Source organism: Electrona antarctica (assembly GCF_951216825.1).
Source record: "Electrona antarctica genome assembly, chromosome: 4".
Classification (NCBI taxonomy): Eukaryota; Metazoa; Chordata; class Actinopteri; order Myctophiformes; family Myctophidae; genus Electrona; species Electrona antarctica.
In genome coordinates this window covers 17,312,483-17,367,482 of record NC_136809.1, presented here as the reverse complement: position 1 = coordinate 17,367,482, position 55,000 = coordinate 17,312,483, and the positions used below count along the sequence as shown (strand labels likewise).

Here is a 55,000-nt window from a genome sequence, read left to right as displayed (position 1 = left end):
GTATGTGTGTGTTAGGCCTACTTATTTTCCTTTTTTTGAACAAACAGAAAGAATACGAGGAACATATGGTGGAGTAAGTTGTCTTTGTATCTTGTATTCTGTGTTGTCAGAAAGCGACGAAGGCCGCTGCGGTGGACAGACTGACAGATACCACCAAGTACACTGGAGCACACAAGGAGCGCTTCGACGACTCGGGCAAAGGGAAAGGCAAGGTCGGCCGCGTGGACCAACCCGACACCAGCGGCTACGTGGGCAACTATAAAGGACAGGGCACCTATGATGAAAAAGTCAAAGACGCTTAAACTACTTAAACCCCAGCGTCCCTATTCTGGGGGCGAACATTAATTCATTTTCGGCAAAGATATTTAGTGCAGGGCGAAAACAGAAGTGAGTCTTGTATTATTTACCCATGGGGGACTCCGGTCAAGTCCATTAATGCTGCTTTCAGATTGTACCTCCAAACAAATCCATCCTAAAAAACCAACAAAGCAACAAAACATATAAATGTATATACATTTTGAATGACATCGTGGACCAAGCAGTCATGAAATGTCACTAATCAATCTAGCATCCAGGAAAATAATTTAATTAAACTCATTCTAATTGGAGTTACAAGGTTTAATCCAGTGATTCTCAACTCTCATCTAATTTCAAGGACCAACAATGTAATATTATGCATTAGGCCACGTGGGTCCCCATTTGATACGATTTTCACCTCTTGGACCCCAATCTAAGAACATGTGTATTTTTAGACATGATTTGATCCAATATTGTCATTTCATGTACTGTAGGGTTAATAGTGAAATCCTGATCAGAATATACATTCTTGTTCTCTGTAGTTGTACATGTGATGTGATGTGATGTAACTATCAATCATTTATCTGGGGACATCCTGGGGACCCTGGACCGCAGGTTGAGAACCACTGGTTTAATGGATACCAGCGATAGGCTGGGTGGGAAACCAGGGGGAATATTATCCAAAGACAACTATGCATTAACCAATTTCAATTTAGCAGAAACACTTATCAAGAGTAATTGCAAGTATAGATCAGTAAATGTCAAGAACCCTGGTCAACAAACTAGGGTAAATGTACAGTAAATAGAGAAAAGAAACAACTGTGTACCAGGTAAACATCAAACTTAACATCCATCTAAAACAACATGCTATCTATATAACAATCTTAGCAAACAGTGTATGTCTAACACAACATTAGGTGACCAGATAATTACATACAAGTACAGTTGGAGGCCATCGATATTGTCCTTTTCTTTTTGCTGAGGTTTGCGTGATCTGCGCAAAAGGACAGTTTTGGGCGGGAACCCCTTTTGTTGTTTTAAACATTATGTTATAATTTAGCTATTGAAAAATAGCAGATCTACAAGCTCATAGCGTGCCACCGAGTGGCGCGCTACGAGCTTGTAGGTCTGCTATTTTTGAAAAATCGTGAAAATATTTATTTCAGAAAACTGGAGGATTTAGAAGGATTTCTTAAAATTTTGAGGTCTGGCCTAAATGGATCAAATGATAAGGGACAATATCGGTGGCACCCAACTTTACATGGAATGTGTATCTTCAGTGATTTCAAAGGGACCAACAGCTTAGTGACACCCTGACATGCCATTTATGTTTGTACTAAATAGCCAGTGAGCTTTATCATGGGGCTTTTACTGTATGTTTATATATTGATGTGGTTTAAAGTGCTTTAGAAATAACGGCTGACATCCCCAGAAAGAGAACGGCATGCTTGACAAGTAATCCAGTCCAATGTTAAGCCATATACTGTATGACGTTCAATTCAGGTCAAATGAAGTGAGAGGTCGGGAATGTATTGCTCCTCAGTCTGTCATTGTATGCCTCTGCTGCTCCAATAATGCTGCTTTTTGTAATAGTGAATTATGCAATTAATTTTCTTATTGGTTTTACCATAATGAAAATATATTTTTGAACATTATCCTGTCAACAAAGGACAGAATAGACGAATGGAAGGGGGACGACAAACAAACAACAACTAGATTAAATTAGACCATTCATTATTGTCTGTATTGGGCTTGGTGTGTAAAAACAGAACTCCTAAAATGGAATAAAGCTTCTTTTGATCTGTGCTGATGAATAGAGAAATGGGATGAGGTCGTGTTGTTTCCATCATCTTTACTCTCCTCTTGTCCTCGGACAAGAGTGTGCTATTATTCTCAAGTGCACAGCAAAATCCAGAGTGTTATTTGGAACCATTACTGGGCCATTTTTGCACTCTCCGAGTTGAATGAACACTCTGGGTGTGGAGTGTAAACCAGAGAGAGTTGAATGAACACTCTGGGTGTGGAGTGTAAACCAGACAGTGTGTCCATTCAGACGGCTCTTCTGAGAGGCACGTCTGTCGATCTGTCCCTGAGCACAAACACACATTAAAGGTGCAGATATTTGTTTGTTAAATATATAGTAGCTGTATATATTCTGACAGTAGTCATCGCCATAGACTGGTGTGTTTGTCCAGCTGTGGTTAATCCAATCTTTTTAAGTATAATTCAACAGAAAATTCGTTTTCAGGTCGGGATACCACTTTTATCCAATCAGGAGAGAGAGAACTCACACAGGATAGAGGATAAACAAGTGAAACTCTAAGTGATGGGAAAATAACTGCATTTGATTGATTGATTGATTGATTGATTGATTGATTGATTGATTGAATGCTCAATTAGCACGATTGTTAACAATACAGGTAATAGGCTACAGTCTACAAGGTTAACTTGGGGTAAATCCCCAAGGGCTTGTTTCCATTGTGATAAGTGCAGCAATTGCTAAAGGAAAATTATGGATTTGAAAACTAAACTAAACTACCGGTAACTAAACAGCGTGTGTACTTGTTTTTAGGCAAACAGCATTCGAATGCTTCATATACAGTATATAGCGTACTTTGTTGCATGACGGTACCGTGTCACTCATTGCAAATAACGACACTGTAACGTCGCTGTCAGGCAGAAACCTTGTATCTCCATGTTGTTTAACTACTTCATCATACAGTACTACAGTGTCACATAAATGCATCTGCAAGCTCGAAACGTTTTGCTATTCTTTTTATTTGAATCCTTAAAAGTAACAGTTTTGGACATATGAGGTTTCTTTCCACCCGACAGAGACGATAAATCAGGGTAATAAAGGAAACACCCCAGAAAGTAAACGCATGAGTCATGAAACCGGTAATGACCAGATTCTCTCTTAACCCATTTTGGACTGATGTCGAATTAAAATAAGGCTTCTAAAGGCTTCTAATAGTTCTCTGAAAAACCCATGTTTCTATGTCAGTGGTGCTCAACCTTTTTCATGTCAAGGACCCCCAGAATTATCTCTATTGGGCCACGGGGGAAATATGTAGTTCCAGGGACCCCCCAGAAGCAAATATTTTAGTTAAAAATGTTCGCTCTGAAATATATATTCAATGATTTGCGCCACATTTTAACGATTTTTCAAAAATAGCAGACCTACAAGCTCGTATGAGCTTGTAGATCTTCTATTTTTCAATCGCTAAATTATAACATATTGAAACACCAAAAGGGGTTCCCGCCCAAAATGGATTAAAGCAAAATGTCCTGTGTGTCAGTCCTGGCCGATTTCCAGAAGTGGGTACAGTTTCAAAACAGAGAGAGCGTTAAATGTTCTTTGTCATGTGCAACAATAGGATTTACCGCCTGTGAAACGACCCGCCTCAAATGCAACACATGCGCTCACATGCAACACTGGACAATGCCTTTTGGACCAGGATCACTTTACAGCTGGTTTACCTGATATAGAGTTCACACACTCTACTATGGGGTCACGTCTGCTAAACAGTTGACCTTTGACAATATTGCTCTAAGTGGTTAATACATTTTTTTAATTTGTTTTATTCAAAAAAAGGGCATGCATAGAATGCATGCTGTAGTCACACAATTTCTGCAACGCTTTAATTGCGAACTGCATGGACACATACTGTAGCACAAGGATGACACCAAACAAATAAAAATTATAATATATTTTGTATTTACTCTTCAAGAATCAAAAGTTGACAAGAGCTCTGAAAAGGGACAATGAAACTGCACTATGCAAATGATGGAGTTTGATCAAGGAAACATGGCTCACTCCCAAGACAGAATTAGATAATTGTTCAATACAACAGTTGTTACTATATGATTTTTATTTAAGATCAGGCTTTCACTATTCTTTAGTCTAATTTGCCTTAATTTTGGATAGCACAGTAGAGACAGACATACAGGAAACAGAGACAGGGAATGACTCGTACCAACGGTAGTCGGGCTCAGGAATCTAACTTGCGGTTTGGTGTCAGGTTTTATTAGAGCCTATACAATTATAATTATAATTAAACACTAGGCCATCAGCGGCTCTACACAGTATACATTTTGATTGATTTATACTCTGTCATTTGACAGTGTAACATTGTGTATATCTTGTTACAACACCTCGTCTTTTAAATTCAACCCGGTGTCCCTATTTTGGGACATTTATTTACTATAGTTTCTATAGCTCAGGGGCACTTAACCCGACCTTAACATCTCCATCCCTCAGCTATCAGCTGTTTCTATAGCTCAGGGGCACTTAACCCGACCTTAACATGTCCATCCCTCAGCTATCAGCTGGATTTCCTCTTAACCCGACCTTAACATGTCCATCCCTCAGCTATCAGCTGGATTTCCTCTTAACCCGACCTTAACATCTCCATCCCTCAGCTATCAACTGGATTAACCCGACCTTAACATCTCCATCCCTCAGCTATCAACTGGATTTAACCCGACCTTACCATCTCCATCCCTCAGCTATCAGCTGGATTTCCTCTGGCAGGATCAATAAAGGACTACCAGTTCAACATCCCTTTACTTTGAAGCCTTGGAGGTCCTTTTTTACACTCACAGAATTTAAACCATTTTCCAACGTACATATATTTATTGAAGATTATATGAATGCATGTATTCACTGGTGTACATTTATACTTCCATACATATTGGTAGAATTATGTCACATTATTACATGGCTTGGTTGAATGCTTGATTCTGATTGGTCAATCGCTTAATTCAGCGGTGAATTATGTGTCGATAATGACCGCTCCGCTGTATAACTGACCGCTGCCTAATCAAACCCTCTGAGCACCAGCTGCGCGGCTGCGCCCCGCTTGATTTACTGCTGTTTCCAACATGACAGCCATGTAAACACACACACACACACTAGTGACACACAATGTAATTTACAGCTAAACATTGCTCTTAAAAATGTTTTTGAAAACATTTGAGCGAGAAATAGACGAAGCAGGACCCGAAAATGGATTCTATTTGATCAACTCACTTCCTTGTTTTCCGACAGTGCTCCAGCCCTGCAGCTGCAGACGCAGCCAGCGCGAACTTATGGAATACTTTTTTTGTTGTGTTTTGGGTCAATGTATTAATTTATGTTAGTTAGCCATGTAATAAGCGGGATAATATCTGGCTAGGTGGTCATTGTCGGGAGATAATTCACCGACAGGGAGTTTAACCACCGAGGCGAAGCCGAGGTGGTTACACTCCCTGAAGGTGATATTATCCCTTACTTAACTCAGACAGATGCTCTGAGATCAGCAGGTAATAGACCCAGGTCTATTTATTTCTCATTATCTTATTAGTATCTCTACTCTATCTGTACCTGTATCTATCCTGTGTTTCATGCTTACTGGTGTTGCTACTACTGCTGTATGACACCTGCATTCCCCATGGAAATCATCAATAAAGGTTTATCGTATCTTATGACTTATGGTGTGGGCTGTGAACTATATGGAAGAGGACACCATGGCTATTGCTATTGTGTGAGTAAAACAACAAAAGAGAGACTAATATCCAGAGCTTTACATGTCCTAGATTTATTTTAATAAACCAAATCCCTAAAACCTTTAGACTGGAGGAAGCATACCAGACAATGCTCAATCATTATAGCCTGAGTTCTCTCACTTCTCTTAAAGATATTTATACGGTAAGAATGCTTCTACATAAATCGTTTAACCATGCATTCTTATTCTGTATATTTCTACCACTATAGAGCACAGCAGTGGGTGTGGTTTTCTGGACCCAATGAAAACTCTCCAATTCAATTTTCCCATAGAGATTTACAAAAACATTGGTCTAGAATCAAGCCATCCAGTATCCTGGTGAATCATTCATGACCATAAAAACCTTTGATTCTGTGAGAAAATAACAACAACTCTCTAGTCACCAGGTTTTATGTTTGAGGGGCGCCAGCCCCTCCTATATTCAGCTATAATGTAGATTTTCGTCTTACACAAACATTAAATTCCCAATGACAATGAATGGAGAATTTACGTCATATGTGGACGAGCAAATCGGCTGTTTTAGTCTTACACAACAAAAATCCCATTGACAATGAATGGATGATGTACAATGATAAGAGCGCCCCTCATTTCACTCAGGTGTGATTTTTCAGAATGTAATTTGCTGTGCTTCTGTGTGCAGGCAGGGTGTTTCTGAAACTGCTCAGTTATTCATTCCATGGGTAAATTAAATGAAATAATATATTAAATACAAAAAAATCACACCCGTGTGAAGGGAGGGGCGCTAATATATTAAAGTCTAACTCTAACTCATGTTGCTATGATTAGGTGATATAATGGTGATGTAAAACAAACACAGGACAAAAATAGCCGATTTGCTCGTCTACATCTCTCTTTCTATCTATAAATGCACCAAGTCTCTGTCTGTCTGTATGTTTGTCTGTCTGTGTGTAATCAAATTCGACACACACGTTCCACACCACCGCAGGGGGTGCAGTAGCCGGTGTCGAGTCGGTCGGAACCACGGTTGTCCAGAAACCGCCCCAAAAAGGCCTCTGCCCAGGGTCCATATATGTCCATATATATGACATCTGCACCGCTCTAGTATAGCACCAAGTCTCTGTTTGTGTGTAATCCACGTAACTCGGGAACCGTTTGCCCCACCGACTTCAAATTCGACACACGCGTTCCACGTCACCACAGGGGGTGCAGTGTCGAGTCCGGCGGGCCCACGGTTTGGGCATGCCTGACAAAGAACTCCATATATGGGCATAACAGGGACACAGACATAATATCTGGGTGGGGCATGCATTTCCAACTTGCATCGTTCCAAGTATAGGCCAGTGCCCAACGGGAACCGCTGTAGAGGCTCCAACGCATCATATCTGGGTGGGGCATGCATTTCCAACTTGCATCGTTCCAAGTAGGCCACTGCCCAACGGGCCTGAGAGGCCTCACAGGCACCGCTCTAGTGAGTCGTGACGTAAATTCTCCATTCATTGTCAATGGGAACGTAATGTTTGTGTGTAAGACAGAAATCTACACTATAGCTGAATATACTGTAGGAGGAGCTAGCACCCCTCAAAAAAGAAAAAGAGAGAACATACATCTTTCAAAAAGTGCCCCTAGTATAATTCAAGAAAAATACATACATCAATTATAATCCAGCAAGATTAGGCAAATTTGTGAAACTGTAATAAAGTTGCCAATGCCAATAATACAAGTATACAACATAGGATATTATTTTGTATTATGACTCAAAAAAGGCTGATCTATAAGTTGACAACATGTTACATAGCATCCTGAATTTCTTTTTAAAACATATGCCATTGTCATAGGAACACCAGGGTGCAAGTGATCAACACACACTCATGCACCTCCAGGTTCACTTGACATCACTTCACATCACATTGCTCTAACATTATGAGCCTTTCTGTCCATTCATTGTTGGTATAAAATCCCAGATGAAGTCTGGAAGGGAAAGGCATCTTTTTATGATACATACCCTTTGTACCTTATTAAAGTCCCTGAAGTTTCCTGGCAGTGCAACTTTCATCTATAACACTAGCCTGGCATGGCATGCCTTTACCCTAATGTCCCTGTTTGCACTGTGAGATTCTTATCTGAGGACAATGTGCCAATCCGACTGGCTTTGATGGTAGTTGGCTGACAATGACAATAACACATTAAGCACTTAAACCCCAGCATCCGTATTCTGGAGAAAACTTTATAATGACAGATCTACAAGTTCACAATACTTCACAACGCGGCACCTTGTGAGCTTGTAGATCGGCTATTTTCAGCTAAGTTATTTAGTGCGGGGCGAAAACAGTCCCTTAGGAACTCCTGTCAACCAAGCAGAGGGCTGAATAAGAGTGGTTTACCGGTCCAGAAATTGCGTGCACTCTCAGGGTGTCCAGTCTCAATATCTTATTCTTATCTCTCAACACTCTCAATTACATGTACCTATCATGTGTTTCACACTTAATGTTGCTGCTATGACACCTGATTTTCCCTGCAGTCAGTTCGTCCGTCCGTCCGTCCGTCCGTCCGTCCATCGCTATACCTATCTATCTTCAAATATATACCCGCCCTTCAAGCAAGCTAGCTTGCATTGTTCTAAACGAGACAAAAGTTTCCTCAGATTTACTCATGTTCCAAGACAGACAAAAGTCCAAGAATATGCATGAACACACGCACGCACGCACGCACGCACGCACGCACGCACGCACCCACACACACACACTGAGTCACACACCTCAGTTGAACTATAGAGATTCCGCTGGGATGGCCATGCAGGATTAGAGTGACAATGCTCCAAGCATGGAGCTGATGTCAGATCAGAAACAAACTGATGGTATCGGCCAACTTGACACCACTGACCTACAATAACCTAATACACACCAGAGGACCAGGGTCCATTTATTACACTGTCAGAGACAGAGTTCAGTTAACACTCTGTATTTTCACTGTGCAGGGTGGGTCCTGCTCTCACCTTCCACACACATGGATTGTTTTGGTTCTAAACCCCGGAGCATACATGGGCCTGGAAGTGGGAAGGAACCCCGACTAGTGAATAGAACGTCAGTTGCATTGGACACAGATCTCCCTCCTCCCCCATGGCCTTGGATGACAACACCTGGAGATATAAGTGACCAGAGAGGCGGTCGTAGTCCCAGTCCATCATCTGACCTTCACTCAGTGTGACATCCAGGTTCTTCTCTGTCCCAGGCTGGACCCTGCTGCCGGAGCCTTCCTTTTCAACGTGTATCCATTGGAACGTTCACAGTGAGTGGACTCTCAGCAAACTTCTGTTTTTTGGGGGTTTTCTTCTTTTCTTTTTCCCTCCTTTCCTTTTCTTTTTTGTTACAGCTTGGTTTGCATGTGCTAATCCAGTCCAAATGTATCTGTTGTTAATGTAATAATAATACTAATACTTAGGCCTATATACTCACCTGGGTTATTCTGTGACCTAGCTGGCCTTCTATTGCCTGTCACTTGTAAAGGCTCCATATAATGCAGACCTCTTATCGTTTTCTTCTAAATCATTTGGGGGTACAATGCATTCCCAATTTGACGCTTCTTTGTGGCATACATAGATATTTAAATGATGTTCTAAGTGTAACTTAATTCACCGTGATAAATAACCATAGGGCTTGTTGGCAGTTCAGATTTTATTGTATTTATTTTGTATTAATCTCTGTTATTTTTTATTCATGATGATGATCAATGATCAATGATCAATGATCAATGATCAATGATCAATGATGATGATGTTGATTGATATTGATTGACGTTGATTAATGTGGTATACAATACAGAGATGAATCTTTATTATGGCCTATATATATGTATTTCAATATCAATCACATTGAAGTGGAATTGTCGAATGGACATGGGCAGGCATGTAAATGGTAACATGGTGCATTATAGCACTTTTATGCAAAGCACTTTACAATGTGCATTACATAACACTAACACATGGACAGTGGAGGAAACCAAGCAAGGCACCAACCTGCTCAGAGGGAGCAGTTAGGGGTGAAGTGTCTTCCTCAAGGACACTGCCGTGGATCGAATTAAGAAGCTTCCGATTCCCAAGCTGCTGCTCTACGTCCTGAGCCACTGCCGTCCCAGGTGTCACAAAATGCAACAACAAGGTCACTGTAACACGTTGATGGCAGTTGTTATGGAATCTATATATATTCTTTCCCCCGTAAATTAACACCCTACTTGATCATCCTACACTACAGCGTCACACAAAGCATCAAAAGTAGCAGATCTGCAAGCTCGAAACGTGCCAATCTGCTGCTTTTGCTATTTATTTTTTGTTTGGACATGTGAGGTTTCCACCTGACAGAGAAGAAATTACCTTTCAGCAGATGACTGGCCACTGCATGCTACTGTACATCAAACCAAGCTGGCCCACAATGCCTCTGACTGTATCATGCAGAATGGTCCATTTTACAAGGATACCATTGTTGGATTGTAATTAGTAATGCATTAATGTGTCGATCACTGTAATGCTGCAGCTGGTAAAGGTGGAGCTGATTTGAATTACTTTGCTGCTGGCTCGATTAAGCCATCATACATCTTAATAATTATGTTTAAGCCGAATGGCTGCCGTGTTAAGTGGTCAGATGGGTGTGCTGTGTGCATTTTCAGAGCATGTTTATTTAATGATCAATCTGTGCTCTGATCTCGTGCTCTGAAAATAGCCCATCTAGGCCTACAAGCTGTAGTGCTGCAAAGCCTGCAATGCGTTGTGACCTTGTATATTGTTACAGTGTGAGTGCGACTCAGGAGGAGATGTAGGACCCAAAACAATGCAAAACAGACAGTCAAGAGGCAAATTAATCCACTGTGATTTATTCTCCAAAACACAGGGAACGCTATAGGCTAGGAGAACATAACTAGGACTGAACACAGAACACTATAACAATATCTAAGATCTAGTGGCACTGTATGGCAGGGAAGAGACTGATGGGTTTAAATAGACACAGGTGACACTCAAAGACAATCAACAGATGGATTGGCTGGGAGACTAACAGGACACAGGTGGAGAAAACTAGTAATCACAGGGAGGGAGGTGCATGAGACAAGACAGTAACAGTAACTAGACATAAAAGTATACACAGACAGATCATGACAGTAGATTAGTTATTTTATGATTAAAGAGTATTTGAAAGGGGTAAAACTATCAATAGAATACATGTTCAAAACCATTACAATTTTAAATATATGTTAAAGCCTCAATTTAGCTGTTTGTAGAACAACAAAAAACATATGTGAAAAACAAAAACAAACAGCAGGTTTAGCACTTTAGACTAGAGTAATATAGGCTACTAAAGCATCATGATTATACACATTGTGCTATAATTATTTAGGGAACAGAGTGCTGACATTTTATTTTTGCTTCATCCCATGCATGCTCACAACTTACAAGCATCTCTTTCATGCAGGTATCCTGTGTCTTGTGAGATGAGATCTGCGGCGTGCATGCTGGTTCTCATGGGGTTCCTGTGTCTCAGGGGGAGGGTGCAGACTAGTCAGAGCTTCGCTGTGGACTTCCTGCCGACGGCAGGTAAACTGTCAACTATTATTAGTCAGTATTTGAAACCCATGAAACTCTATTGTACTAGTCCTGTCTCCTCTCGTGACCCCATGCACATAAGCCTGCATGTCCTTGTAGTGTCCATAGACCATGGTTGTGTCAGTGTCGTCGTTGCTTAATTTTGTTGCAGTTATGAGTATGGCGGTGGTGTGCCTCCAGTGCTGACATTGATTTAATTTAAAGTCTTTGGGTGGGGAAAGGATGAAGAAAATATGTTTGGTGCTTGTATGAAAACGCTTTCCTCTTGCTTGCACTGGTGCGCTAAACAGTTTCATCTTGCTGCCACTTGGAGTCTCAAATTTACACAAAGTGTGAAAACTCTCCAAGCTACATTTTATAATTTTGCTTGCTTTTGTGTAATTTATAGATAAACATTACACAGGCTATGTCTATACTGTGCATTCATCAACCTCGATCTCTCTCCTCCCTCCCTCACATCCACCTGCAGCTCCCCCATATCAGGGGGAGCTGCCATGCAAGGACACGTTTGACTGTGACTGCGTGTTCCACCGCCAGCGGGGCTGCTGCTGTGTTAATGGGCAGTTCAACGAGCTGAGGGCGATCACCTTCAACAGGCTGCACAGTCTGTGGAGGGCACTGGACACGCTGAGCGACAGCGTGGAGGAAGTCATAGGTACATGTCCACCACTGGAACAAAGTACACATGGCTGCCATCCATATAGTCTCTATGACTGACAGAGTTGATTTGTGTTAACTAGAAGCGTAGTGTCCATTGGGCCACTCAGACACAGGCCCAGTCTAGCTTCTGAAAGAAGTGGGTGAGAAAAGAAACCTGTCGGCCGGTGTTGCCATATCCTGTGTCTACTGTAGGTGAGACATGACCTTCAAAATGTCTCAATAGAAGAGGGAGACAAAATGCAGTTCTATTGTAATAACATACTCTAGTCTACCATACAGATTATATTGGATTAACATACTCTACCATACAGATTAGACACAATCACATTTTATTCATTCAACAAAAGTTATATAATGCCACTAAATGATATAATACGTTGGTTCCATTGATCCAAGCTGGAACACAATTGATTATTTGATCTTTAAGATAAACATGAAAACACAACCATTTCATCTGCTGCCGTGTTATGTGGTCAGATAGGTGTGCCATGAGGACGCTTTTGAGATGTTCAAGTGGTATTCCCCTACCTAATCCCCCTTTTTTACCTTTACTTCTACAGTTTTTAGCAAGTTTGTTCCTAATACAATTGTATTTTGTTTTCCGTTTTGTAAAGCGTACTCAGAAAAGCACTATATAAATTGTATCAATCAAACTCTTTGTTAACATCCGTCTCTCTGACACTACAGGTGACACTCATGTGTCATTCACAGCCTCCTTCAACCTCAGCACCAGCTGCTTTGGATCGTTCAGCACCAACGTCACTATTCCCTACAACGTCATCTCTCTCAACCACGGGAACGGCTACAACCCAGCGTTAGGTAAGAGCTCACTGCACAGGTGCCGTCGAATGGTCAACGCAGTAAAGAGGATTTCCTATGACACTATATGGCATATTTGGAGTCCTATTAGTACTAGTGGTTCTCTAATGTTTTATTTGGAGGACTCCTTAACTCTGGCAGTGTACAAATGGACCAATAATGGTCCATTAGAACACTCTGAGTTTAAGACCTGTTATGGTCATTCAGGGCTATGTGTTTCTGGTAATATTACTGTAGGCCTATTGTCCACTCATTTTGTATGTCCGTGACAAAAAAAAGATAATTATACTGACAAAATGTCCACCACAAGCCAGCATTGCGATGCACCCTGACCCCCTCTAAACTCTGACCCCTCTCGCAGGTATCTTCACGGCACCCCGCTCGGGCCTGTACTTCTTCTCGTTCACGACGTACTCCAACGTGGGCGTGGCCGGGGAGAGGCTGTACTACCAGGCGCAGCTGGTGAGGAACGGCGAGGTGATGGCGAGTGCCTGGGAGGACAACCACGAGGACTCCGAGGACAGTGGCTCGCAGACCGTCATACTGTCCCTGGACAGAGGGGGGCAGGTGTACGTGCAGCTCATGTACGGAAGACGGCTGTGTGACAACCGCAGCCTCAGCACCTTCTCCGGTTACCTGATCTACGCCCACGATCCCTAGTATACTAGCCCCGTTCGGGACATCACCCTCCTCCACGCTATAGCTCCGAGTCCAGGTCACGCTTCGTAAGGGCGCCGGCAGAGTGTGACATGGGTCAACAGTACAGATTTTAGTTTTTTTTTGCAAATCGTATCCTAAAAGTAAAGGTATAGTCATCCCTAACACACATACACATCCCTGACACATGCAGCACAGCGGTTCAGTAACCCACTCAAGGACCTCCAGGGGTCCTTGAGTGGTTTCCACGGGAGTCCTCAGCTAAATCTGTTGACCACTTGAACCACAGCATCCATATTCTGGGGTAAAAAAATAGCCCATCTACAAACTCACACGTGTTGTGAGACACATGCACGCACACGCACAACTTACCTATATGCACCCATTTCTGCTCATATTGCATTTTTCTTCTCATTGATGCTTGAATCACAAACTGCTATCACTAAACCAGCTGTTATCAATTTTATTTTTTACTCACATGCTCAAAATAGGGATGCCAGGTTGAAAACTGCAAACACCAGCAGAGGGCGTTATTACTCCTCCTATATAATCTTGATTTAACCTGGAGCTGTGACTGTGAGTAACATACTTTTTGCTTTGGTGATTTTAAAAACAGGATCAAACTAAATACTCTCCAATCAAAATCAGCACAGTTAGATTTTGATGTACTCAGTCAGATACATTGTCCACAATGCCACATACTACAGGAGCGACAACAACAATCTGGTAGGGTACCACCCACTTTTTCAACAAACATGGGACAATCTCATTCTACTACTCTGTCACCAATATGTGGAATGGTCTGACACATCCCTTAAAATGTGGATCACTGGCTTCTTTCAAAACATACATTAATGGTTTGTATTTGTCGATGATGACTGTGTTATTCTTTTGCCATGTAGGCCTATTGATTAATTGAATAGTACCTAGTATGACTTTTTGTGTTATCCATTTAGCCTAAATGTCTATGGCATACCTTGTGTGTGTGTTTCTTTTGTCAAATAAAGTATTTAATAAAAGAATAAAAAAGTCTTCCCTCTCCGGCTATCACAGCTATGAACAAGGAGCTATAACTGCCAGTTCAAATGTAACCTTGCGTCACCAGACCAGAAAGCCTGGTCTGTGCCTTGTGTTGCTTATCACCCGTGTGATCCGGTCTAGACCGGATGATAAAAACAAAAACTATCTTATTCCGGTTTGGGGATTCCGTCGCTTTGTTTTAGTCCCCCCTGTTTGTTTTTAGTCTTGCCAGTCACTCGTTGGAATACATTATAGATATACCAAACTAACTATTCCAAGCAGTGGTCTACTTGAAGAAACTTGTCAGATTCATACACCACATCAAGGCCTTTATTAGGTAGGCTAGGCCCTAAAGTTATGATGCCCTTGATCATGGGTTTGAGGGTTCCTGTCTGACTACAAACCAGTGACTACAACATGACGTAAAATATCATCCACTCCCAACCGGATCATAAACCCGGAATGGAATACCTCCCAGTCCCAAGCTAGTTGAAATGTATTCACACCGCCACCTTGTGCTCGGGAGAGTATCACACTTTACAATCCAAATCCCATACAGAGACGCAGTCACACGCACGCACGCACGCACGCACGCACGCACGCACGCACGCACGCACGCACGCACGCACGCACGCACACACACACACACACACACACTAAAATGCACTGATCAGCGATTTCCCGGTTCCCTATTCTCTTCGCTCCTCATGTTCTGTATCTCGCCAGGTTAAAAGTGTATAACTCCCTCTGCCTCAGATTATTCATAATCGAACACGCAGTGCTTGGAAACTGTATTTGATTTAGAAACCAAATCACACACTTTATTGATCATTTACAGCAGGCAAGAATCAATTATTCCATCAATATTCCAAACACTTTCGTGGTTGACTGACACATTCCCATGTTACAGGTTTTTTTTTACGGTTAAATAAATACATTTGTTAAATATTATTAACAAAAGTTAATCACAATTTACTGGAAGTTAAATTCATCAATTACATTAAATTCAACAAACTGAAACTGATCACAGCAACCAATAGGTTTATTATTTTTTCTCCAAAAACAATAGTGAAAATCTACAATCACCATGTTATGGCAGAAAACTACGTCATTTTCACATTTCTGATGGTGTCCCTCAAAGCAGCGATCACCCCTTCCATCCCTGTTATTTCAAACAGGCTGTCTGGGAACGCTTCATTCCTGCATTTGGGGCAGTTTGGCGTGTTTCTCGTCCACTGGGTCACACAGACCCGACAGCCAATGAGACTGCGGCAGCATGGTCCAACCACTGGGTTCTGCATCACATCTGCAACATTCACAAACATTGTTCAGGACAGTGGTTCTCAAACCTTTCTTTAATTTCAAGGATGCATTATGAAATCTATGAAGCCATCAAAACCACAGCATCACTTGGAGACGGTTAAAAACATGTGGAATCTTTCCAAAATGCAGCCAACAGACAGACAGAAAGACAAATATGGTGATCTAGCTTTAGAATCCTAAAAAGAAAAGTCCATGGTCTGAAAACGTTAAACATACTGTATCTGTCCCTTACAGGTCTGTAACTCTGAGAGTGAACAAATGTAACCAAATTAACCCGTAGGGGTCATTTGATTACATGTGTACACTAGTTAAACACTTGAGGATTTTATAGTGTATCCCAGATCCCAGAGATAAGACATTTTATTATAAATGGGCATTCATGGTCTAATGGTCATATCAATCTCAATGGCCTTGGACAAGAAAAGAGAACTAGATTAGAGAATATAATGAGTTACTAACCTCTGCATATGATGCACAGAAATGTAGACCTCACATTGGACAGCTGGTGGTCAGTCAGGGTGATAGAGTTGACTTTCTGGCCAAGATGCTGTAGGTCTGTATGTACTGCTGGCAGCAATGGTTCCAGCTCTGGTACCGTTGGTTCCAGCTCTTCAACCTTTTCAAGAGTATTATCATCTGAGCCACTGGGGAAAAGAAAGAAAGAAAAAACATGAGCTTGAGACAAAACTTCACCTAAATTCAATCAAATCATGAATATGACTTGAAGTAGGCCTACCCTAATGGCCTGATTCAGATTACGTTTGTTTCCAATACAAATATCCTAAAAAACAGGGTCGTATTATAAAAGGGGACTAAACAATTTGACATTCAGCGATTATAATAGTCGATCTACACATCTTGTCGGCCTTCAGATCAAGAACTGAGCCTTGCATTAAAAACAGAACACTATACTGTAGTACTCGGGTAGTGGTAAAGTGCCTGTGGTTCAAATCCACCGTGGTGCATCCGGCTTTGTCGAGCGTGATATCTCACATTTCATATTTCACAGCAGTGAAATGTGTGTGGGGATGAATCAATTGGCATATTGACTACATTGGGGAGAAAAGGGTAAATAAAAAGCAAAACAAACAAACAAATAAATTAGAACTTCTTACCCCATCTTCCGCCTCCTCATCAACTCTTGGTAGGAACTCTCACACAGGGCAGCAATCTTTCTGCCATTTAACCTCCAAAACCCTACACCTAAAGAGATTATCTATTATTAGACCAATAGACCATATCAAAAAGTGTACTCTAAAGTACTCTAAACAAACGTATGTAATGTAATATCCTCAAAGTGTATAGACTTGGCTGGAACACAATTCATGTTGTGACTTGTAATTGCTCTAAACAAACATTACAAATCCCATAGACTTGGCTGCCATATGACGTAATCTTCAATCAAAAGTCATGCCTTGACCACCAAAATATTATATAAGTGTATAATATAATAATAATATATAAGTTAAACAACAAATTCAATATGTTAGCTAATTCGACAAGTCCAGGACAAGAATTGATATACAAAGGATATTACAGTAAAAAACCCAACTGTGTAATTTTAGATTTTAGTTGGCTAGTCAAAAATAGCAGATATAAAAGCTCACATCACATCACTTCGAGCTAGCACATCTGCTATGTTTTTGAACATTTTACAAAAACCTTGAAAATGTGACTGAGAACTACTGATTTAGAAGGCATTTTGTAGAATCTACAATGTCTTACAATATTACATACCGGTTGTCCTGCTCCCTTGTCCATCGCATAGGACCACATCTTCATGTCCTATTGATATTATGTTCCTTTTGAGAGAGAGAGAGAGAGAGAGAGAGAGAGAGAGAGAGAGAGAGAGAGAGAGAGAGAGAGAGAGAGATAGAGAGAGATAGAGAGAGAGAGAGAGAGAGAGAGAGAGAGAGAGAGATCACATCACAACACATCACATCACATCACATCACATCACATCACATCACATCACACACACACACACACACACACACACACACACACACACACACACACACACACACACACACACACACACACACACACACACACACACACACACACACACACACACACACACACACACACACACACACACACACACACACACACATTGATTTAGGTAAAGTACAAACCTTGACCTGGTTTGGACTGCAGGTCCTCCATGGCCAGCAGAAGCTGCAGACCTGACGAGAGAGGGCTTGGATGGAGGGTTGACAGGCCGGCTGGCAGGCGATAAGGAGTAGGACAGTGTAGGGGCGCCTGGGAGACGAGCCAGTCGGAATAACACACGGATGGCATATACAGAGATGAAAGTAATTAGTGTGGTTGTCTAACAGGGCAACCAGACTATAGTAATTGCCCGACTTTGGTTATAGCTAGCATTCCTTACTTCACAGGAATCCAATGAGATGAATGCATAATATATCTACCCTTCCTTCACCCACCTGTGCATGTGCTAGGAATCATCGTCAGCATATCTTTCCACTTAAATGACTCAAACTCCTGCCTTCCCAGCTCCTCCAGTGTGTTCAGGATATGTTCTCTAAGAGTCTCCATGGTTGATTTCTGGTACAAAAAAAGAGAATGTTCAGCCCAATTTAAACTTAGGCTATTTGAAAATAGAAGATCTACAAGCTCACAACACGCCACGATACAAAGTGTTGTGAGGTTGTAGAGCTATTAAACATATTTGACTATTAATAATGTAAATCTGAGGAGTAACTCTAAAGCTATCAAATAAATACAGTTACAAATAAATTACAATATTTGCATTTTGAGATGTAGTGGAGTATAAGTATTAGGTAGGCTACATTTACTCCAGTACAGTACTGGAGCAAATGTCTTTAGTTACTTTCCACCAGTAGTAATATTCCCCCAACCCACTACAAAGCAATTGAACTTACATGCTGTTGCCTCCCTGGTCATCCGATGTGGTCTCCAATACTCTAATAAGTAGAAGTACAAAAAAATGTTAGAGTAAAAGTATAGAAGTCAAAGTATAATTTCAAATAAAGTATATACAGTGTAAATGTCACATGTGAACTCCACACTAACAGACAGCAATGTAAATGATCTCCACCTCAAACAAGCTTTATAAGAGTGAGAGGGGGAGACAGAGAGAGGGAGGTGACTAGCCTCGCGTTGCGATACTAATAGGGGCATATATGCAATAGGGGCGGGTTTAGTGTGGCTGCGCCAGGCTAGGAGGTGACAATGATGATTGATTGAGTTAAATGATCAAAGTCATCTTTAATCAAGAACAAGAGCATTCATTGTAGTGCCAGTGGATGGTTAGTACGGTAACTACATTTACTCAAGTGCTGTACTTTTAATGTACTTTTACTTTACTTGAGTATTTCAATGCCTTATACATACTTTCTACTAAGAGGCCTAATGTTGTATGTTTTACTACATTATTTGACAGCTTTAGTTACGAGTTCTCACATATTTAGATTTAATCATCAATGAAATGATTAATCAAAAAAATCACACCCGTGTGAAGAGAGAGGCACTCTCATCAACATACATCATCTCATTCCGGCCAATCACAATTTGTGTCCTCACCTTTGTCTTCAATGTTTGTGTTTTGCAAACTTGGAAATAAATACTAAATATTAAAAAGAGAGAATTATTTCCCCATGCTCCCCCACCATACACAGGACCCCTCCCACAGCCCATCAAAGTCTCTAGATTGTCCACTGTCCTGTAATAGGCATGTTGAACCCTGAGGCGGGCTGCCACCAGTCGTTGCATCACTTGCACAGGGTCTACAGACCCCAACCCCCGGATTTTGTTTTTCCTGCTAATCCAGATGGCCAGTTTAGCCACCCCTGACATAAAGTTCATAAGCACATGGACACTTTTCTTCTTGACAGAGTATTTTGGACCAAATAACTTGTGCGTTCGTGAGCATGTTCGGGGGGGGGGGGGGGGGGGCTCAGTTCCAGTAATAAGCAGGTATTATTTATTCATCGTCTGTTGATGAGAGACTAGCCAATAAGACAAGACAATGAGACAATATGCCAGTGGGTTCAGAACTCTGTGGGTGAGAGAGAGAGAGAGAGAGAGAGAGAGAGAGAGAGAGAGAGAGATGGACGAATTATGGCTTGTGCCAAGTGTGCACGTGCACAGGGGCCCTGAGCCAATGGGAGCCCTTGGATTCTGAATGTCTTCAAAGTCATGCTTCCAACAAGCTTTGAACTGAGCAGATAAATATCTGCAGACATCCTTGGCAGACAAAGTCTACAAAAGGGAGAATACATTTTTATTGTGAATACAAAAAAATCTCAACTGAGAAACCAACATCGGATGTTTACTAAGTGGAAATGCAAACTGCTAGAAATTACATGTCAAACCACTGAACCAGTGCTGGACTGATCATAACAATGTTGTGGAATATAAGCATAAAGCATTTAAAAGTTAATGTGCCTATAAATTGTACAGCACTTGAGAAAGTGAAATTAGTTAGTTTCTACCACTGATGTAAATAAGACTGCTTGTTCAAACTGAGGGCGGAAACCATGCATCTCCATATGTAAACTAAGCCCTTAACTACTAAAAAACTAAGGTCTTTCCACGGGGCTTGTTTGGGTCCTTGGCCATGTTTGCAAAATATCTATGAAAGAGCATATTTTACATTTGAGTACTTTTTCCAACCCTGGTTCTCAGACGGGGGGACGGGGGATGGGGGGCTGGGGGGATATAGGGTCTTTGACATGGAAATACTGCGAGAAGAACCGCAGGCGTTTAAATGCTGGTGGAACTGTTGCTGTTGCATTTGAAAAGCAAAGCACTGCAGCACTCCACCTAAAACAATAGGCAGCTTCTTAAATTAAGTGAGCTGACACCTGTGTGTGTGTGTGTGTGTGTGTGTGTGTGTGTGTGTGTGTGTGTGTGTGTGTGTGTGTGTGTGTGTGTGTGTGTGTGTGTGTGTGTGTGTGTGTGTGTGTGTGTGTGTGTTCATGGGCCTATCTGTCTCTATGGGGACCTATCTGTGTCTGTGTCTCTCTGGGGGGCGGGGGGGTATACAGAGGTGGGAACAGGGTTGGGAGATAAGAGAGAGAGAGGGACAACTAGAAAAAGTGCCCTTCTGGGCACAGGTCTCCACCAGGAGGATAGGACTGTGTGAGATGTTTGGCAAAATGTTTAGGAGTAATATAAACATGTTTGCCTTTGATGGCAATTGGATGATTTGAGGCATTTTGTTCCAAAAATGTGTTTTGCAAAAATCAACCTGTTGGTGGCGCTATAACAGGCCAATGTGAAAAGGGTGGGATATATTCCTCAGCCAGGTAAGAAAATGTGTGAAAGATTTCACGTAAATTGCATGCTGTGTTCATGATTTGAGGCTTTTGTTCAAAACGGGGCAATCTTGCAAACTGTGAAAGCCAATTATAGCCAATTAGGATGGAATATGAAATATCGGACAGATCCGACTTGAGCACATGACCATAGAGATACTGTGTAACGATTTGTGAGATTTTTGGACAGAATCTGGAGGAGTAATATCAAAAAATGTGTTTTACAAAAGTCGGCCTCCTGGTGGCGCTATAAAAGGCAGATTCGGAAAATGCAGGTCAAAACTTTGTCCTTGGCCTCTAGGGAGTGTGCATGCAACGTTTCACGCAGATCGGTGCAGTTTTAGGTAACAAATGTGAAAAGCTGCCTCATGGTGGCGCTATAACAGGCCGTTCTGGAAAATGCGGGGCAGAGGTTCATCGTTGGCATCCAGGGAGTGTGTGTGCAAAGTTTGGCATCGACCAGGTTAACGGTGCCGGAGATTAGCTGGTAACGGACGGACGGAAGGACACACACACGGACGGACACACACACGGACGGAGTGCAAAACATACTCTCTCCCCATGCCTTCGGCCTGGTGGAGACAATTATTAAGATTCAAAGGCTGCATGATTTCAGTAGGACCAAAATGGCCACAGATCCCCCCCTCTGAAAATGTTTTTTGCCAGGGGGCCCCAAGAAGAGAAGAGTTGTGTAATAGTAAAGAAGACAATAAATCAAAAATGATTCAAAACACACTTTCAAGATTTTTGAATAGCCATCATATAAAGCAGGATAAGGTGCTTCTAATGATTGTGATGCAGTATTAACACATTTTGCTGCATGGGGACATCCTGGACTATGAGTCAAGAGCTGTGATACAGAGTGACTTCATGCAACATCTTGCAAAAATGTGTTTCAAAAGCTTTACACCATGTTATCCTTGTCAGGTAAGTGATACAGTTTATTTGTAGAGCACATTTCACAGAACATTCAGAGTCACAAAGTGCTTCACAACAATGAAGTATAACATTTCTGTTATAAAATAATACAAAATAAAGACAAACATAAAACAAATCTCCATTTAACCAATCAACTGGTGAAATTGAGGAAGTTAATACAGGATATGTCACAACACAAAAGCTGTAATCATAAAGAGCTGTGTAAAGGCCTGCTTGGTGAGTCTTTAAACTATATTCTAAAGATGTCCAAGGCTGACTCATATATTAATAGACCAAAACCAATAATCCTCCAATAAACCAATGTGCCTCTTGTGCCAATATGATATAAGACCTTTCACAATTCACACACAGACAAAAACTATCGCATAAAATCTTTAATAACCTGTAACATAACCGTAAACTCTAATTTAGGCTCAATGAGCACATGGAGTAACATTAATAGGGCTGACATTATGTGAAATGAAATTAAATGAAATTAAATGATTACTATATTTATTTCGCCATTGTCGACCATTTGTCGCCCACGAAACGAGCACACGCATAACAATTTCATGGGACCACGCCCGCGTAAATACGCTTGTGTTGTCACCCCTCGACTTCTCCGCGTGTACAGAAAAAAAACGCAGGTCTTCTTGAAAATGAATTACTAGCCAGGGGTCCTTGAGGGGATACGACATGGTCCCCAGTTGTTGATAGTTACAGTGGTGAGCAGTTGAGACCGGCAGTGATACCACTTGAGTGCCTCCCTGGTGCCTCTGTGGTGGCACACCCCCTTTGGTGGTACCACGATTCACACTTAATTTAAAGGTGTCAATGGGTGTAGTGTGGCAAATCAGCCACAGTGTGGCACATGTGAGTCAATGATTTTTTTACTAGATTCATTGGTGAATGCATTTCATCTTTTATTTTTATGTTTTATAAACATAGAAAAATAAAGAAAATAATAAAAAATAAAGCACAATCCGTAGGATGAATTAAAAAAACAAAACTGTGTATATCCCATTTAACAGCATTGGACAAATGAAAACTTAAAAAACAATGTATTATTTGTGGAATCTAACTCAGGTCTCCTAATGAGTAGATTTGCTTATAAAACATTAAATATAACAATAATTAAATCAAGTCATTTTGAGGCAGAGACAAGCTGTCACGGTCCGTGACTTCTGTGTCTGTGTTCTGTATCCCTGTTGTATTTTTCCTGTGTTCCTTTGTTTTGAGTTGGTGTTTTCCTGTGATTTTGAAGTGTTGTTTTCCCCTGTTTCTTAGTTGCAGTTAAGAGTTACTCCTTTTACCTGTGTACTTGTGATTAGTCTTTGTTTTCCACCTGTGTCCTCTTAGTCCCCCAGCCAATCCCTGTGTTGATTTGTCAGTTGTTCACCTGTGTCTAGTCAGTCCTTGTCTATATGTATGCCCTTGTGTTTCTAGTTCCTTGTTCGATCGTAAATGTAAGTCACCTTTTAGTTAGCTCCTGGTTTTTCCTTGTATTTCCTAGTATTTCCTCTGTGCTCCTAGTTCTTGTTTATTTTCCAAGTCTCCTCGTGTTCCTGCCCTTGTTCCTGTTTTTTGAGTGAATAAACTCCCTTGCATTCGATCTGCCCGGTGTCTGCCTCGTCCTCTGCCTTAGTCCTGCACTTGGGTCCTACACCTCTGACTCTGATCGTGACACAAGCTTGTAGAATGTAAAGCAATGTGATGTGCTTATGCCTATAAATATATTAAAATATAATTTTCCTTAACCCCTAAAATAAATCTTTATATTAGGGCTGCCAATCAATTAAAAATATTTAATCATGATTAATCGCATGATTGTCCATCGCAAATTAATCACATATTTTTTATCCATTCTAAATATACCTTAAATCAGTGGTTTTTCAAACCTTTTCAGAAAAGCACTATATAAATTGTATCAATCAAACTCTTTGTTAACATACGTCTCTCTGACACTACAGGTGACACTCATGTGTCATTCACAGCCTCCTTCAACCTCAGCACCACCAACGTCACTATTCCCTACAACGTCATCTCTCTCAACCACGGGAACGGCTACAACCCAGCGTTAGGTAAGAGCTCACTGCACAGGTGCCGTCGAATGGTCAACGCAGTAAAGATGATTTCCTATGACACTATATGGCATATTTGGAGTCCTATTAGTACTAGTGGTTCTCTAATGTTTTATTTGGAGGACTCCTTAACTCTGACAGTGTACAAATGGACCAATAATGGTCCATTAGAACACTCTGAGTTTAAGACCTGTTATGGTCATTCAGGGCTATGTGTTTCTGGTAATATTACTGCCTATTGTCGCAATGCTACCACAAGCCAGCATTGCGATGCACCCTGACCCCCTCTAAACTCTGACCCCTCTCGCAGGTATCTTCACAGCACCTCGCTCGGGCCTGTATTTCTTCTCGTTCACGACGTACTCTAACGTGGGCATGGCCGGGGAGAGGCTGTACTACCAGGCGCAGCTGGTGAGGAACGGCGAGGTGATGGCGAGTGCCTGGGAGGACAACCACGAGGACTCCGAGGACAGTGGCTCGCAGACCGTCATACTGTCCCTGGACAGAGGGGGGCAGGTGTACGTGCAGCTCATGTACGGAAGACGGCTGTGTGACAACCGCAGCCTCAGCACCTTCTCCGGTTACCTGATCTACGCCCACGATCCCTAGTATACTAGCCCCGTTCGGGACATCACCCTCCTCCACGCTATAGCTCCGAGTTCAGGTCACGCTTCGTAAGGGCGCCGGCAGAGTGTGACATGGGTCAACAGTACAGATTTTAGTTTTTTCTGCAAATCGTATCCTAAAAGTAAAGGTATAGTCATCCCTAACACACATACACATCCCTGGCACAGCACAGCGGTTCAGTAACCCACTCAAGGACCTCCAGGGGTCCTTGAGTGGTTTCCACGGGAGTCCTCAGCTAAATCTGTTGACCACTTGAACCACAGCATCCATATTCTGGGGTAAAAAAATAGCCCATCTACAAACTCACACGTGTTGTGAGACACATGCACGCACACGCACAACTTACCTATATGCACCCATTTCTGCTCATATTGCATTTTACTTCTCATTGATGCTTGAATCACAAACTGCTATCACTAAACCAGCTGTTATCAATTTTATTTTTTACTCACATGCTCAAAATAGGGATGCCAGGTTGAAAACTGCAAACACCAGCAGAGGGCGTTATTACTCCTCCTATATAATCTTGATTTAACCTGGAGCTGTGACTGTGAGTAACATACTTTCTGCTTTGGTGATTTTAAAAACAGGATCAAACTAAATACTCTCCAATCAAAATCAGCACAGTTAGATTTTGATGTACTCAGTCAGATACATTGTCCACAATGCCACATACTACAGGGAGCGACAACAACAATCTGGTAAGGTCGTACCACCCACTTTTTCAACAAACATGGGAAAATTCTCATTCTACTACTCTTCCCTTAAAATGTGGATCACTGGCTTCTTTCAAAACATACATTAATGGTTTGTATTTGTCGATGATGACTCTGTTATTCTTTTGCCATGTAGGCCTATTGATTAATTGAATAGTACCTAGTATGACTTTTTGTGTTATCCATTTAGCCTAAATGTCTATGGCATACCTTGTGTGTGTGTTTTTTTGTCAAATAAAGTATTTAATAAAAGAATAAAAAAGTCTTCCCTCTCCGGCTATCACAGCTATGAACAAGGAGCTATAACTGCCAGTTCAAATGTAACCTTGCGTCACCAGACTTTCCACCTCGGAAGAAAGCCTGGTCTGTGCCTTGTGTTACTTATCACCCGTGTGATCCGGTCTAGACCGGATGATAAAAACAAAAACTATCTTATTCCGGTTTGGGGATTCCGTCGCTTTGTTTTAGTCCCCCCTGTTTGTTTTTAGTCTTGCCAGTCACTCGTTGGAATACATTATAGATATACCAAACTAACTATTCCAAGCAGTGATCTACTTGAAGAAACTTGTCAGATTCATACACCACATCAAGACCTTTATTAGGTAGGCTAGGCCATACAATTATGATGCCCTTGATCATGGGTTTGAGGGTTCCTTTCTGACTACAAACCAGTGACTACAACATGACGTAAGATATCAACCACTCCCAACCAGATCATAAACCCGGAATGGAATACCTCCCAGTCCCAAGCTAGTTGAAATGTATTCACACCGCCACCTTGTGCTCGGGAGAGTATCACACTTTACAATCCAAATCCCATACAGAGTCGCAGTCGCACGCACGCACGCACGCACGCACGCACGCACGCACGCACGCACGCACGCACGCACGCACGCACGCACGCACGCACGCACGCACACACGCACACACACACACACACACACACACACTAAAATGCACTGATCAGCGATTTCCCGGTTCCCTATTCTCTTCGCTCCTCATGTTCTGTATCTCGCCAGGTTAAAAGTGTATAACTCCCTCTGCCTCAGATTATTCATAATCGAACACGCAGTGCTTGGAAACTGTATTTGATTTAGAAACCAAATCACACACTTTATTGATCATTTACAGCAGGCAAGAATCAATTATTCCATCAATATTCCAAACACTTTTGTGGTTGACACATTCCCATGTTACAGGTTTCTTTTTTTACGGTTAAATAAATACATTTGTTCAATATTATTAACAAAAGTTAATAACAATTTACTGGAAGTTAAATTCATCAATTACATTAAATTCAACAAACTGAAACTGATCACAGCCACCAATTATTATTATTTTTTCTCCAAAAACAATAGTGAAAATCTACAATCACCATGTTATGGCAGAAAACTACGTCATTTTCACATTTCTGATGGTGTCCCTCAAAGCAGCGATCACCCCTTCCATCCCTGTTATTTCAAACAGGCTGTCTGGGAACGCTTCATTCCTGCATTTGGGGCAGTTTGGCGTGTTTCTCGTCCACTGGGTCACACAGACCCGACAGCCAATGAGACTGCGGCAGCATGGTCCAACCACTGGGTTCTGCATCACATCTGCAACATTCACAAACATTGTTCAGGACAGTGGTTCTCAAACCTTTCTTTAATTTCAAGGATGCATTATGAAATCTATGAAGCCATCAAAACCACAGCATCACTTGGAGACGGTTAAAAACATGTGGAATCTTTCCAAAATGCAGCCAACAGACAGACAGAAAGACAAATATGGTGATCTAGCTTTAGAATCCTAAAAAGAAAAGTCCATGGTCTGAAAACGTTAAACATACTGTATCTGTCCCTTACAGGTCTGTAACTCTGAGAGTGAACAAATGTAACCAAATTAACCCGTAGGGGTCATTTGATTACATGTGTACACTAGTTAAACACTTGAGGATTTTATAGTGTATCCCAGATCCCAGAGATAAGACATTTTATTATAAATGGGCATTCATGGTCTAATGGTCATATCAATCTCAATGGCCTTGGACAAGAAAAGAGAACTAGATTAGAGAATATAATGAGTTACTAACCTCTGCATATGATGCACAGAAATGTAGACCTCACATTGGACAGCTGGTGGTCAGTCAGGGTGATAGAGTTGACTTTCTGGCCAAGATGCTGTAGGTCTGTATGTACTGCTGGCAGCAATGGTTCCAGCTCTGGTACCGTTGGTTCCAGCTCTTCAACCTTTTCAAGAGTATTATCATCTGAGCCACTGGGGAAAAGAAAGAAAGAAAAAACATGAGCTTGAGACAAAACTTCACCTAAATTCAATCAAATCATGAATATGACTTGAAGTAGGCCTACCCTAATGGCCTGATTCAGATTACGTTTGTTTCCAATACAAATATCCTAAAAAACAGGGTCGTATTATAAAAGGGGACTAAACAATTTGACATTCAGCGATTATAATAGTCGATCTACACATCTTGTCGGCCTTCAGATCAAGAACTGAGCCTTGCATTAAAAACAGAACACTATACTGTAGTACTCGGGTAGTGGTAAAGTGCCTGTGGTTCAAATCCACCGTGGTGCATCCGGCTTTGTCGAGCGTGATATCTCACATTTCATATTTCACAGCAGTGAAATGTGTGTGGGGATGAATCAATTGGCATATTGACTACATTGGGGAGAAAAGGGTAAATAAAAAGCAAAACAAACAAACAAATAAATTAGAACTTCTTACCCCATCTTCCGCCTCCTCATCAACTCTTGGTAGGAACTCTCACACAGGGCAGCAATCTTTCTGCCATTTAACCTCCAAAACCCTACACCTAAAGAGATTATCTATTATTAGACCAATAGACCATATCAAAAAGTGTACTCTAAAGTACTCTAAACAAACGTATGTAATGTAATATCCTCAAAGTGTATAGACTTGGCTGGAACACAATTCATGTTGTGACTTGTAATTGCTCTAAACAAACATTACAAATCCCATAGACTTGGCTGCCATATGACGTAATCTTCAATCAAAAGTCATGCCTTGACCACCAAAATATTATATAAGTGTATAATATAATAATAATATATAAGTTAAACAACAAATTCAATATGTTAGCTAATTCGACAAGTCCAGGACAAGAATTGATATACAAAGGATATTACAGTAAAAAACCCAACTGTGTAATTTTAGATTTTAGTTGGCTAGTCAAAAATAGCAGATATAAAAGCTCACATCACATCACTTCGAGCTAGCACATCTGCTATGTTTTTGAACATTTTACAAAAACCTTGAAAATGTGACTGAGAACTACTGATTTAGAAGGCATTTTGTAGAATCTACAATGTCTTACAATATTACATACCGGTTGTCCTGCTCCCTTGTCCATCGCATAGGACCACATCTTCATGTCCTATTGATATTATGTTCCTTTTGAGAGAGAGAGAGAGAGAGAGAGAGAGAGAGAGAGAGAGAGAGAGAGAGAGAGAGAGAGAGAGAGAGAGATCACATCACAACACATCACATCACATCACATCACATCACATCACACACACACACACACACACACACACACACACACACACACACACACACACACACACACACACACACACACACACACACACACACACACACACACACACACACACACACATTGATTTAGGTAAAGTACAAACCTTGACCTGGTTTGGACTGCAGGTCCTCCATGGCCAGCAGAAGCTGCAGACCTGACGAGAGAGGGCTTGGATGGAGGGTTGACAGGCCGGCTGGCAGGCGATAAGGAGTAGGACAGTGTAGGGGCGCCTGGGAGACGAGCCAGTCGGAATAACACACGGATGGCATATACAGAGATGAAAGTAATTAGTGTGGTTGTCTAACAGGGCAACCAGACTATAGTAATTGCCCGACTTTGGTTATAGCTAGCATTCCTTACTTCACAGGAATCCAATGAGATGAATGCATAATATATCTACCCTTCCTTCACCCACCTGTGCATGTGCTAGGAATCATCGTCAGCATATCTTTCCACTTAAATGACTCAAACTCCTGCCTTCCCAGCTCCTCCAGTGTGTTCAGGATATGTTCTCTAAGAGTCTCCATGGTTGATTTCTGGTACAAAAAAAGAGAATGTTCAGCCCAATTTAAACTTAGGCTATTTGAAAATAGAAGATCTACAAGCTCACAACACGCCACGAAGTGTTGTGAGGTTGTAGAGCTATTAAACATATTTGACTATTAATAATGTAAATCTGAGGAGTAACTCTAAAGCTATCAAATAAATACAGTTACAAATAAATTACAATATTTGCATTTTGAGATGTAGTGGAGTATAAGTATTAGGTAGGCTACATTTACTCCAGTACAGTACTGGAGCAAATGTCTTTAGTTACTTTCCACCAGTAGTAATATTCCCCCAACCCACTACAAAGCAATTGAACTTACATGCTGTTGCCTCCCTGGTCATCCGATGTGGTCTCCAATACTCTAATAAGTAGAAGTACAAAAAAATGTTAGAGTAAAAGTATAGAAGTCAAAGTATAATTTCAAATAAAGTATATACAGTGTAAATGTCACATGTGAACTCCACACTAACAGACAGCAATGTAAATGATCTCCACCTCAAACAAGCTTTATAAGAGTGAGAGGGGGAGACAGAGAGAGGGAGGTGACTAGCCTCGCGTTGCGATACTAATAGGGGCATATATGCAATAGGGGCGGGTTTAGTGTGGCTGCGCCAGGCTAGGAGGTGACAATGATGATTGATTGAGTTAAATGATCAAAGTCATCTTTAATCAAGAACAAGAGCATTCATTGTAGTGCCAGTGGATGGTTAGTACGGTAACTACATTTACTCAAGTGCTGTACTTTTAATGTACTTTTACTTTACTTGAGTATTTCAATGCCTTATACATACTTTCTACTAAGAGGCCTAATGTTGTATGTTTTACTACATTATTTGACAGCTTTAGTTACGAGTTCTCACATATTTAGATTTAATCATCAATGAAATGATTAATCAAAAAAATCACACCCGTGTGAAGAGAGAGGCACTCTCATCAACATACATCATCTCATTCCGGCCAATCACAATTTGTGTCCTCACCTTTGTCTTCAATGTTTGTGTTTTGCAAACTTGGAAATAAATACTAAATATTAAAAAGAGAGTATTATTTCCCCATGCTCCCCCACCATACACAGGACCCCTCCCACAGCCCATCAAAGTCTCTAGATTGTCCACTGTCCTGTAATAGGCATGTTGAACCCTGAGGCGGGCTGCCACCAGTCGTTGCATCACTTGCACAGGGTCTACAGACCCCAACCCCCGGATTTTGTTTTTCCTGCTAATCCAGATGGCCAGTTTAGCCACCCCTGACATAAAGTTCATAAGCACATGGACACTTTTCTTCTTGACAGAGTATTTTGGACCAAATAACTTGTGCGTTCGTGAGCATGTTCGGGGGGGGGGGGCTCAGTTCCAGTAATAAGCAGGTATTATTTATTCATCGTCTGTTGATGAGAGACTAGCCAATAAGACAAGACAATGAGACAATATGCCAGTGGGTTCAGAACTCTGTGGGTGAGAGAGAGAGAGAGAGAGAGAGAGAGAGAGAGAGATGGACGAATTATGGCTTGTGCCAAGTGTGCACGTGCACAGGGGCCCTGAGCCAATGGGAGCCCTTGGATTCTGAATGTCTTCAAAGTCATGCTTCCAACAAGCTTTGAACTGAGCAGATAAATATCTGCAGACATCCTTGGCAGACAAAGTCTACAAAAGGGAGAATACATTTTTATTGTGAATACAAAAAAATCTCAACTGAGAAACCAACATCGGATGTTTACTAAGTGGAAATGCAAACTGCTAGAAATTACATGTCAAACCACTGAACCAGTGCTGGACTGATCATAACAATGTTGTGGAATATAAGCATAAAGCATTTAAAAGTTAATGTGCCTATAAATTGTACAGCACTTGAGAAAGTGAAATTAGTTAGTTTCTACCACTGATGTAAATAAGACTGCTTGTTCAAACTGAGGGCGGAAACCATGCATCTCCATATGTAAACTAAGCCCTTAACTACTAAAAAACTAAGGTCTTTCCACGGGGCTTGTTTGGGTCCTTGGCCATGTTTGCAAAATATCTATGAAAGAGCATATTTTACATTTGAGTACTTTTTCCAACCCTGGTTCTCAGACGGGGGGACGGGGGATGGGGGGCTGGGGGGATATAGGGTCTTTGACATGGAAATACTGCGAGAAGAACCGCAGGCGTTTAAATGCTGGTGGAACTGTTGCTGTTGCATTTGAAAAGCAAAGCACTGCAGCACTCCACCTAAAACAATAGGCAGCTTCTTAAATTAAGTGAGCTGACACCTGTGTGTGTGTGTGTGTGTGTGTGTGTGTGTGTGTGTGTGTGTGTGTGTGTGTGTGTGTGTGTGTGTGTGTGTGTGTGTGTGTGTGTGTGTGTGTGTGTGTGTGTGTGTGTGTGTTCATGGGCCTATCTGTCTCTATGGGGACCTATCTGTGTCTGTGTCTCTCTGGGGGGCGGGGGGGGGTATACAGAGGTGGGAACAGGGTTGGGAGATAAGAGAGAGAGAGGGACAACTAGAAAAAGTGCCCTTCTGGGCACAGGTCTCCACCAGGAGGATAGGACTGTGTGAGATGTTTGGCAAAATGTTTAGGAGTAATATAAACATGTTTGCCTTTGATGGCAATTGGATGATTTGAGGCATTTTGTTCCAAAAATGTGTTTTGCAAAAATCAACCTGTTGGTGGCGCTATAACAGGCCAATGTGAAAAGGGTGGGATATATTCCTCAGCCAGGTAAGAAAATGTGTGAAAGATTTCACGTAAATTGCATGCTGTGTTCATGATTTGAGGCTTTTGTTCAAAACGGGGCAATCTTGCAAACTGTGAAAGCCAATTATAGCCAATTAGGATGGAATATGAAATATCGGACAGATCCGACTTGAGCACATGACCATAGAGATACTGTGTAACGATTTGTGAGATTTTTGGACAGAATCTGGAGGAGTAATATCAAAAAATGTGTTTTACAAAAGTCGGCCTCCTGGTGGCGCTATAAAAGGCAGATTCGGAAAATGCAGGTCAAAACTTTGTCCTTGGCCTCTAGGGAGTGTGCATGCAACGTTTCACGCAGATCGGTGCAGTTTTAGGTAACAAATGTGAAAAGCTGCCTCATGGTGGCGCTATAACAGGCCGTTCTGGAAAATGCGGGGCAGAGGTTCATCGTTGGCATCCAGGGAGTGTGTGTGCAAAGTTTGGCATCGACCAGGTTAACGGTGCCGGAGATTAGCTGGTAACGGACGGACGGAAGGACACACACACGGACGGACACACACACGGACGGAGTGCAAAACATACTCTCTCCCCATGCCTTCGGCCTGGTGGAGACAATTATTGAGATTCAAAGGCTGCATGATTTCAGTAGGACCAAAATGGCCACAGATCCCCCCCTCTGAAAATGTTTTTTGCCAGGGGGCCCCAAGAAGAGAAGAGTTGTGTAATAGTAAAGAAGACAATAAATCAAAAATGATTCAAAACACACTTTCAAGATTTTTTAATAGCCATCATATAAAGCAGGATAAGGTGCTTCTAATGATTGTGATGCAGTATTAACACATTTTGCTGCATGGGGACATCCTGGAACCTCCCCAAGGACCCCTGGGGGGTCCACACACCTCACTTGGAGAACCATTGAGATAAGAGACATTGTGGAAGAGTGATTTAAATACACTTGAAAACCTGCTGTTATTTGGCTGCTGTTTCAAGTACATTTGAACAACTGCTGCTATGAGTCAAGAGCTGTGATACAGAGTGACTTCATGCAACATCTTGCAAAAATGTGTTTCAAAAGCTTTACACCATGTTATCCTTGTCAGGTAAGTGATACAGTTTATTTGTAGAGCACATTTCACAGAACATTCAGAGTCACAAAGTGCTTCACAACAATGAAGTATAACATTTCTGTTGTAAAATAATAAAAAATAAAGACAAACATAAAACAAATCTCCATTTAACCAATCAACTGGTGAAATTGAGGAAATTAATACAGGATATGTCACAACACAAAAGCTGTAATCATAAAGAGCTGTGTAAAGGCCTGCTTGGTGAGTCTTTAAACTATATTCTAAAGATGTCCAAGGCTGACTCATATATTAATAGACCAAAACCAATAATCCTCCAATAAACCAATGTGCCTCTTGTGCCAATATGATATAAGACCTTTCACAATTCACACACAGACAAAAACTATCGCATAAAATCTTTAATAACCTGTAACATAACCGTAATTTAGGCTCAATGAGCACATGGAGTAACATTAATAGGGCTGACATTATGTGAAATGAAATGAAATTAAATGAAATGATTACTATATTTATTTCGCCATTGTCGACCATTTGTCGCCCACGAAACGAGCACACGCATAACAATTTCATGGGACCACGCCCGCGTAAATACGCTTGTGTTGTCACCCCTCGACTTCTCCGCGTGTACAGAAAAAAAACGCAGGTCTTCTTGAAAATGAATTACTAGCCAGGGGTCCTTGAGGGGATACGACATGGTCCCCAGTTGTTGATAGTTACAGTGGTGAGCAGTTGAGACCGGCAGTGATACCACTTGAGTGCCTCCCTGGTGCCTCTGTGGTGCCACACCCCCTTTGGTGGTACCACGATTCACACTTAATTTAAAGGTGTCAATGGGTGTAGTGTGGCAAATCAGCCACAGTGTGGCACATGTGAGTCCATGATTTTTTACTAGATTCATTGGTGAATGCATTTCATCTTTTATTTTTATGTTTTATAAACATAGAAAAATAAAGAAAATAATAGAAAATAAAGCACAATCCGTAGGATGAATTAAAAAAACAAAACTGTGTATATCCCATTTAACAGCATTGGACAAATGAAAACTTAAAAAACAATGTATTATTTGTGGAATCTAACTCAGGTCTCCTAATGAGTAGATTTGCTTATAAAACATTAAATATAACAATAATTAAATCAAGTCATTTTGAGGCAGAGACAAGCTGTCACGGTCCGTGACTTCTGTGTCCGTATTCTGTATCCCTGTTGTATTTTTCCTGTGTTCCTTTGTTTTGAGTTGGTGTTTTCCTGTGATTTTGAAGTGTTGTTTTCCCCTGTTTCTTAGTTGCAGTTAAGAGTTTCTCCTTTTACCTGTGTACCTTTATTTTGTAGTCTTGTTTTGTGCCTTCCTGTGTGCCCCTGTAGTTCTGTACCTGCCTTGTCTAACCTTGTGATTAGTCTTTGTTTTCCACCTGTGTCCTCTTAGTCCCCCAGCCAATCCCTGTGTTGATTTGTCAGTTGTTCACCTGTGTCTAGTCAGTCCTTGTCTATATGTATGCCCTTGTGTTTCTAGTTCCTTGTTCGATCGTAAATGTAAGTCACCTTTTAGTTAGCTCCTGGTTTTTCCTTGTATTTCCTAGTATTTCCTCTGTGCTCCTAGTTCTTGTTTATTTTCCAAGTCTCCTCGTGTTTCTGCCCTTGTTCCTGTTTTTTGAGTGAATAAACTCCCTTGCATTCGATCTGCCCGGTGTCTGCCTCGTCCTCTGCCTTAGTCCTGCACTTGGGTCCTACACCTCTGACTCTGATCGTGACACAAGCTTGTAGAATGTAAAGCAATGTGATGTGCTTATGCCTATAAATATATTAAAATATAATTTTCCTTAACCCCTAAAATAAATCTTTATATTAGGGCTGCCAATCAATTAAAATATTTAATCATGATTAATCGCATGATTGTCCATCGCAAATTAATCACATATTTTGTATCCATTCTAAATATACCTTAAATCAGTGGTTTTCAAACCTTTTCAGAAAAGCACTATATAAATTGTATCAATCAAACACTTTGTTAACATCCGTCTCTCTGACACTACAGGTGACACTCATGTGTCATTCACAGCCTCCTTCAACCTCAGCACCAGCTGCTTTGGATCGTTCAGCACCAACGTCACTATTCCCTACAACGTCATCTCTCTCAACCACGGGAACGGCTACAACCCAGCGTTAGGTAAGAGCTCACTGCACAGGTGCCGTCGAATGGTCAACGCAGTAAAGAGGATTTCCTATGACACTATATGGCATATTTGGAGTCCTATTAGTACTAGTGGTTCTCTAATGTTTTATTTGGAGGACTCCTTAACTCTGACAGTGTACAAATGGACCAATAATGGTCCATTAGAACACTCTGAGTTTAAGACCTGTTATGGTCATTCAGGGCTATGTGTTTCTGGTAATATTACTGTAGGCCTATTGTCGCAATGCTACCACAAGCCAGCATTGCGATGCACCCTGACCGGCCTCTAAACTCTGACCCCTCTCGCAGGTATCTTCACAGCACCTCGCTCGGGCCTGTATTTCTTCTCGTTCACGACGTACTCTAACGTGGGCATGGCCGGGGAGAGGCTGTACTACCAGGCGCAGCTGGTGAGGAACGGCGAGGTGATGGCGAGTGCCTGGGAGGACAACCACGAGGACTCCGAGGACAGTGGCTCGCAGACCGTCATACTGTCCCTGGACAGAGGGGGGCAGGTGTACGTGCAGCTCATGTACGGAAGACGGCTGTGTGACAACCGCAGCCTCAGCACCTTCTCCGGTTACCTGATCTACGCCCACGATCCCTAGTATACTAGCCCCGTTCGGGACATCACCCTCCTCCACGCTATAGCTCCGAGTTCAGGTCACGCTTTGTAAGGGCGCCGGCAGAGTGTGACATGGGTCAACAGTACAGATTTTAGTTTTTTCTGCAAATCGTATCCTAAAAGTAAAGGTATAGTCATCCCTAGCACACATACACATCCCTGGCACAGCACAGCGGTTCAGTAACCCACTCAAGGACCTCCAGGGGTCCTTGAGTGGTTTCCACGGGAGTCCTCAGCTAAATCTGTTGACCACTTGAACCACAGCATCCATATTCTGGGGTAAAAAAATAGCCCATCTACAAACTCACACGTGTTGTGAGACACATGAACGCACACGCACAACTTACCTATATGCACCCATTTCTGCTCATATTGCATTTTACTTCTCATTGATGCTTGAATCACAAACTGCTATCACTAAACCAGCTGTTATCAATTTTATTTTTTACTCACATGCTCAAAATAGGGATGCCAGGTTGAAAACTGCAAACACCAGCAGAGGGCGTTATTACTCCTCCTATATAATCTTGATTTAACCTGGAGCTGTGACTGTGAGTAACATACTTTCTGCTTTGGTGATTTTAAAAACAGGATCAAACTAAATACTTTCCAATCAAAATCAGCACAGTTGGATTTTGATGTACTCAGTCAGATACATTGTCCACAATGCCACATACTACAGGGAGCGACAACAACAATCTGGTAAGGTCGTACCACCCACTTTTTCAACAAACATGGGAAAATTCTCATTCTACTACTCTTCCCTTAAAATGTGGATCACTGGCTTCTTTCAAAACATACATTAATGGTTTGTATTTGTCGATGATGACTCTGTTATTCTTTTGCCATGTAGGCCTATTGATTAATTGAATAGTACCTAGTATGACTTTTTGTGTTATCCATTTAGCCTAAATGTCTATGGCATACCTTGTGTGTGTGTTTTTTTGTCAAATAAAGTATTTAATAAAAGAATAAAAAAGTCTTCCCTCTCCGGCTATCACAGCTATGAACAAGGAGCTATAACTGCCAGTTCAAATGTAACCTTGCGTCACCAGACTTTCCACCTCGGAAGAAAGCCTGGTCTGTGACTTGTGTTACTTATCACCCGTGTGATCCGGTCTAGACCGGATGATAAAAACAAAAACTATCTTATTCCGGTTTGGGGATTCCGTCGCTTTGTTTTAGTCCCCCCTGTTTGTTTTTAGTCTTGCCAGTCACTCGTTGGAATACATTATAGATATACCAAACTAACTATTCCAAGCAGTGATCTACTTGAAGAAACTTGTCAGATTCATACACCACATCAAGGCCTTTATTAGGTAGGCTAGGCCATACAATTATAATGCACTCGCTGTCCCTCCCTTGATCATGGGTTTGAGGGTTCCTTTCTGACTACAAACCAGTGACTACAACATGACGTAAGATATCAACCACTCCCAACCGGATCATAAACCCGGAATGGAATACCTCCCAGTCCCAAGCTAGTTGAAATGTATTCACACCGCCACCTTGTGCTCGGGAGAGTATCACACTTTACAATCCAAATCCCATACAGAGACGCAGTCGCACGCACGCACGCACGCACGCACGCACGCACGCACGCACGCGCGCGCACACACACACACACACACACACACACACACACACACACACACACACACACACACACACACACACACACACACACACACACACACACACACACACACACACACACACACACACACACACACACACACACACACACACACACACACACACTAAAATGCACTGATCAGCGATTTCCCGGTTCCCTATTCTCTTCGCTCCTCATGTTCTGTATCTCGCCAGGTTAAAAGTGTATAACTCCCTCTGCCTCAGATTATTCATAATCGAACACGCAGTGCTTGGAAACTGTATTTGATTCAGAAACCAAATCACACACTTTATTGATCATTTACAGCAGGCAAGAATCAATTATTCCATCAATATTCCAAACACTTTTGTGGTTGACACATTCCCATGTTACAGGTTTCTTTTTTTACGGTTAAATAAATACATTTGTTCAATATTATTAACAAACGTTAATAACAATTTACTGGAAGTTAAATTCATCAATTACATTAAATTCAACAAACTGAAACTGATCACAGCCACCAATTTTTTTTTTTTTTCTCCAAAAACAATAGTGAAAATCTACAATCACCATGTTATGGCAGAAAACTACGTCATTTTCACATTTCTGATGGTGTCCCTCAAAGCAGCGATCACCCCTTCCATCCCTGTTATTTCAAACAGGCTGTCTGGGAACGCTTCATTCCTGCATTTGGGGCAGTTTGGCGTGTTTCTCGTCCACTGGGTCACACAGACCCGACAGCCAATGAGACTGCGGCAGCATGGTCCAACCACTGGGTTCTGCATCACATCTGCAACATTCACAAACATTGTTCAGGACAGTGGTTCTCAAACCTTTCTTTAATTTCAAGGATGCATTATGAAATCTATGAAGCCATCAAAACCACAGCATCACTTGGAGACGGTTAAAAACATGTGGACTCTTTCCAAAATGCAGCCAACAGACAGACAGAAAGACAAATATGGTGATCTAGCTTTAGAATCCTAAAAAAAAAAGTCCATGGTCTGAAAACGTTAAACATATGTATCTGTCCCTTACAGGTCTGTAACTCTGAGAGTGAACAAATGTACCCAAATTAACCCGTTTAATCCTTAAACACTTGAGGATTTTATAGTGTATCCCAGATCCCAGAGATAAGACATTTTATTATAAATGGGCATTCATGGTCTAATGGTCATATCAATCTCAATGGCCTTGGACAAGAAAAGAGAACTAGATTAGAGAATATAATGAGTTACTAACCTCTGCATATGATGCACAGAAATGTAGACCTCACATTGGACAGCTGGTGGTCAGTCAAGGTGATAGAGTTGACTTTCTGGCCAAGATGCTGTAGGTCTGTATGTACTGCTGGCAGCAATGGTTCCAGCTCTGGTACCGTTGGTTCCAGCTCTTCAACCTTTTCAAGAGTATTATCATCTGAGCCACTGGGGAAAAGAAAGAAAGAAAAAACATGAGCTTGAGACAAAACTTCACCTAAATTCAATCAAATCATGAATATGACTTGAAGTAGGCCTACCCTATTGGCCTGATTCAGATTACGTTTGTTTCCAATAAAAATATCCTAAAAAACGGGGTCGTATTATAATCGGGGACTAAACAATTTGACATTCAGCGATTATAATAGTCGATCTACACATCTTGTCGGCCTTCAGATCAAGAACTGAGCCTTGCATTAAAAACAGAACACTATACTGTAGTACTCGGGTAGTGGTAAAGTGCCTGTGGTTCAAATCCACCGTGGTGCATCCGGCTTTGTCGAGCGTGATATCTACACAAATGGCCCGCGAGCGGGAGAGAAGTCAGCCCGGGAGGGTGATAATTGTCACTGCATGTAATCCTATGGAGTGTTGGGCGGGAGGAGTAGGACAAAGGCTCTACGACCTCCCGGTGGAGGATCCTCACTGGGGAGTCAGTAGGATACAGCAGTGAAATGTGTGTGGGGAGGAATCAATTGGCATATTGACTACATTTTGGGAGAAAAGGGTAAAAAAAAGCAAAACAAACAAACAAATAAATTAGAACTTCTTACCCCATCCTCCGCCTCCTCATCAACTCTTGGTAGGAACTCTCACACAGGGCAGCAATCTTTCTGCCATTTAACCTCCAAAACCCTACACCTAAAGAGATTATCTATTATTAGACCAATAGACCATATCAAAAAGTGTACTCTAAAGTACTCTAAACAAACGTATGTAATGTAATATCCTCAAAGTCTATAGACTTGGCTGGAACACAATTCATGTTGTGAACTTGTAATTGCTCTAAACAAACATTACAAATCCCATAGACTTGGCTGCCATATGACGTAATCTTCAATCAAAAGTCATGCCTTGACCACCAAAATATTATATAAGTGTATAATATAATAATAATATATAAGTTAAACAACAAATTCAATATGTTAGCTAATTCGACAAGTCCAGGACAAGAATTGATATACAAAGGATATTACAGTAAAACACCCAACTGTGTCATTTTAGATTTTAGTTGGCTAGTCAAAAATAGCAGATATAAAAGCTCACATCACATCACTTCGAGCTAGCACATCTGCTATGTTTTTGAACATTTTACAAAAACCTTGAAAATGTGACTGAGAACTACTGATTTAGAAGGCATTTTGTAGAATCTACAATGTCTTACAATATTACATACCGGTTGTCCTGCTCCCTTGTCCATCGCATAGGACCACATCTTCATGTCCTATTGATATTATGTTCCTTTTGAGAGAGAGAGAGAGAGAGAGAGAGAGAGAGAGAGAGAGAGAGAGAGAGAGATAGAGAGAGATAGAGAGAGAGAGAGAGAGAGAGAGAGAGAGAGAGAGAGAGAGAGAGACGAGAGAGATATCACATCACGTCACGTCACGTCACGTCACGTCACGTCACGTCACGTCACGTCACGTCACGTCACGTCACGTCACGTCACGTCACGTCACGTCCACACACACACACACACACACACACACACACACACACACACACACACACACACACACACACACACACACACACACACACACACACACACACACACACACACACACACACACACACACACATTGATTTAGGTAAAGTACAAACCTTGACCTGGTCTGGACTGCAGGTCCTCCATGGCCAGCAGAAGCTGCAGACCTGACGAGAGAGGGCTTGGATGGAGGGTTGACAGGCCGGCTGGCAGGCGATAAGGAGTAGGACAGTGTAGGGGCGCCTGGGAGACGAGCCAGTCGGAATAACACACGGATGGCATATACAGAGATGAAAGTAATTAGTGTGGTTGTCTAACAGGGCAACCAGACTATAGTAATTGCCCGACTTTGGTTATAGCTAGCATTCCTTACTTCACAGGAATCCAATGAGATGAATGCATAATATATCTACCCTTCCTTCACCCACCTGTGCATATGTGAGGAATCATCGTCAGCAGATCTTTCCTGTGGATCTTCTTCAGAACATTCACCATGATCTGTGCTCCGTTGCTGCTGTAAGTCTGAACGATCAGATCAGCGGTGTACGCCCTCGTAGCATTGCAGAGGCCTTCGACGTTCACACACTGCTGCAGGTGCCACCATCGCTCAAACTCCTCCTTTAGATGCCACTTAAATGTCTTAAACTCCTGCTTTCCCAGCTCCTCCAGTGTGTTCAGGATACGTTCTCTAAGAGTCTCCATGGTTGATTTCTGGTACAAAAAAAGGGAATGTTCAGCCCAATTTAAACTTAGGCTATTTGAAAATAGAAGATCTACAAGCTCACAACACGCCACGATACAAAGTGTTGTGAGGTTGTAGAGCTATTACAAATATTTGACTATTAATAATGTAAATCTGAGGAGTAACTCTAAAGCTATCAAATAAATACAAGTACAGTTACAAATAAATTACAATATTTGCATTTTGAGATGTAGTGGAGTATAAGTATTAGGTAGGCTACATTTACTCCAGTACAGTACTGGAGCAAATGTCTTTAGTTACTTTCCACCAGTAGTAATATTCCCCCAACCCACTACAAAGCAATTGAACTTACATGCTGTTGCCTCCCTGGTCATCCGATGTGGTCTCCAATACTCTAATAAGTAGAAGTACAAAACAATGTTAGAGTAAAAGTATAGAAGTCAAAGTATAATTTCAAATAAAGTATATACAGTGTAAATGTCACATGTGAACTCCACACTAACAGACAGCAATGTAAATGATCTCCACCTCAAACAAGCTTTATAAGAGTGAGAGGGGGAGACAGAGAGAGGGAGGTGACAATGATGATTGATTGAGTTAAATGATCAAAGTCATCTTTAATCAAGAACAAGAGCATTCATTGTAGTGCCAGTGGATGGTTAGTACGGTAACTACATTTACTCAAGTGCTGTACTTTTAATGTACTTTTACTTTACTTGAGTATTTCAATGCCTTATACATACTTTCTACTAAGAGGCCTAATGTTGTATGTTTTACTACATTACATTATTTGACAGCTTTAGTTACGAGTTCTCACATACTTAGATTTAATCATCAATGAAATGATTAATCAAAAAAATCACACCTGTGTGAAGAGAGAGGCACTCTCATCAACATACATCATCTCATTCCGGCCAATCACAATTTGTGTCCTCACCTTTGTCTTCAATGTTTGTGTTTTGCAAACTTGGAAATAAATACTAAATATTAAAAAGAGAGAATTAGTTCCCCATGCTCCCCCACCATACACAGGACCCACGTTGCATCAAAAGTCTCTAGATTGTCCACTGTCCTGTAATAGGCATGTTGAACCCTGAGGCGGGCTGCCACCAGTCCTTGCATCACTTGCAAAGGGTCTACAGACCCCAACCCCCGGGTTTTGTTTTTCCTGCTAATCCAGATGGCCAGCTTAGCCACCCCTGACATAAAGTTCATAAGCACATGGACACTTTTCTTCTTGACAGAGTATTTTGGACCAAATAACTTGTGCGTGTGTGTGTGTGTGCGTGTGTGTGTGTGTGTGTGGGGGGGGGGGGGGGGGCTCAGTTCCAGTAATAAGCAGGTTTTATTTATTCATCGTCTGTTGATGAGAGACTAGCCAATAAGACAAGACAATAAGACAATGTGCCAGTGGGTTCAGAACTCTGTGGGTGAGAGAGAGAGAGAGAGAGAGAGAGAGAGAGAGAGAGAGAGAGAGAGAGATGGACGAATTATGGCTTGTGCCAAGTGTGCACGTGCACAGGGGCCCTGAGCCAATGGGAGCCCTTGGATTCTGAATGTCTTCAAAGTCATGCTTCCAACAAGCTTTGAACTGAGCAGATTCCCGTTGAATGATCAAAACATCTTGAAAACGGCGACTTTAGCCATTGATCGATCGCCGATTTTCGCCATTGTTGCCATTTGTCGCCCACGAAACGAGCACACGCGTAACAACTTCATGGGACCACGCCCGCGTAAATACGCTTGTGTTGTCACCCCTCGACTTATCCGCGTGTACAGAAAAAAAACGCAGGTCTCCTTGAAAATGAATTACTAGCCAGGGGTCCTTGAGGGGATACGACATGGTCCCCAGTTGCTGATAGTTATAACCGAAAGGACCTTTACAGATCTGTATTTCTGTATATAGAAATGGAATGATACAATTCTGGGGAAACTGAAAACAATAGGACAAATTAGGGGAGACAGAGAGAGGATGGTGAGGATGATAATTGATTGAGTTAAATGACCACAGTATAGTGTCATTATCATACAGTGTCACATTGTATGAATTAATGCCATCTGTTTAGGATGAGTTGGGAGACTTTGACACCTTCATTGAGTGTTTTGCAGATAAATTTGTACACAATGTCATCATGATGATCATATGACTCTTTCTTGTGTGTGAATAAAACATTATCTTTTGACCAATATGTATTCTGTATATGGTAAAGAATGTTAATGCAATATAACTACACAACTGTGGCCACTGTTGCTGTTGGTCTAGATTTAGTCAACACAGAAACAAATACTAAAATGTTAGGGAGGGACTAGTATAGAAAAGATCCAATAGAGCTAAGACAACAGACAACTTCATTTTATGTTTGGTTGCGCCCTGATAATAGCTAATCTACAAGCTCACAACACGTGCAGCGACAAGTTGTAAGCTTGTAGTTCGGCTATTTTCAGCATGCAAACAAGTGTCAAATCAGCCATTACGATGCCATCAAGGCCCGCCAAAATATATATATATTTATTTTGTTAACAAAATCAACTGTAGATTTAGTCGACTAAAATATTATGATACGTATAGGTATACGTATGCTATAGATATACGTATAGGTACACGTATATGTACATACATAACAAACATTAGCCTCGGTCCCAGCCTTACTCATCTGCGAAGAGAAAAGCCTGGTCAGAGAGTGTATCGGTAGAAGTGTCGGGCACAGATGTCAGATGTATTTCCCCCGGATACAATATTTTTCGACCAATCACAACACTTGATTAATTCACGGAGATGTAAAAAGATTTGTAAAGCCTCAACGTCATTTCCTTGACTGGTACTCCCGCTAAAATCCCGCTACGTACTTCCGCCGCTCTACAGCGTAGCGTGGACATACATGCATACATACATACATACATACATACATACATACATACATACATACATACATACATACATACATACATACATACATACATACATACATACATACATACATACATACGACGATACAACTTTATTGTCAGCTTTCACTGAAATTTGCTTTGCGTCCATGACGTCACCGTTCAAGATACAGACAGGACATACACAATACATTACACAAGGTACATTACAGGACACACATCACAGAAGCAGACAGGAACAAGAACAATAGAACAAATCCTCTTGGTTTACCGATTTTGGTTTAAGAGCAGAACAGACTGATGTACAAAAGAGTTCTTAAGCCTGTTTTTCTTATATTCTGGGACTCTAAACCGCCTCATGGAGGGCAACAGTTGATATTCATCATTTAAAACATGTACGGGGTCAGAGGAGATGCTCTTCGCCAGTCTAAGCATGCTATTGATCTGGGCTTCTTTAAAGGAACGTAACACAACCTCGACTGGCCTACCAACAATTTTAGCGCAGATCTTAATTTGGCTATACAGTTTGTTCTTATATACCATTGATAGGCTGTTAAACCAGGCCGTGCTACAGTACAACATCACAGTTTGAACAACAGACGTATAGAAAAGAGACAAGATCTGACTGCTAGCACTAAACGATCTAAGTCGGCGTAGGGAGTACATACGCTGCTGTATCCTCTTACAAATATAGTCAATATGAGATGACCATGATAAGGTGGCGTCTATCATCACCCCCAGATATTTGTAAGATGGGACTTGTTCAATAGCTGAACCATGGATTGTCACCGGTGGTGTCTTATCACCGGGAGCAGGACCAAATATAATTTCCTCAGTTTTCTTAGTGTTGATAATCAGATTATTTTTGTCACACCATTCCACAAGCCGGTCAACGCTACACTGGTACTGTTTCGGGTCATCACTGTCAGTCATCAGAGCTACATACATACATACATTGTATACATACATACATACATACACACACACACACACACACACACACACACACACACACACACACACACACACACACACACACACACACACACACACACACACACACACACACACACACACACACACACACACACACACATACATACATACATATACATTCAGACAAGAGAGACTCATTACAATCGTTTTGCATCACTTCACTTCATAATCACAGCTCAGCTAATAGATGATCAACAGTTACCCCTATGAGATGTCTGCACAAAACCCCAATGAAACATTGCTTATAGACACCCAGCACATCTCAATGAAACATTGCTTATAGACACCCAGCACATCTCAATGAAACATTGCTTATAGACACCCAGCACGCAGCACATCTCAATTAAACATTGCTTATAGACACCCAGCACATCTCCATTGCTGGAAACTCGTCTCAAAGCTAATGTTCTATAATGAGCCAATTCCTTGTCCACAGATTACCACGCCACTAAAACACACAATACTCTGGGTACAAAGAGCTCACCAAGGTACAACGGTGACAAAAATGTGTTTGAGTATTACTGCCTTAATTTATTTATTTCTACTGCCACCCTCCTTGAGTACTCAGTAATAAGCCCTCAAGGGCAGCATTACCAATGTAATGCACTCTAGCTGCTGCTCAACTTGCATAACTCCCACACATATTTCCTTATCAGCGAAAATAGTAACAAACTGTTTGATGTGTTCTTTAATAGAGTGCAGACTCTGCTAACCGTTTATGTGAAGTTGCTTATGAATATGTATACATATTCTGCTTTCCCCCCCCCAATGTTTTCCGTTGATATTCATGATGATTTAGTTGGAACCGTTTCCCTGCTTGGGTCTTGCCCTTTCTCCAAGAATATATTATACAGACAAACGTCACTCCAAATATGCTAAAGGCCTTGCATAGCATAATCTCGAAACAAGCTAACTTATTTACTGCTCTGAGAGCACTTATTTAAACACGGTGCTCTCGAGGACTCTGACACAGCAATTTGCTTTTAATGCTGTGTGACAGTGCGTGTACCATTTAAATACAATTTATTTGCAATTACCACTTTCCTGCGTAGTGTCTAAAAGTAAAAGTCCCTGCGAGTTTGAGGCTTGCTAGCGGAGGGTTGGAGCAGAGGTTCCCAAACGTTTTAGCCCGAGACCCAAAAGAGAAAAAGCAGTGAAAATAGCAACGCATCGTGACACCTTGTGATCTTTTGATATTTTACTACTTCTTAAACTTTCTTTTTACATTTATTCATGGAAATTCATATTTGCTTTTTTTTTATTTACGAAATTCGTTTTGAAGAAAATGTTGTAACTGTTTTTAAATTGATGCATTTGACCACATTTGCCACATTTCGACCTTTAAGATCCGCCACTTTGGATAGTTTGTGTGACGCTGCAGTATGATCAAGTAGGACATTTTGATTAATTTACTAAAAATCACACTGTGTGAACTGAGTGGTGCAACTCCCCTCTCCCCTCTCCCCCTGCAACCCCCCTCTCTCTCTCATTAGCAGGCAACAGTGCAGCACTATCTCTCTCGCTCTCTGTTTCTGGCACAACAGCGCCACTTTTGCCCCTACTGGTACTCATTGTCACACACATAGTCACACACATAGGTTAACACGGACATTGCTGTTCCTTGGAGTGGTTGCACCACTCAAAAACACACATAGACCATGGAGATAAGAGGTTTCTGGCCGACAGCAACATTATTCTACTGCTCAAGTGCTCATGACACTGCCTCAGGTGAGTGGAGAATATTAAAATATTCAAGGCCAGGCTGTTATGGACATAAAGCTATCCTGGAAGTATTAAACAGCCCCCAGACTTATAGATAGAGTGTCCGTTGACTATTTCCTCTGAGTTCAACAGCATGTGTCAAAATGCATAGCACCACTTTCTGTGGATGAGCGTCCAGAATCATGGTTTTGCATACAAATAACTCTGCTTTGTCAATAGTCAATTGTGTTCCCCTTTCCAATGTTGGACCTTAGAGAAATACAACTAATTTGTTTGGCATACACTGGCTTCAAATTTAAATTGGTCAATTAGAAGACATCATCGACTGTTCTTTAAGTAATCAATTACGTTGTTCCAGAAAGTAAGTACATTTCCTCAAGTACTGAACTTTAGTTTTGTTAATTGTGAGGTACTTTTAATTTACTTGAGTATATGTCCCTTTTTGTCGGTTCTAGCTTGCCATCCCATCTTACAATAAATCTAAGTAAATGTAACACTGAAACTAAATAAAAATTCAACTAAAACTAAACCTTTTCCCCAAAAAATTCTAACTAAACTAAACTCGCAAACCTGATTTAAAAACTACTTGCAGGTTGCAGGTTGTTGGGCTAGTTTATAAAATGTAGTTGATTATTTAGGCAAGTTGTTAGTGGTTCTCAAGCAGCAAAATGTTGTTTGAAATTTGTTGATGTGAGTGACACGTTGTAGATCAGCTATTTTCAAAATTCAAATAGATGCAGATGCAGGTTTAAAGTGCTCGTAGCCTATAATAGTCGCTTCTTTTGGGCTTGTTTTCATAGACCTGGTTGCTCATTTCTCTCTCAAAAAATGTAATACAAATAAATAATCAGCCAACAATGGGTGGAGGAGGGAAGCTGGATGGCATCCTGATGAGACGCTCTCATCCCCCACTCCATGAGGATGTGGTAGTGGGGGATGACTGGATGAGCAGCACATTGGAGCCACACATGCACTCATCCTTCTCCAGCACTAAACAAAGCCACTTGGACAGTCCTCTGTGGCAGTAGCCAACAGTCCTCCTGACCCCCATATGTTCCAGCTTGACTCATGGCTAACGGTGCCAAAGTGTGCACATGGACTACTGGCATGCAGGCTTTACACCGCAGAGCCACAGCAGATGCCACTTGAGGATAAACTTAATATATTCACTCAAACATCCATTGTTGATAGACAATGTATACATACTATAGGCTACTGTACTAATTATTATAAGGTTGATAGAGTGTGTACGTGTATTATATGCAGAATGAATGGGCTATATTATTTCATTATTTTTTTGTTCTCACATATTGAACATAGCGTTTAAACAATGTATCCAAAGGCTGTGATGTTTTGACCAGCAGGTTGATTTTTGATATGGTTCATTTTGGAACAAAATGCCTCAAATCATGAATGCAGCATATCCCATTGCTGTGAAAGGCCTAACCGGACATGACACCCATTTCACAATGGCCTATTATAACGCCACTCCAAACAGGAAAACACTGGCTGCAACTTTGCAACTTGTCCACAACTTGTCTGTCCACAACAATGCGTAGCCACTACTACTACTACTACTACTACTGCTGCTGCTGCTGCTGCTGCTGCTGCTGCTGCTGCTGCTGCTGCTGCTGCTGCTGCTGCTGCTACTGCTACTACTACTACTACTAACTAACTAATCAATATCACGATATTGGGAGGATGATGCAATATATATATTGTGGGAGGAAGTATTGCAATATATCGCAATATATTGCAATTCGAAACTGGCCCCTGTAAAATCGGAATCCCTCAAACACAAGAGACGGTCCGGGCCACACAGCCAACTCAAGGTATGGCCACTGAGCCGACTTGGGGACCCAACGCAAGGACAACACAAGAGACGGTCACGGCCACACAGCCAACTCAAGGTACGGCCACTGAGCCGACTTGGGGACCCAACACATGGACAACACAAGAGATGGTCACGGCCACACAGCCAACTCAAGGTACGGCCACGGAGCCGACTTGGGGACCCAACGCAGCTCCTCCAAGGAAAACAAACAAATGAACGGAGCTGAACGTGAATCCCCCCCACCGCCCACCTCCTTTTTTCCCTCACTGTATATGTTTCTTTTCCCTTTTTACCTCCTTTATGATGAATTCCTGTTCTGTCCTTTGTCTATATAGAAGTGTCTATTTGTACGTCTCTAAATGTTTTTGATGAATTTAACATTGTGGACCCTATTGGAAACAAGTGTAATGCTTAATTGGGTCGTCCACTCACAGTTAACAGCCTTTGTATTGAGTTTGTGCTTGAAATGTACTGTAATTCTGCAAACTGTTAATACATTTTTCAATCAATCAATCAAAAAGCAATATCGATATATTGGCACACCACTAGTGTGTATAGTGTAAGACTCAAATGCAGCGTTCACACTGGCAGATACAAAAGATACAAAGACACAAATATACACAGCATACAGTATGTGTAGCGTTGTAACTGCTGCAACTTTTGTAGCTGCTATATGTATCTTCATGTCGCTGCCTGGCTTCCATTGAATATGAGATTCATGCTAGCCTGTATCTTCGTATCCTCTCTCCCTTGGCTCCCTTATATTGGCCTTATATTGGTGTTTCATTGTCTCCACCAGGCCGAAGGCATGGGGAGAGAGTATGTTTTGCACTCCGTCCGTCCGTGTGTGTGTGTGTGTGTGTGTGTGTGTGTGTGTGTGTGTGTGTCCGTCCGTCCGTCTGTCCTTCCGTCCGTCCGTTACCAGCTAATCTCCGGCACCGTTAACCCGGTCGATGCCAAACTTTGCACACACACTCCCTGGATGCCAACGATGAACCTCTGCCCCGCATTTTCCAGAACGGCCTGTTATAGCGCCACCATGAGGCAGCTTTTCACATTTTTACCTAAAACTGCACTGATCTGCGTGAAACGTTGCATGCACACTCCCTAGAGGCCAAGGACAAACCTTTGACCTGCATTTTCCGCATCTGCCTTTTATAGCGCAACCAGGAGGCCGACTTTTGTAAAACACATTTTTTGATATTACTCCTCCAGATTCTGTCCAAAAATCTCACAAATCGTTACACAGTATCTCTATGGTCCTGTGCTCAAGTCGGATCTGTCCAATATTTCATATTCCATCCTAATTGGCTATAATTGGCTTTCACAGTTTGCAAGATTGCCCCGTTTTGAACAAAAGCCTCAAATCATGAACGCAGCATGCAATTTAGGTGAAATCTTTCACACATTTTCTTACTAGGCTGAGGAATATATCCCACCCTTTTCACATTGGCCTGTTATAGCGCCACCAACAGGTTGATTTTTGCAAAACACATTTTTGGAACAAAATGCCTCAAATCATCCAATTGCCATCAAAGGCAAACATGTTTATATTACTCCTAAACATTTTGCCAAACATCTCACACAGTCCTATCCTCCTGGTGGAGACCTGTGCCCAGAAGGGCACTTTTTCTAGTTCTTACTGCTGTTGCTGCCATCACCATATCTTATCCGATATTTTTGTCTCCACCCAGGCCGAAGGCATGGGGAGAGAGTTCTCCACCCAGGCCGAAGGCATGGGGAGAGAGTATGTTTTGCACTCCGTCCGTGTGTGTGTGTGTGTGTCCGTCCGTCCGTCCTTCCTTCCTTCCGTCCGTCCGTTACCAGCTAATCTCCGGCACCGTTAACCCGGTCGATGCCAAACTTTGCACACACACTCCCTGGATGCCAACGATGAACCTCTGCCCCGCATTTTCCAGAACGGCCTGTTATAGCGCCACCATGAGGCAGCTTTTCACATTTTTTACCTAAAACTGCACCGATCTGCGTGAAACGTTGCATGCACACTCCCTAGAGGCCAAGGACAAACCTTTCACCTGCATTTTCCGCATCTGCCTTTTATAGCGCCACCAGGAGGCCGACTTTTGGAAAACACATTTTTTGATATTACTCCTCCAGATTCTGTCCAAAAATCTCACAAATCGTTACACATTATCTCTATGGTCATGTGCTCAAGTCGGATCGTTCCGATATTTCATATTCCATCCTAATTGGCTATAATTGGCTTTCACAGTTTGCAAGATTGCCCCGTTTTGAACAAAAGCCTCAAATCATGAACGCAGCATGCAATTTACATGAAATCTTTCACACATTTTCTTACTAGGCTGAGGAATATATCCCACCCTTTTCATATTGGCCTGTTATAGCGCCACCAACAGGTTGATTTTTGCAAAACACATTTTTGGAACAAAATGACTCAAATCATCCAATTGCCATCAAAGGCGTATGAAGAAATGGCCTATTACATTGGCCTATTATAGCGCCACCATGAGGCCGATTTAAGCAAAACACATTTATGTAGATTACTCGTACACATTTTATCCATACATCACACAATTCGGTATATATACACTATCTCCATAGTCATGTGATCAACACGGATCTGCACCATTTCCCATCTTCCATCCTGATTGGCTTCCAAAGCTCACATGATTGGTCTGTTTCAAACAAAATGCCACAAATCACAAACACTGTGCAATTTCCGTGAAATTATACACGCACATTTCCACTAGGCCGAGGATGACATGCCACAATTTTTTTCTCCCAAATCAGCCTCACGGTGGCGCTATAACAGGCCAATTCCTGTTTTTAGCTTATACAGTATAACTGCATCATCTGTATACAACTTATGTATGCGCACTCCCTAGAGGCCATGGAAAAACATTGTCCCTGCATCCCTCCACATCTGCCGGTTATAGCGCCACCATGAGGCCGATTTCTGCAAAACATATTGCTTATGTTAGTCGCACAGATTTCATCCAAATGTCACGCAAATCGGTATCAAGAATGTGATCAAGACGAGTCTGTTGGATTTCTCAGATTCTACACTGATTGGCTAACATTGCCTTCCAAAGTTTTCAGGAGTGGTCTGTTTCGTTCAAAATGCTGCACATGTCCTGCTCATCCAGAATTCTATCCTCATGCTATGAGTGATCTGGGCTGGCTCTGCATTTCCTCAACAAAATTAAGAAAATTGTTGCAAAAAACTAACTACTAACTAACTACTCCTAAACATGTTGCCAAACATCTCACACAGTCCTATCCTCCTGGTGGAGACCTGTGCCCAGAAGGGCACTTTTTCTAGTTTTCTTTCTTTTCAAATGAATGCTTGTAAACACAGGAACGTGTTACTGTAGCCTATGTCTGAATGAACTTTTAAAACACACTCGAAAACTTGTTTGTGTTAACTTATATGTAAAAAATGAATGCGGTGTTGTTTTTTCCTTGATTGATTGGTGAATTCTGCTGACGCAGCCATAATACATCACTGCATGTAGCCTATAGGCCTATACCCATACGGTTTGGAGCAGTCAGCGGTGCAACTCGTCCCTTCATTATGCTGTGGTGATTACTTGTCTTATACAGTAGGCGCATGTATTTTACGGCTTTGTTGTTTTTATGCTGTTGACAAAGATTGACAGCAAACATCCTCAGCGTTCTGTTTTAGCCAGCAGTGGAGTGAGGTTTACAGCATTAAAGGGATGTCCCAGATAGTATCAGGTACTGGAATATAGATTTCAGTCACAGCCCATTGACTTTGACAGTGATTTCCTGAGCTTCCTTATAGCTCAAGCAAGGCTAGCTTGTAGCTTGTACGATGATTATGGCCTGTTTGCCATAGTACGAGGGTAAAGTATTTATTTTGATTATTGTCAACAATCATACATCATACTGTCCATTTTTGAGGGGCGCTAGCCCCTCCTATGTCCAGCTTTGAGTGTTTGTGTAAACACAAACATTGCGCAAACACAAACATTGAAGACGAAGGTGAGGACGCAAATTCTAATTGGCCGGAATGAGATGATGGGAGATGTGTCATTGTTTGAGCATCCCATAACGATTGTGCCATGGGGGTTACCATACCGTTGCATATAATATGTTGCTGGTAGAGAGATGTCAGACATTAGGCAGTATAGGAGATATATACGTGTACCTCTTAAACTAGGTTTCTGGCTGTTGTATGATAATAAGATAATTGCTTGTTTGACATATTTGCATATTCTAACTGCATCCGGCGGGTCTATTGAGAGAGAGAGAGAGAGAGAGAGAGAGAGAGAGAGAGGGAGGGACGGACGGACGGACGGACGGACGGACGGACGGACGGACGGACGGACGGACGGACGGACGGACAGACGGACAGACGGAGGGAGGGAGGGCTAATTGGAGCCCAGCTTTGTGTGTACCATGGAATGTGATGATTTGATTGGCTGAGCATGTATGATGATAAGAGATGAGCGCCCCTCACTTCACACAGTGTGATTTTTTACAACTTTAATTTACGTTGGTCTATCCATTAGGATTTATGAGGATGTCAGAATGTAGTCCTAATATTTATAAATACCCTGATAGGGTCACAGCTGTAGGCTAAATCATGGCTTATCAAACTTGAGAAGAGGAATTATGTCTTCCTGCATGGCACCCACACGTACAAAAAAACACACACAAAAACACAAGGAACTAACAATTAAATAGTCTTTGAGAAATCTTCTTTTGTATTCATATATTATTATAAACAAAAAGGATATTACACACTGTTGTAAAGAATAGTGTTACATTGTGAAACGGATCTTCCTCGTGGCTCCTGTTTCTGTGGTCAGTAGGCCTACAACAACCAGGTCCTGATATGAAGCTTCCTCACTTTAATAAAGTGACTTTAAAAGGATCCCTGGCCAATAAGACGCATATATGCCTTAAAACGTTATACTTGCCCTCTATAACTAAAATAAAAACACCATCAATATTTAATTTCTTTCATAAATAGAGAATATTTTACTCAATAGGAACTGCTCCCGTCGCAAGTTGACGATATCATATGTCCATGTGTGCTCCAGCCCTATGGAATATATGGAATGCATGCTAAGTTGTTTTTTATATGATATGACATCATCAAGTTGCGACAGGAGCAGTTCCTATTGAGTGAAAGATTCTTTATTTATGAAAGAAATAAAATACTTATTTTTTTATTTTAGTTGTAGAGGGCAAGTATAATATTTTAAGGCATATTTGTCTTATTAGCCATGCAGGGATCCTTTAAAAGCTTTTCAATCAGACTGTATTTGATGGTCATTCCGGTCCAACCTCTCTTTGTTGTGTTTGCCACCCAGCGGGTTCACATTAATTTGAAATGTTTCATTGACTAAAGTGCCATACAGATTAAAATGCTCTAGAAATAAATTGTGTCAGGAATGTTAATGTGAACGGCTTTCTACATTGAAGTGTGGCCATTGGAGGGCACTATTTACCACAACTTTGGGAGACTTGAAATGTCCCTGCCCTACCCTTTTTCTGTGCACAAGCATGCCCTGGCACAAATGCACACACACACACACTCATACACATTACACGCACCGTGACGCGCGCACGCACGCACGCACGCACGCACGCACGCACGCACGCACGCACGCACGCACGCACGCACGCACGCACACACGCACACACACACACACACACACACACACACACACACACACACACACACACACACACACACACACACACACACACACACACACACACACTGAAATGCCCTGTAATCCTTTTCTGGCTCAAATTCCAATGCACTTTGTGCAGTCAGGAGAACAACAGGGTGATCATCAGTGACAGGACAGTCAAAACAAGAATGTACAGTCGACAGATGATAGAGGGTCAGGGAGAGTGATGCAAGAGACAGGGGGGGGGGAGAGAGAGAGAGAGAGAGAGAGAGACAGACAGACAGACAGACAGACAGACAGACAGACAGACAGACAGACAGACAGAGGAGAGGAGAGGAGAGGAGAGGAGAGGAGAGGAGAGGAGAGGAGAGGAGAGGAGAGGAGAGGAGAGGAGAGGAGAGGAGAGGAGAGGAGAGGAGAGGAGAGGAGAGGAGAGGAGAGG

The 55,000-nt window shown here is 41.7% G+C and overlaps 6 protein-coding genes across 6 annotated transcripts in view; 4 read left to right on the top strand and 2 right to left on the bottom strand.

Annotated features, from left to right (window-relative positions):
- The window catches only part of LOC306921849 (tubulin polymerization-promoting protein family member 3-like), a gene marked incomplete at both ends in the record, with an annotated part of 1,709 nt that extends 1,407 nt beyond the window's left edge, over nt 1-302 (top strand). Inside the window, one exon of the mRNA XM_079499150.1 lies at nt 111-302. Coding sequence (XP_079355276.1) covers nt 111-302 — 192 coding nt within the window. The remainder of the gene's footprint in view (nt 1-110) is intronic.
- A 10,583-nt stretch (nt 303-10,885) lies between these two features.
- On the top strand, nt 10,886-14,558 carry LOC306921120 (complement C1q and tumor necrosis factor-related protein 9B-like). Its single transcript, XM_079498233.1, has 5 exons — nt 10,886-10,926; nt 11,261-11,382; nt 11,861-12,046; nt 12,739-12,870; nt 13,232-14,558. The coding sequence occupies exons 2-5, from the start codon at nt 11,280-11,282 to the stop codon at nt 13,528-13,530; spliced, it is 720 nt and encodes a 239-aa protein (XP_079354359.1). The 5' UTR covers nt 10,886-10,926; nt 11,261-11,279; the 3' UTR covers nt 13,531-14,558.
- Nucleotides 14,559-15,650: 1,092 nt separating this feature from the next.
- Nucleotides 15,651-18,432, bottom strand: LOC306921189 (uncharacterized protein; the record flags this gene model as incomplete). The annotated part of the gene is made up of 6 exons (XM_079498302.1): nt 15,651-15,853; nt 16,330-16,514; nt 16,986-17,073; nt 17,608-17,672; nt 18,009-18,135; nt 18,321-18,432. 6 exons carry the CDS (start codon nt 18,430-18,432, stop codon nt 15,651-15,653), a joined length of 780 nt encoding a protein of 259 aa, XP_079354428.1.
- A 3,655-nt stretch (nt 18,433-22,087) lies between these two features.
- On the top strand, nt 22,088-25,790 carry LOC306921188 (complement C1q-like protein 2; the record flags this gene model as incomplete). The annotated part of the gene is made up of 3 exons (XM_079498301.1): nt 22,088-22,103; nt 24,065-24,175; nt 24,486-25,790. 3 exons carry the CDS (start codon nt 22,088-22,090, stop codon nt 24,782-24,784), a joined length of 426 nt encoding a protein of 141 aa, XP_079354427.1. The 3' UTR covers nt 24,785-25,790.
- A 1,120-nt stretch (nt 25,791-26,910) lies between these two features.
- Nucleotides 26,911-29,604, bottom strand: LOC306921187 (uncharacterized protein; the record flags this gene model as incomplete). The annotated part of the gene is made up of 6 exons (XM_079498300.1): nt 26,911-27,113; nt 27,590-27,774; nt 28,246-28,333; nt 28,868-28,932; nt 29,181-29,307; nt 29,493-29,604. The coding sequence occupies 6 exons, from the start codon at nt 29,602-29,604 to the stop codon at nt 26,911-26,913; spliced, it is 780 nt and encodes a 259-aa protein (XP_079354426.1).
- A 3,784-nt stretch (nt 29,605-33,388) lies between these two features.
- On the top strand, nt 33,389-37,176 carry LOC306921186 (complement C1q-like protein 2; the record flags this gene model as incomplete). Its single annotated transcript, XM_079498299.1, has 3 exons — nt 33,389-33,404; nt 35,425-35,556; nt 35,872-37,176. The coding sequence occupies 3 exons, from the start codon at nt 33,389-33,391 to the stop codon at nt 36,168-36,170; spliced, it is 447 nt and encodes a 148-aa protein (XP_079354425.1). The 3' UTR covers nt 36,171-37,176.
- Between the last annotated feature and the right edge of the window lie 17,824 nt (nt 37,177-55,000).

Excerpts from the sequence above, each read along its gene's own strand:
- LOC306921120 (XM_079498233.1), top strand. The coding sequence starts at position 11,280 with ATGAGATCTGCGGCGTGCATGCTGGTTCTCATGGGGTTCCTGTGTCTC. Across the intron at positions 11,383-11,860 it reads GGACTTCCTGCCGACGGCAG|CTCCCCCATATCAGGGGGAG; the intron begins GTAAACTGTCAA and ends ATCCACCTGCAG. Across the intron at positions 12,047-12,738 it reads CAGCGTGGAGGAAGTCATAG|GTGACACTCATGTGTCATTC; the intron begins GTACATGTCCAC and ends CTGACACTACAG.